General features: G+C 42.8%; 1 long non-coding RNA gene across 2 annotated transcripts; it reads left to right on the forward strand.

Moving 5' to 3' along the window:
* Nucleotides 1–35,494: 35,494 nt before the first annotated feature.
* Nucleotides 35,495–46,473, forward strand: LOC138822911 (uncharacterized). Of its 2 annotated transcripts, XR_011370680.1 has the most exons (4): nucleotides 35,495–35,705; nucleotides 37,676–37,787; nucleotides 39,258–39,413; nucleotides 45,004–46,473. It is a non-coding gene; the product is annotated as an uncharacterized lncRNA (long non-coding RNA). The 2 variants fall into 2 exon arrangements; XR_011370681.1 differs by lacking the exons at nucleotides 35,495–35,705; nucleotides 37,676–37,787 and adding an exon at nucleotides 37,826–38,767.
* Nucleotides 46,474–72,089: the final 25,616 nt, after the last annotated feature.

The following is a 72,089-nucleotide window of genomic DNA, read 5'->3' on the forward strand; positions in this document are numbered from 1 at the left end:
AATGAGTAATAAGGGGCTGGGAAGGTAGCTCAGTGGTAGATTGCTTGCCTTGCATGCATGAGGCCCTGGGTTGGATTCCTCAGCACCAAATAAGCAGAAAAAGCTGGAAGTGGCACTGTGGCTCCAGTGAGCTGAGGGACAGTGCTCAGGCCCAGAGTTCAGGCTCCATGACCACCTCCCTAAAAGAGTAATAATAAGGGCTGGGAAGGTGGCTCAGTGATAGAGAGCTTGCCTTGCATGCCTGAGGCCCTGGGTTCGATTCCCCAGCACCACATAAGCAAAAACAAAAAAAAAGCCGGAAGTGGCGCTGTGGCTCAAATGGTAGAGCGCTAGCCTTGAGCTGAAGAGCTGAGGAACACCACCCAGGCCCAGAGTTCAGACACCATGACCGTCTCCCCCCAAAAAAGAGTAATAATAATAATTAATAGATGTGTATATATACCACAATAATCAATTATAAATGATGAAAATAGAAAAATATTCACTTGGTATGTATATTATTCTCTCTTCATATGTGTGTCTATTTATATACGCATATATAAACTCACCTATATGTAAGTTTACATGCTTGTATATATGCAGTTATTTTTCATATATGTACATAACTATAGGCAATTGTTCTTATGTAAATATATGCATATGTGTAAACATAAACACATATGAAAATATATACATATGTGTTTATATACACACATCTTACTAGAAAATATAGCTAACTGATAAAATTCCCAGAATATTTATTTACTGAAAGCTTTTGAAAGAAAAGAGCTGACATATCACATTAAAAATAATTTGACTTGGGCTGGGAAGTTGGCTCAGTGGTAGGGTGCTTGCCTTTCATGTATGAGCCTCTGAGTTCGATTGCTCAGCACCACATAAGCAGAAAAAAGCCAAAAGTGGCACTGTGACTCAAGTGGCAGGGGACTGGCCTCGAGCTGAAGAACTGAGGGACACCACCCAGGCCCAGAGTTCAGCCCCCACAACTGACAATAAAATAAAATAATTTGACTTTGTAAATCTGACACCTCTTGCTGTGGAGTTGTGTAAGAGGGTAGGCATGCAGACTGCACACATGCTATGTTTGGTGGTGGCACCAGGACTTTTGCAGTTTGGGTTGCTCAGTTTGGGGCTGGAGGCAGAGAGCTTTGTTTTTCGGTTGTCACTTTTGTTGGCTTCATCAATTTAGAAGTGGTCAAGAACTTGAGTTCCTAATGTGTAATTTTTGAATACGTGTGTGTGTGTGTGTGTGTGTGTGTTTGTGTGTGTGTCTGTGTGTGTGTGTGTGTGTGTGTGTGTGTGTGTGTGTGTGTGTATTTGTCTATAGAATCCCAGCATGTTATTTTGGGTTCAGATCCAGGAATGTCATGTTGAAAATGAAAGTGAAAGTGTAAAATCTTTTGCTTCCTTGTGAAATGGCATTGTGTGTGACAGAGGTGCTGATTATTACTCTGTAATGACTAATGCTGATGGAAGGACTGCTTACCCTTTCCAACCTTGCCCACTCCAGCACCAGGCCAGCACATTTATTCTCTGTGAATGATGTGTTTTTCTGGTCTCTACAAGAGACTGCATTGTTATCCGAGAGTGTTTTGTGAGATCAGTGTAATGCCAACAGTTCTTTCAAGCTTTCCACAAGCAACAGATCATTGCATAGCCCTGAAATAGTCTCAGAGAGTGGTAGGGGCCTTATCTGCTTCTTTTGTTGGTGTTCTTGTTGTTTTGTCATTGGGGGAGTTGGTGTGGAGCTTGAACTCTGGGCCTGGGCGTTGTTCCTCAGCTCTTCAGCTCAAGGCAAGCCCTCTACCACTTGAGCCAAAGCCCCACTTCTGATTTTCTGGTGGTTAATTGTAGAGTCTCATGGACTTTATTGCACAGGCTGGCTTGGAACCGTGATCCTCAGATCTCAGCCTCCTGAGTTCCTAGTATTACAGGGGTGAGACACCAGTGCCCAGCTCATCTTTCTCTTTCTCACAGAGAACCTGAAGCCACCTCTGCTACCTTGGGTCAGTGGATGATGTGTGCACAGAGCTGACCACATAATGGTATTCTTAACAGTTTTTTTTCCTGTCCTTTACTTTCTTTTTCTTTCATGCTGATATTGGAGCTTGAACTCATGCTTAGGTGCTGTCCCTTAGCCTTCACTCCTTAAGGTTGCGGCTCTACCACTTGAGCTACAGCAGAGTTTTAGCTTTTTATGGTCAATTGGAGATAAGAGTTTCATGGGCTTTCTTGCCCAGTCTGTCTTCAAACTGTCAACCTCAAATCTTAGCTTCCTGAGGGACAAGGATTTAAGGCATGAGCAACTGGTGCCCAGCTGCATTTACTTCTCTTCCTCAACTTTCTCCTTGTACTCTGCCTTAGAGATGGATCCTCCTTAGAGGATCTGCTCTGCCTTTTTGGAGGGTGATTGAAGAAAATTATTTCATGGACTTTTTTTCCTGTCTCAGATACCTCCAAATCATGATCCTCAGATATCTCCTGAGTAGCTAGGATTTCAGACATGAGCCACTGGTACCTGGCTTTCTATTTTAATTTTATTTTATTGCTAGTGCTGGGGGCTTGAAAACTAGGACATGTGCTGTCCATTAGGTTTTTTACTCAAGGCTGATAGTATAGCATTTGAGAAACATGTTCACTTCCAGCATTTGGTTGGCTAATTGGAGATGATACTCTCCTCTCTGGAGCTTTTCTCCCTAGGTTGATTTTGAAATGGGGCCCTCAGATCTCTGCTTCCAGAGTAGCTAGGATTAGGTACATGAGACACTGGTGCCAGATATCAGTAGTGCTTCTTGAGAGAGGCACATCATAGATATGAAAAAGAGGGGCATGAGTCATGTGACTACTGGATTGGGGAGAGTGTCTATCAGGGAAGAAGGGTTTATGAAAATAGGACAAAGCCTGTGAATGTGAGGGGAAAGGGATGGAAGGGATGTGAGGGCTGAGTAGTGGCAGAGATGAGTATGCTATGATGGATCCTGGAGGCATAGGGTATCCTGAGGGCATTACTGCTAATAAACTAAAACACCATTGAGCCTTGAGCAGAGTGGTGACAAGACCGCTCTTATAAAGCATCATCCTGACATTCAGCCATTGATAATCAGTTGCAGAAGAACATAGGTGGAGGTAGTGAACCCACTTAAGTTACTCATTTGCCATGTGAAGAATCGATACTGACTTTTAGTATGAGACACACACACACACACACACACACACACACACACACACACACACACACACACACAGAAGTTGGGGCTGAGGAATGGGGCACTTCCAACTCTACAGCATGCTGCCTCTTCCACCTCAAGAGATGCTCACTTCCAGGTGTGGACACTTGCACATGTGCTTGTGAAGACACTGGTAGAGTTATGCAGAGAGCCTGAGAGAACAGATAGAACAGAACAGAAACAGAATAATTTAGGACACCCCAGAGCTCATAGCAGAGGCACCTATACCAGACTGAGAAAGGAGGGAAGATTAGCTAGAATGAGCTGCCAGGATCCAGACCTAAATGATGAAAAGACATTAGTAACTGGGAACAAGTAGCCTTAGGAGGAAGTAGTGCAAAAAGTCAGAGCAACAACATGTGGGAAGTTCTGAAGCGAAATAAAGGAGAGTTTAGAAACCAGTCCAGAGTGTGAGCAAGGAAATGGAATATCATCATAACCATGAGGGGAAGAACAAGTAGCCTAAGGAGAAAATAGTACAAGAAGTCAGGAACCAAACCATATGCCCCTCAATGGATGAATGGATCAAGAAAGTATGATATATATTATATACATTATATATTACATATATAATATATAATATGTATATAATGGAATTCTATGCCTCCATCAGAAAGAATGACATCACCCCATTTGTTAGGAAATGGAAAGCCTTGTTAAAAATTATATTAAGTGAAGTAAACTAGGCCAAAAGAAACATAGGTCTCATGGTTTCCCTTATTTACAATAACTAGTAAATGTCTGGGACAAGTAGAAAAGGTCAAAAGCTATGTACATATGACCAGATAAGATGAAGTTAAGTGAAATGAACCCCAAGATATGGACACAAGTGGTTTTTTTCTTTCTTGCTATTGTTTCTAACATAGTTTAAGGTACCATGTGATTTTTTTGTTGCTTTGTATGTTCCTCCCCCATGGTATAACCCCTGTTTTCACTGTATTCGATGTTGATATAATTTGGGGACGGGAAAGGAAAAAACGAAATGTTTAAATAATAATACAGGTGGACCCATTGCAACAATGAGATGTACAAGTCATTATTGCAAAAAACAAACTTTACAACTTTGGCACGGGGGTGGGGGGGTGTATGGGAAGTTATTGGAAGGGGAAACAAAGGAGGAGGCAACAATGCTTGATAAGAAATGCATTCATTACCTTGCTCTTGTAACTGTAACACCTCTGTACAGTATTTTCACACAAAAAAAAGCTTATTAAAAAACAAAACAAAACAAAGAAGTCAGGTCAACACCATGTGGGAAGTTCTGAAGTGAAATAAAGGAATTTGGAAACCATTCCACAGTGTGGGCAAGGAAATGGAATTTGGCTATAACCAGGAGGGAAGAAAACCTGAAATATATTCTTATTCGTAGGAGTGGCAGGTCCTGTGATCCTTTGTTTGGTCTCTGATTACTAGATATTTCTTTCCACCTGTAGAGTAAGTGGAGTAAGCCAAGCTGTTTCACCACAGCTTCTGCAGGGGCTTGGGGCCTATACTTGTCCCACAGTGGGATTCGGCTGTTTCAGCATTTACATGTAACCTAGAGTCACATGTGCAGGCACCACCTTATGTAAGTAGCCTGGAGAAGTGGGTGAGCATGCATGGCCTTGAGAGGCCATCTTTGCCTCTTTTGCAATGCACTCTCTAAGTACTTAGCTTCTTAGGGCATCAAGTACTATTTCTCATGACTCTGTGGGTTTACTTGTCTTAACTTTGTTCTGATTCCTGCGGTGTGGGTTGAGATCACTCTAATGGCCCAATTGCACAGCCCCATTCACTTTCTTTTAGAACACTGAAGCAAGCAGTTTAACCCCAGCAATGAGAAACTTAGTTACAATTGGCCACTAGCCAAGAACGTGCAGTTTAGCCCAGGCTGTGTCGAGGCCACTTTACTTTCAACACAAAGGCACATGCAGCAGAAGTGTGGCTGTATTTGGAGATTTGTTTCACATCATCAAAAGAAGGCTGGAATCCACAAACTGAATATAATTACAGGTCTGACAGCTAGGAGGCAATTAACCCTTCTCTCATTCCCCCTTCCTCTCCGCCAGCTGCAAAGTGTCATTTTTTTCTTTCCTTCCTTCTTGTCCTAATTAGACACATGCAGTAGGGTGAAAAGTGGCCCATGAGAAATTAGAACAATTACACCAAATCCCCTTTGATCTCAGGGAGATGGAGGGGAGTTTTTGCTCTTGGACAGGGAGGAGCTGGGTGTGGTGTTGGTGTCACAGCCAGACTGTGGCAGCCATCTGCCTAGCTCCATGATTGGGGTATGTTGCTTAGTGTGTCTGTGTCTCCACCTTTTCCAGTTCCCAGGGCTCTGTTGCTCTTATCTCAGAGGAAAATTCTATGTGGCACTACTTAGAATGGCAAAGAAAGCATCATTCTTTGTCTAAAAAATGGTTTCTTTCAAAGGTAGTGATGAACTGGCTTGGAGACCTAGGACCCAGAAATCAAGAGGATACAGACTTCTTTTAAAAAAATAGTAGGGGCTGGGAAGGTGGCTCAGTGGTAGAGCGCTTGCCTTGCATGCCTGAGGCCCTGGGTTCAATTCCTCAGCACCACATAAGCAAAAAGAAAAAAAGCCGGAAGTGGCGCTGTGGCTCAAGTGGTAGAGCGCTAGCCTTGAGCTGAAGAGCTGAGGGACAGCGCCCAGGCCCAGAGTTCAGGCCCCACTACCGGACCCAAAAAAAAAAAATAGTATGTTTACAGCCAGGTGCCAGTGACTCATGTCTGTTATCCCCACTACTCAGGAGGCTGAGAACTGAGGATTGCAATACGAAGCCAGCAGGACAGGAAAGTTTGTGAGAATCTCATATCTACTAAACTGTGAAAAAAGCCAGAAGTAAAACTGTGGTTGAAATGATAGCCTTGAGCAAAATAAGCTCATGTACTATGCCGAGGCCCTGAGTTCAAGTCCTGGCACTGGCACCAAAAAAAATTTAGCTAAGCAGACTGTCAACTCACACCTGTAACCCTACCTATCAGGAGTTTGAGACCTAGAGAATTGAGGTTCAGGGTCAACCTGGAAAGAAAAGTCCTCCATACTCAATTTCCCATTAACCAGCAAAACACTAGGCTGTAGGACTGGCTCAAGTGGTAGAATGTTAGCTATGAGCAAGAAAGGATCAGTTGAAAGGATCATGGTTCAGGGTTAAACCTGGCAGACAAAGCTAGGCATGAACCTCTGAGTTCATGTGTGGAGAGCTGCGGGAGCCGACCAAAGATGGCGGGGCCGCATGGCACGGCCATGACCTAAAATGGCGCTGGCTTCCGCCTTCCGCCTTCCCGATGGCGAGTGCTCTTTGTGAAAAACAACTCCTTATATGGCTATGGCTTGGCTACTGGCTGGCTTCTGTGTTTGTGACCCTATTGGTATTTGCCACGTGGCACTTCGGGATTGGCCATCCAGGAGGCTTATAACCAGAGTGCGGGTGCGGGGCGAGGGAGAAGCAGGAGAAGCTAGCAAACAAGGTTCCTGAATAAACTGCTTTGAGAAGAATCCCGGGTCGTGTCTTCCTTGCTGGTCGAGGTGGATGCGGCATTTATGCCCCAGTAGGCATAAAAGAAATAAATGTTCATGCCTGTTTTTACTGTTACTCAGCAGGCAGAGAGCACTATCACAAGTTTGATGCCTTTCTATATAGAAATAGCAAGGTTCTTGAAAACAGAAGGGTCTGTGGGACGTAGCTCAAAGTAGAAATGTAGGAGAGTCCTTGAATCCCATCTGTAGTACTGAAAAATGATCATGATGATAAGAAAAGTTTAAATGAGATGGTAAGTATGAATGCACAGCTTCTCATGGAAATTGTCCCTTTCTCTCCACATGAGCTCCTCAAGTGCAAATACAGGCTCAGCAAACAGGCTCCAGTCCCTGGTCTCCAGCCTCAGGCCTTCAGTCCCTGGACAATTTCTTGAAAGCTGTTACAAAGGACTCCAATACCCCAGGTGGAAGGCAGTGGCAGAATGTCACTTCCTTCCTGGCTTTCTTCAGTGTCACACTGAGTCTTTTCCTTGATTATTCTACATGTTAGATTTGCTAGCTATTTGTTTTAATCATTAGAAAAACAACCACCAACAAACAACCTGCAAGGAGAGATTAAGCAACCAGGGAAATTTAGAGACAAAGTAACTTTTCCAAGTCATGGGCTAGCTCTCAAGATGGGGCTAGAAGGCAAACTTCCTCAATCCCAGCAGGAGTTTTAGATTGGTAATTAAGCTCCTCCAGAATTCCTTTCTCCTACTTAAAGATAATTATGGTCCCAAATCTCATTACATTAACTGCATAACTATTCCATCTGTAAGTTCCTTGTAGAATCACTACTACGACTACTACTAATAATAATTATGCATTTTAAATGTATCTTTTGTTTTTTTCCACAGTGCTTTTTTTGTTGTTGTTGGTCCTAGAATTTGAACTCAGGACCTGGGCTGTGCTCAAAGCTATTCTCTGGGCTCTACCACTTGAGCCACAGCACCATTTCTAGCTTTTTGTGTTTATGTGATGCTAAGGAATTGAACCCAGGCCTTCATGAATGGGAGACAAGTACTCTACCACTAAGCCACATTCCCAGTCCCTCCACAGTGCCTTTTGATCCATCCATCAGGGTTGTATTTCTTTCTTAAACTAACACCTTCAGTTTGTATTGTTGCTGTGGTTTTATTTATGTTATTTGTTTCTGACATTGTCACTTGCTGTCTAGAAAACTATAGAGGTTAATCATATGTGAGATATTTTCTGCCACGCCACTGTGGTTGAGGCTATGCACAAATACCAGCTTTATAGCAAGCTGTATGAGAATTTAAAAAATGGTACATGAAAAATAAATACCTAGCACTTCTGTGATTTAATATGCATCTTGTTCTTCAGACTGCTTTATAAACTGTTTGACTGTGTCATTTTCCTTATGAAATTCGATGTTCCTTTTTATTTTATTTTAAAAGTGACTATTTATTTAAAAGAGACAATTGGATGATTAATTAGATGAGAGTGTCAAACAGGAAACCTGTGGCTGAACAGTCTTAGTTTACTTGCTTTGTGTCTACAAAGCGTGGCTGGAGAAATTGGAAGTGTAGTGTGAGTTGTAGAGTTTTGGCTTCTCTTGGGATATCTGCAGAGCTGGCCAGCATGGAAGCATTGCCCTAAGAAGTATTGCACTGTGATTGGTGGTGGTCCTAGCATGTGTGTAGTCCACTAAACAATAATGGGCTGTGATTGGTGGTTGTCCTCTCAGGGCTGGCCTCTATCACTTCCATGGTATACTTGTTCATTCATATGTCTTCTCTGCCTGGCTCATTAATTATATCCATGACCTTCACCTTTCTTTACTCTCTGCTCCTGGGATTTGATGCCTCTTCCTTCCATCTTCATAATATCTCCCACATTTAAGGAACAGAACAGGTGTGATGACACCAGCCACTTATAGCCAATCCTAGCTATTTCAGTAGGTTAAGATATGAGGATCATGGTTCAAAGCTAGTCCAGGCAGGCAAATCCCAAGTAACTCTTGAATTCACCAGCAAATAGCTAGATGTGGAAGGGAGGTATTGCTCAAGTGGAAGAGTGCCAGTCGTGAGGAGAAAAGTCAAGTGAGAGTTTGAGGCTCTGAGTTCAAGTCATAGTACTGGCATACCAAACAACAGTATTGTTGAGGGAGAGGGAAAAGGGAGCAGAGTGCCAGAACCCTCACTCAGTCACTCATAGTATCTTGGGAGCACTTTACTTGCATTACATGTCTTGATTCCAAATAGGACCAGTTTCAGAACAGTATCCCAAATATCTTGCATATGATTCATGGTAAACTAAGCTCATGAGTTTTAGGGTTTTGTTGCCTGAGGCTAAATGCACACAAAGTAGTAGTAGTTGTACTTGTAATTATGTTATTAATCAGTAGGCATGAATCAATAATCAGAAGTCACAGTGAAGGATGAACAGTAATGTTTGAATGAACAACTAATGTTTCTTGGATACGGTCATGCCTTATCACTCAGGTTGCAGGGGTCTTCACATGCCCTTCCCAGTGACTTAGCATGACAATTACATCTTAGCTTGTTCCTTGATGTGCTAAAGGAGAGGGAAATGTGACAATGTGGAATGTGCCATCTTCCAAAAGAACACAAAAGAACAACCCGAAAGCAAAAACACAGATCCATGTGTTCTGTAGCAGTGTGAAGATCACATTTTACCTTCTCTAGATAAAAATGAGAAGCAGAGGGACAAGGAGCAGTGGTTTATGGAGCAATACCCCATTGCCACCTCTAAATGAACTCCACCTTCTCTTGCCAACCTGAAACAAGCCTGCCAAGCCACCACAAATCGACAGAGTTCTTTTCTTTTCTTTTCTTTTCTTTTTCTTTTTCTTTTTTTGCTAGTACTGCGGTTTGAACTCATGTCTTCATAAATGCTTATCCAGTTTGTTCACTTGACTGGTGCTCTACCAGTTGAGACCTATCCCCTGTTTTGCTTTTTGCTGGTTGCTTTGGAGATGAAGTCTCTTGGACTTATCTTTCCAGGTTGGCTTTGAGCCATTGTTCCTTGTATCTCCGCCTCATGAGTAGCCATGATTCCAAGGATGAGCTTTCAGCACCTGGATCACAACTAGTTTTACAATGTTCATTAGGAGGAGGACCAAAGACACAGAAAGATTAAATCACTTGTAGAGATCATAGACATAAAGGGTCATCCTGACACAGGAGCCCCCTTCTGTCACCTCTACAAATGGAGGCCTTGATTCCATGGCCTTTGCAACACTTCCAACACAGATAGCATCTTATTTAGAGTGGCGTTACTTTCCACATCTATGGGGATAATTCAGTATGAACCTGGCACTCTTGCTTGCCTCGTAAACTGTGGCCCTAATTACTAACATAGATGTTCTCAGTCCTCCCAAAATAAATACCATGAAAGCAAAGATTATGTCTGTCTTTGCTATAGACAATACCCTATGACCAGAAAAAAAATCTGCACACTTAGTAGGCAATTTGAAAATATTTGTCAACTAAATATATGTTTTTAATATAACTAAGTGAATGTTTTAACACAGGAGAGATTGTACATGTCTTAAAGGCAGCATATGTGTTTTGAGACCTACCTCTTTGCCAAATCAACTCAGGACTCAAAGTCCCTGCAATTGCTGGGTGAGCAGGGAGAAAAGAGCTTCATGAAGCAGCACCATAGGTCACACCAAAAGCCCTGTGTCAGGCCCTGTCTCAGGTCCTCCGGGGAGTTTGTTGTTGCCTACATGTGACCACCAGGTGGCAGTGCATGGTCCTTCAAGCCCGGAGCTGATTTTATTCTGTACAATGCATTCTGGCAGCGTTTGCTTGTTCTTCTTCTTCGGAGATGTCTTTATGGTGCTTATGAGTATGGAATGAGATTGCTTTCTAAGTACTGCATAGAACACTAATTGCATTCTTGTTCTTGCTGAATATTTAAACAGTGAGGCTGAGAATTGGGTTCAGTTTAGTAGAGCTGACACTGACATCATGCACCATGGTAGGAAGACCTGTTTTACAGTTTCCTCTTTAAGAGTCCAGTTGGGTAAAACCCATCTATGCATGGAAGGCTCCTGACTGGCCTAGGAACAGCACCAGACTTCATGCATTAGGAATTTCTTCTTTTTCAGGCTTAAGGAATTACTTTTCAAATAGAAAATGGGAGACTAGAGTCTCAGGAGCACAGCTAAACCTTACTTCTGGGTTGAGGCCTCTCTTCCCTCTCTTCCCCAAATAGACTTGTGTGTCTATTTGGCTGTGTTCTTCCTTGCTGTGACACAACTGATTTCATGACCTTTGGAGTCAGGGTGGGTGAAGATTCTCCCCTTTGGCTCTTCAAATGTTGTTCATTTGCTTTGGAATTATACATAGTCAAATTGAAATTATTTCTCATATTTCCAAACCAAACAACAGAAGGGATAATTTCACTGTGTGACCAAGGTAGTTGAAGGGTTGAATTTGAGATGGTGCTAAGTATGAACCTTGGGAAGAGATCATGAGATGCAAAGGAACAAGGCCCTACCAGGTATTCCCACTTCCTGCCTTTCCTGCTGTCTGTCTGTAGATGACTTTGTGTGTTTATGAGTTTTTCCCTGACAAATATTTTTGCTTTTGTATCTTAGCCACTCTCTGACCTCTGAATATCCCAGTCATATGAGTGTAGCTCATGGGGGCAGCCATAACGTGTGAATTCAAAGACACTTTTCTTAATTGCTTTTCTTAATTGCTTGCTCTGCAAATGGCATCTTTTGTAGTACAGCTCCAACAAGAAGTAATGGAACTCAGAGGGAGTCTAAGATCCAGATTGTTACTGAGAGGTTATTTCTCTAGATTCAGAAAACGCATCTCTTGTCTGGGACTCAGACAATGTTCATTTTACAAGCTTTTCATATGATTTTGATTTAGGTGACCCATGAGCCACTGTTTTGGCAAACAGTGTCATTCCCCAAAGATTGCATGTAACAAGAGGAAATCAAAGGAATTAGGGGCTCTAGCATTTATTTAGTACCAGTTTTCTGTTTTCTTTCCTTTTCCTTTTTATTTTTGTCAGTAGTGGGCCTTGAAATCTGGGCCTGGGTGCTGTCCCCAAACTCTTCAGCTCAAAGGTAGGGCTCTAACACTTGAACCACAGCGCCACTTCCCATTTTCTGGTGTTTTTGTTGTGTTTTTTTTTTTTGAGATAAGAGTCTCATGGACTTTCCTGCCCAGGCTGACTTTGAACAGTTATCTCAGATCTGAGCCTCCTGAGTAGCTAGGATTAGAGGGGTGAGCCACTGGCACCCCACTTACTTAGTACCTGTTTTAACTCTGTCACTGAGTTGAGCATGAAATATTCTTGTTACTTTAGCTTGAGCAGATTCCATCCACTGTCCTTTGGCTTAATTTATTTTTTAGGAAAACATTTTAAAATGTTTTATCTTTATTGAAAAGAGATGACCTGGGGTTTATGATTATATAAGTAAGGTAATGGGTACATTTGTTTTTAAACACTGTTACCCCATCCCTATTTTCTCCCTCTTACCCATCCCTACTCCCCTTCCCCACAAGTTGTAAAATTCATTTCCAACTTAGTGTCAAATGAGTATGGATGTTGCATTACTTAATCCTTTGTCCTGCTATTTATATAATTCCCTTTCTTTTCCAAAGACTGAATAACTTATATACATACACAAGGTACAGAAAATTAAAAGAGGAAAAAAAGAATAACTACATACAAGATATAAAAAGAACCTCTTGTTTCTGATTCATGGGGTTCATGTTGTTATGCTTCATTATGTATAGTCCTATGCACTTAGCAGTTTCGGTATCGAGAGATTGTTAAAGAGTATCATAGACATATTGTGGTTCTTAAAATGAGGGAAACATGGATCATTTTAATATATATTTATTGTAAAGATACATGGGTCAATATTTAATAGAACCAGATCTCATTGACTATGAAATAATTCTCCTATAACCTATTAGTCTCAAAGGCTAAAACAGCTATAATAACTGTCAGTCAGGTACCCAAGTGGAGCTAGTATGTAGAGAATATTATCCATCTCTAGAGAATGTAGACACCTTTCTGGGCCTCAATGCAAGCTCCATTTGTTGCATGGTTTTCTGGGTTCTTTATTTCAAGTAAAGCTCAACACATTATTTATTTTTAATGTAGATGTGCACTGGTTTCCTTAAAATATTGGTGGCAAGAGTAGGCTTAGGTAAATATAGTGTAGCCAGAATCAGGTTGTGGTTGATGAATTGATAATCCCAATCTAATCCTTGGTGGGTAGGGTTCGTTTGAGAAGAAAGTGTGTCACCTATGTAGTCAGGAGAATTTATTTTAGTCTCAGTTCTATATGACACGAGTTCTGAGACCTCACTTCTCTAAGTATCAATACTCTATCTGTGGAGAAAAATGATGCTAATAGTGCTTTTTCACAGGACTGCCTCAAGGCTAAAATGAAATACATGTCAGTATCTCTTTTCTCTCTTTTCATTTCTTTCTTTCTTGACAGATAGTATAGCACCCTGTTGACCTCTGTTGGCCTGAAGCACATGATCCTCCTGTATCATCAGCTTTCCAAGTTCTGGGGTTACAGGCATGTACTAATATGCCTAGTTTACAGATCAGTATTTTCTTTTTTTTGAATTCTTCACAAGCAACTCTCATAATGTTTGACATATCCAGGTAACAACTTAAGTAAATATCACCTGTTATTTGCTTGTTTTATTCACTTTTAAAACTATCTGAACAGTCTGAACAATCTACCTTGCTGCTCTCATTCAAGGAAATACTTGTAGAAATCTAATTTCAAGGTAATAATGCATTTCCTTACTGTGTGATAAATAGAATAATATCTCAGTGAAGTTTGGCTATAGGTTTTTAACCATCCAGTCATAAAATTAATGGACTTGTATAAAGTAATCTAACCTACAGCTTTGAGCTGAAGAGCTGAGGGGCAGCTCTGTCCAGGGCCAGAGTTCAAGCCCCATGACTGACAAAAAGATCAACAACAACAACAACAACAACAACAAACAAACAAACAAGCCGGGTGCTGGTGGCTCATGCCTGTAATCCTATCTATTCAGGAGGCTGAGATCTGAGGATCGCGGCTCAAAGCCAGCCCAGGCAGGAAAGTTCGTGAGACTCTTATGTCCGATAAACCGCTAGAAAACCGGACATGCTGCTGTGGCTCAGACAGTAGAGCGCTCGCCTTGAGCTGAAGAGCACAAGGACAGCGCCCAAGCCCAGAGTTCAAGCCCCACGACGAAAAAATAAATCAGCATAGGTCTTATAAAACTCAATATCATAACATGTATTTAATGTCATAGCTTTGATTCACATTGATTTGTACATAAACATTTCAGTTCCTTAGCATGTCATTTTAGTGTTAATTCAATAAACAACCATATTTTAAAATAGAATTTTGCATTACATGGTTGGTAGGTCTTCAAAGTTCTGAGGATGAAGTTGGATGTTTGGAGAAATAAACTACACATTCGATTCATAAAGGTTGTTTGGTGGGTCTTTTTTATTTTATTTTTGTGGGGCTTAAACTGAGAGCCTCACATTCTCATTTGCTTTTTTGGTCAAGACAGCTCTCTTCTATTTGACCATTTTCTAATTTTGTTTTTCTTGTGGGCTACTTGGGGATAAAGAGTCTCACGGATTTGTCTGCCCAGACTGGTTTCTAAGCATGATCCTCAAAACTCAGCCTTCTGAGTAGCTAGGATTACAAGCATGAACCACCAGTGTTGAACACTCTGTGGGTCTTTATTCAACCATGACACATTGAGTACCAATGTAGAATCACTGTAGAAAACAAATTGAGTCCTTAAGAAGCATCAGTCTGCAGGAGGACAAAGGTCATTGAAAATAATATGTTTACTTCCAGGTGCTGGTGGCCCTTGCCTGGCTGCAGAGGAGGCTGAGATCTGAGGATCACAGGGTAAAGCCAGCACAGGTGGAAAAATCCTTGAGACTCTCATCTCTAATGAACCATCAAAAAGCCAGAAATGTTGGCGTGTGTGGTTCAAGGCTTAGAGCACTAGTCTTGAGTGAAAATGCTAAAGGACACTCCACCTAGGCCCTGAATTTAAGCCCTAGTATACATACACACACACACACAGAGTATTATTAGGTCATGAGAAATGTTATTAAAGAAAAACAACAAGGTTTTCATCTGGGAGCAACTCTCTCAACTATGTGGTTGTTTTATTGAAACCAGAGTTCGGAGAAAGAGACATGATTTTATCTAGGAGAAAATTCAGGGCCAGTGTATGCGGCCCTGAGATGGGTGCTGGGGGTGTGGGTGACTCAGTTAAGAAGACAGGAATAGCTAGAAGAGAATAATGAAGAGAACTGGCGGTAAGGAAGGGTATCATAACACAGAGACATTTCATTTTCCTTCTGAAATGAGTAGAAAGCCATTGTGGAGTTCCAGGCAAGAAATACTTCTTAGTGTGATAGTGTTTGAATGAGAGTAGGAATGGGACTATTTAGGGACTGTAGTTTGCAGGTGTGGGAATAAGGATGCACTGCATTCATGTGGATTGCATTAAGGTAGACACAGTGGTATATTCTGCATGCAGTTTAACAGCCTAACAGGTGGTATTTTGTGATGGCGTGGATAAAGCATAAAAGCAAATAAAGAATTCCAAAGTGTGTGAGAATGGAAAGAGTGCTGGGAAGATGACAGTACTGATTATGAGTTTTATCTTTGCTGGATTCATCAGGCTTTTTCTATCCATATGTTTGCTTCCAGAGCAACCTTCTCCCATAGGTGGCAAAGCTCAATTAAAATTCATGCCTCCAGTGTGGATATAGATGCTGTGGCCAGTGCCCAAGGGGCCATGTTTGTTCTAGTGGCAAAAAGCAGCAATTGAAGAGGTGAAAAGATATACAGGCTAATGCTTGCTTTTTTTTTTTTTTTTTTACATTTCTTGTCTTCCACTTGTTCCTCAGGAATACTGATACACAAGCTGTGCCCTCAGAAAAAACCATTTCCCAAAATGTTCCACCATATGGAGTGAAATTGTTCAACCCCAATTGAGTTATTTGTCTTTTGTCTGCTCCTTTTGTCCCTTAGTCCCATAAACCTAATCATTTTTGATTTCCTGGATGCTGGTTGACTCTCCCATTTCTTTTCTTCTAAACACCGTGCCCTTCATTATAAGAAGTAGGCTCCTGTGTTCCCAGTGCCCCCAAACTCATTGCTTGTCCTCCTTCCACAGCTGAACAATCCCAAGTGTCATTGAGCTGAGTTCATGGAGCTTTCTGAAGCTAGGATGCTGAGATTTGGAGCTGGAATGTCACAGAGGTACATGGAACCATTTCTCAATGCTGCACTCTACTGATGCACAGATCTGCTTTTGCAGGTTGCATTAACAAAGATCATTTTGCTACCTTTGCTAAGAATAAGACAAAATGAGCATCATGCAATTGTCTTTTACTCTGGAAATGCAGGAAGAGATTATGGGTTCTTTTTGTTGGTTTGTTTTGTTTTTTGGGTCCGGTCATGGGGCCTGAACTCTGGGCCTGGGCGCTGTCCCACAGCTCTTCAGCTCAAGGCTAGCACTCTACCACTGGAGCATCAGTCCCACTTCTGGCTTTTTCTGCTTATATGGTGCTGAGGAATCGAACCCATGGCCTCATGCATGCAAGGCAAGCACTCTACCACTGAGCCACCTTCTCAGACCTGAAGAAGAGATTCTTACTCTGGTCAATTCCTGTTTCAGTGTGTGTGTAAGGTGGGGAACTCCTTGTGAGCTGCCATCTAATGTCACCAAAATTGAGATTTAAGTTACATTAAAAAAATTAGTAAAGTCAATGCATGTTTCCCCTTCTATTGTGGATGGTAGATTTAGCTTGTAAACTCATCAGTAAATATGGTTGGTGGTATGTATGTATATACAAATGTGTTCACTGAAATATGATGGATTGAAGGGAGAACTCAAAAATGTAATTCCTTAGAAAGGCATAGCCAGATTTTAGCAAAATGAAACACTAGGAAGCAGGTACTGGAAAAAATGGGTGGAGTCAAGAGGAAAATTGTGAACAAATAGCAAAATGGGGGGAAATGCAGTCAAGAATCCAATGCATCTGCTGCAAAATTAAGAGTGAGGGAAGGGCTGGGTAGGGAAGGGATGGGTTGAAAGGGGTGACATGGATCAAGATATATTGTATTCATGAACTGCTTTGTTACATGAGAACTCCTTTGTACAACTGAAGAATAATAACATTCAAAATTGTGTTTTCAAGAAGATGCTGATCAAGGGTCTCTAGATGGAATTTTTCCCTGAAAGTTACATTAAGTGCTTCTAAGGAATATAATCTTGAACAATTCTTACTTTTGATCAATTTTATTTTGATCAATTTGAAAGGAATGAGGTCAAGTAATTTCTGCATTACCTTCATTAATCCAGCAACATTTTTGAAGTACTTAACTATGCTTGTAGATTATGCCAATGTCCTAAGAAGGGGGTGTGAATACAAATGTGAACTGTCCACTTCTTTTTCTCCTAAGAGAGAGAGCATGAACATTTCAGCATAGGGCTGGATATTAACTCAGAAGCCTTTGTAACCTATGTGGTTGGTCTCTGTCACATTCCCTCTGGCTTGCTGTCATGATGGAAAAGCTCACAGTAGGTACATTAATGAGCCGACAACCGTCTAGGGAACTTGGTTTACTAAATTAGGTGGAAGGATGCATTTCGTTTACTGGCTACAGTGCACCAGTTGCTTAAAAACTGGATTGGAGTAGAGGAAACAAAATAGAAACCATAATGACATGTCTGAGAACACCAAAGAGCGGCTACTTGGGGATGATTCTTTCACATGATCTGGTAGCAACAGTGCTTGGGAAGTCTTCCTGGAGAAGGTGATATCCTAGAAGATTCTCACAAATAGTGATATTGGGGGAAGAACTGTCAGACAAATGATTGGGGTATGAGTGGTAAGCATTTCAAAATCCCACCAGCAGAGTTGAGAGGTATGTGGAGAGAATTATACACTGTCTTGAATTTCTACAGGTTAAAGTAAATGACAAAGCCAGGAGATGGTGGCTTCCACCTGTAATGCTAGCTACTTAGCCATATTTAATTTAAAAGAAGACAGGCCATATGTTAAGAGAGCAAAATGAGGACTAAATAGTGAGCTTGAATAAAAGGGTAAGAGTTTGCAAATGTACCAGGAAGGAAGGGGATGACAAAAATGTATAAAGATCATATTAAGAAATTATGAGCTTCTTGGACTGGGAATGTGGCTTGGTGGTAAAGTGCTTATCAGCATGCATGAAACCCTGGGTTTGATTCCTCAGTACCACATAAATAGCAAAAGTTAGCAGTGGCACTGTGGCTTAAGTGGTCAAGCACTAGCCTTGAGGAGAAAAAAAAGCTCAGGAATCGTGCCCAAACCCTGAGTTCAAGTCTCAGGACTGTCAGGAAAAAAAGAAAACAACAAAAACAGAGAAATTACCAGCTTCCTCTCCTTGAATTGTAGAGACTCCAGTTTTCACAGTAAAATGAATTTTCACAGAGGTGCTTGGCTGCTTGGTTAGAAGAGCAGACAGAAGACTGTCGAGTTGAACCAAGTTCATGAGCTAACACCTGGGGAGAGAAAGCAAGAAAGGATTAGTCTTATGATTCTGGGATACATCCTCATTTTTATCTCCTACGATGGGACTTTTAAGCCCTCATTAACGACAGCTTGGAGAGAAGTTTCCCTTTTCCTTTTTGGTTCCAAGGCAAATCAAATCCCTACTATCACCCAATATTTTCTTTTCTTTCTATTTGGACTTGATTCACTTGATGATGGACTGCACCAGAAACTCACCATGACACTTGAACAAGTAGAAGTGAGTGGGAATGTGCATGGTATCTGCAGGATTAAAAAATACAAAAGCTGTGCAACATTCAGCAGTGTTTCTGGCCAAACAAATAGCATGATCATCCCTCTGCTGATGTCCAAAGTATGAGAAGGTTGAGCTAGGAATGTAGCAAACTGTCCGCCAGTGTTTGGAGTGTCTACATCTTTTAAAAACACTCTATTTTTGGATATACAAAACTGAAGAAATGACATCAGTGGGCCTAGTTTCTGGACAAGAAACCAGGAGTGTGTGTTCTTGCTCAGTTCTTTGGATCAGCCCTGGTGTTTTACAAACTGAGCCATAAATCTGGTACGGTATTTTGGTGATTAGTGATAGCGTGTCATAAACGTTGCTGCCCAGGATGTTTTGAATTGTGATCCTCCATGTTTCAGCATCCGGAATATCTAGGATTATGGGTATGAGACACACATTTCATATTCTTAACTCTAGAAGGCCAGTATGTGGGATGAATGAATAAATGGGTTATTTCTTTTCTGTTTACTGTTTCACTATATAGTAGATCTTGTTCCATGTTTCCTGGACTTTTCCAAAGTAGCTTATGCATTTCATTAGGAAGAACTTAAATGCATGCATAGCCAGAAACTATCCCCCAATCCCCACTCACCCACCCCCAATACTAGAGCCTGAAATCAGGGCTTAGGGACTGTGTTTGAGTTTTTTTGATGTTGTTGCTTGTTTTTATTTTGCTTAAAGCTAGCATTGTACCACTTGAATAACAGCTCCACTTCTGTCCTTTTGGTGATTAATCGGCAATAAGTGTCTTAATGATCTTTTCTGCCTGTGTTCACTTCAAACTGTGATCTTGAGTATTTAGGGTTATATGAGTGAATTACTGGTACCCAGAACAAACATTTTTTAAAGACCATTCTTATTAGCATGTAATTAGTTGTCTAAGGAAAGGTCTCGTGATAGTTCCATAGTTGCATACAATCCATTTCAGTTAAACATTCTCTTCCATCACTTTCTTTTATTCCCTCCTTGAAACAAATGTAGGCAGGCACTGGTGGTTCATACCTGTAATCCTAGATACTCAGAAGACTGAGACTGGAGGATCTTGATTCAAAGCCAGCTGGGACAGAAAATTATGTGAGATACTTATCTCCAATTAATTATCAAGAAGCCAGAAGTGGAGCTGTGGATCAAGGAATAGAACAATAGCTTTGAGCAGAATTGCTAAAGAACAGGGCCTGCTGGATCCTGAGTTCAAGCACCCCTCCCCGCCCCTCTCTCCAAACCAATATCAACAGGTTTCATTTTTCTATTTTAATACACTCATAATTATTTGTATCGTATTTGCCCTCATTCAGCTTCCCTCCTGGCCTTCCCTCATATTTTGTTTTCCTGTCATTCCTTTTGTTTTCATTTTTTAGTGTAACTTAACAGTGAGCTTTCTATATGCTTTTTCACCAGTACATATATTATAATTTAGTCAGATTCACCTCTTATATTATGCTTTGTTTCCATACCCCTCTACCAGCACATTCAGTAGGTTTCAGTGTGTCTCCTTACACCATCTTTTTACATAGTCACAATGTATTTAATCTTATTTGTACTCCATCATTCTCCCTCCCTTTCATCCCCATATAGTTCCACATTGAAATCATGTTCTCTAGTCATGTCTATAAAAATATGCTTGTAACTAGATATGCATATCTTTCTAAGTCTAGATGGGTGAAAAAATGTGACACTTGGTTTTGGATCTTGGCTAACAAATCAGACACATCCTCCCTCCCCACCTCCCATCCTCTTTTAGAACTGTAAATTTATTTTGGCTTTCAGGGAAAGCAATGAACATAAATCAGTAATTGCTTGCTTGCATTCTTTCATAGATTAGTGGACACGAGTGTGGTTGGATCTGGGTTCAAATTCTAGATTCCACTCTTAAATACCTGACTTGTAATTTTCAGCTGAAATCCTGTGTAGGTGTTTGAATAATAATAAAACACCATTCTTAGGATGATTATTAAGAGTAAAATGAAATGGTGTAGATAGCCTTAGGTCATCTTTACACAATAGGAAACCAAGATTTGGAGATTCCAAACATGCTGTGTAATTATTATCTGCAACAGCAGGTAACTTTTTTTGCATTCCAAAAGCATTACAGATGTGTTCTTACAGATTTTCGATATGGGAAAAGCAACATGTAAGAACTGATTCATAGGCACTTTTTTTTTGGTCATGGGGCTTGAGCTCTGGGCCTGATCTCTGTCCCTCAGTTCTTCAGCTCAAGGACAGCACTCTACCATGTGAGCCAAAGTGATGCTTCCAGTTTCCTGAGTGATTTGTTGGAGATAAGAGTCCCACAGACTTTCTTCCCAGGGCTGGCTTTGAACGGTGATCTTCACATCTCAGCCTCCAGAACAGCGAGGATTAAAGGCTTGAGCCATCAGTGCCCAGCACATAGGCAATTTTATAAACACTCAAGTACTTGAACTATTCAATCAAGTCAATTGACTGGAATGGAAAAGGTTGATATATTGCCTGCTCTGTGGGAGTTGTTATTTGTGTGTGTCATTTATCTCTTTGATTTAGAAAGCCTGTGCTTAGTCATCTCCAGAAACACTTATCAGAGACACACTTATCAGAGATGGGTAATCAAGCCAGGGCCATCCCCAGATGTTAGTCAGCGATACTGTGAAACTCATTTTCTCAGAGCTCACTTACATCCATCACTCTTCTTTGGGGACAGGTCTCTGCAGAGATACAGTACCTGTGACTCTGTGGCCTTGTCTGGTATCAAAGTGCTCTGTCATGAAAAGCCTAGCCAAGGACCTCCTTTTCTTTTTTTTTTTAAATTTTATTTTATTTTATTTGTGAACATACTGTACAGAGGGGTTACAATTGCATGGGCAGGATAATGCGTACATTTCTTACCAAGCATTGCAGCCTCCTCCTTTGTTTACCCTTCACATCACTTCCCAGCCTCCCCCCTCTCCCCCCAATCCCAATCCTTCTCCTTCCCCCCTTCCCCCCCCCCCCGCACCGACGTTGTAAAGCTCATTTTGGACATGACAACTTGTACTTCTCATTGTGGCAACAGGTCCACCTGTATCCTTAAGCAACTGGTTTTTCCCCATCTCCTCCACAAGTTATACTGACATCAAATATTGTGAAAGCAGGGGTTATACTGTGGGGGAGGGACATACAAAGCAACAAAGAGATAATCTTATAAATGCATTAGAAACACATGCATGAAAGAAAAAAATTAAAAAACATATCTAAGGGTTCATTTTCCTGACATCACATTATCTGACCTTTTCTGCTTGACTCATACATATACTAGATATTGCAAATAAGGCAAACCATGGGACCTATGTTTCTTTGGGCCTGGCTTACTTCACTTAATATAATTTTTTCCAAGTTTTTCCATTTCCTAACAAATGGGGCAATGTCATTCTTTCTGATGGAGGCATAGAATTCCACTGTGTATATATACCACATTTTCTTGATCCATTCATCTACTGAGGGGCATCTGGGTTGGTTCCATATCTTAGCTATGGTAAATAATGCTGCAACAAACTTAGTTGTGCTGGTAGCTTTAGTGTGGTCTTGTTTGTAAACATTTTGGTAAATGCCCAAAAGTGGGATTGCTGGGTCATAGGGGAGTTCTATGTGAAGTCTTTTGAGGAACCTCCATACTGCTTTGCAAAGTGGTTGAACAAGTTTACATTCCCACCAACAATGAAGTAAGGTTCCTTTCTGTCCACATCCCCTCCAGCATCTGTTGTTGTTAGAGTTCTTGATTTTTGCCGTTCTAACTGGAGTGAGGTGATATCTGAATGTTGTTTTGATTTGCATTTCTTTTATGGCTAGGGATGTTGAACATTTCTTCATGTGTCTATTGGCCATCCTTCTTTCTTCTTCAGAGAAGTTTCTCTTTAAGTCTTTCGCCCACTTATTTATTGGGCAGTTGTTTCTTTGCGGATTTGTTGTTGGGGGGTTTAATTTTTTGAGTTCCAAGTATATTTTAGATATGAGACCCTTGTCCGTTGTATGGCTAGTAAAGATCTTCTCCCAATCCGTAGACTTTCTATTGATCTTGCTAGCTATGTCATTTGCCCTGCAGAAGCTCTGCAACTTTATGCAATCCCATTTGTCCAACCTTTCTTTGATTTGTTGTGTTTCCGAGGACCTCCTTTTCTTTGCCCCATCTTTCAAGATGGAAGTTAAGATTTCTATTTCACAAAGCAAAAGGCCATGCTATTTGGAACCAGTGTCTGCTCCTCTGTGCAGTAAAGTTCAGAATGTAACATCACCTCCAGTTGACCTTGTTACAGTTGGATACATTTTACCAAGGTGATCGCATCCTATTTATGGCCATTGTTTCAAATACTGCAGGGCACTGGTCTGCAGTGGAAAGATAAGGCAGCCTTCTTCTGTTGCATGATAAGAATGAGGGACTTTGCTGGAGGAGACTGTCTGTTAAGCCATCAGAGGCTTGAAACAATCGACTTTTTGCCATTTGGGATTGGTTTCTGCTTAATCTGTAAGAATGTCCATCTGCCCCCTTTGGATATTATTTTCTCATTTAAGAAGTTGTGCCCAGCTCATTAGTTGTCTATTTTTATTCAGAAACAAAAAGAGAGAGATTCAAAACCTGGACATAAATCATTTCCAGGCTTGACTACTTCCCGCTCCTTGTCATGGAGCCTTCTCCATAGACTCCTCACACATGGAGTTGTTTTGACCACAGCAAAGGATGAAAGAGAACGAGAGAGAGCCAGAGAGAGTGAGAGAGTAAGAGAAATATCGCACTGTGAGAGTAACAGCTATTTATATTGCAAGCTGAGAAGTAATATCTCTCATTTCTTCCACGTTCTATTCACTAGAACCAATAAGCTAGATGTGGCTACATCTAAAAAATGAGAGATTGCAGGCAATTGTCAGTCCTGGTGTGGTTTTTGACCTGGGATTAAAGGGACCTGCACAGTTAATCCTCATATGTCCTGAAATGAAGGGATAATCTATACCTCATCTATGCTCTTGTCATATCCAGTGCCTGAATGAGTCTGTGCCCAAACTTCATGGTCTTAGAGAGGGTTGGGTGTGCCTGGCACTGGTTGAAGCCACCTCAAGACTAAGGGCCACTTAATGGGACAGGAAAAAAAGGAAATTCAGAATAGAGCTTAAAAGTTAAAGAGGACATGAAACAGCCTAATGTATGTGAAGAGTCTAGAATCAAGGGAGAACTTTATGGAAAAGTTAATGGTCCAGTATTCTCTGCATTGGGAATTTGTCATGCCAGTGTACTCCTGTAGTACTGCCAATCAGAATGCTGAGGCAGGAAGAACATAAATTATAGAATAGCTTGGGCTATATCACCCAATTCTATCTCAGAAAGGAAGGAAGAGACAGACAAAAGGGAGGAAAAGTGCAAGAAAAGAGAAAAGGAGGAAGTAGTAAAGAAAAGGTAGGGGTAAACAGAGGAAAGAAGGAAGGGAAGAGAACAAAAACCAAGAATAGGGAAAAAGTATATGTTGGGATGTCTAAATAACCCTCATGTATGACTCAACAATGATAAATGTCAGCAACTACTTATGGAGACTTTTTCAAAAAGAAAGAATAAAGTAGTATGGAGGAACAGCTCTCTGAGATTCTTCTGTGAGTGAACTTACTGGGTGCTTTTGGGGTCATAGGGGAATGGATTTGGAACTAAGTCTTGCTATGTAGCCCAGGTTGGACTGGAACTCACTATATAGGCCAAGCTATCCTCAATCAATAAACTTCCTGCCTCTGTCTTCTGCATTCTGTGTTTGTGAGTATGGCTTTATTACACCCAGCTCATTTTTAATGCTGCTGTTCTTGCCAGTCCTGGGACTGGAACACAGAGAATGGACCCTGTCCCTGAGCTTTTTTGCTTAAGGTTAGCTCTGTCCCACTTTGAGGCACAGGGCCATTTGCAGTTTCTGCTGGTTAATTGTTGAGAAGAGTCTCATGAACTTTGCTGCCTAGGCTGGATTTAAACAGAGATCCTCAAATCTCAGCCTCCTGAGTAACTAGAATTACAGGTGGGAGCCACCAATGCCTAATGCATTATTAATTCTTTTCCTTTAAGAAGACCTGTGAGATAGCTGGGCAGTGGTAGCGCATGCCTGCAATCCTAGCTACTCAAGAGGCTAAGATTTGAGGATAGCAATTGAAAGAATGTCCAGGTAGGGGACTGAGAAGGTGGCTCAGTGGTAGAGCATTTGCCTTACATGCCTGAGGCCCTGGGTTCAATTCCTCAGCACCACATAAGCAAAAAGAAAAAAGTCAGAAGTGGTGCTGTGGCTCAAGTGGAAGAGTGCTAGCTGAGCTGAAGTGCTGAGGGACAGTGCCCAGGCCCAGAGTTAAGGCCCCACGACTGGACACCCCCCCCCAAATAAAAGAATGTCCAGGCAGGAAAGTCCATTAGATTCTTATCTCCCATAAACCACCAGAAAGCCAGAAGTGGCACTGTGGCTCAAGTGGTAGAGAGCTAACCCTTAGCTGAAGAAGGGGTGGAGTGAAGTGGACCACTTACCTCGAACCAGCCCTACTCTGGGTGGGCATTACATGCATGCATGGTCACACACCCACAGGGACTAGGAGGACGGAGATCCATGCAGCCAGGGCAAAGAGATCCTTGGGTTTCTTGTGCCAGCAGCAGGTGCCCCACCAGCTGCAGGAGGATGGTAGCAAACATGGCCTGGGTCCTGAGACTGTCGGTGGACACAGTGGATGCAGTGGAACCAAGTAGCCTCTGGGCAGAACCGGAAGAGGATGCAGGGCAGACTCCGAGCCTCCTGCTTCCTTCTTGGGTGGCCGCTATGGTTGTGTGCTTCCAGACTCATCTGGGACTGTGCGCATGTGTGTGCGCATGCGTATCCCTCACTAGCATTTGTGCTCATGCCCATTGCACGTTTGTACTGTCACAGTTTGTGTGCATGCGTGCCCTTCCTTCACACTTCCTGGTTGGGCTTCTATATCTCCTGAGAGGCTGGAGGACCCATGACTGCTGGAATCCAGAACTGAGGTGAGACTTTCCCAGATTGTATTGGAAAACATCCAGTGAAGGATGCAGCAGGGCAACCTGCTTGGTTGGAGCACTATCTATAAAGTAGATTTTGTACTCTGTTTTCTAGTGAGCTTTGTTCTTTTTTTTTTTTTGCCAGTCTTGGGGTTGAACTCAGGGCCCAGGCACTGTCATTGAGCCTTGCTGTGCTCAAGGCCAACGCTCTACCACTTGAGCCACTTCCAGCTTTCTGCTGTTTATGTGGTACTTAGGAATCGAACCCAGAGTTTCATGCATATGCTAGACAAGCACTGTACCACTAAGTGACATTCGCATCCCTTTTGTTAAACCTCCAGCTTATCAGGAGGTTTAGAAGCCCAGCCCAGAAGTGTGAGGGAAGGGCATGTGCACAGGGTCAAGTGAATGCACATGCAATGCGCATAATCATGCACGCTGGTGTGGGACATGCATGCACAGCCACGCATACATGTACACCCACCTGGATGAGCCTGCATGGGTATGACCACAGTAGCCACCCAAAAAAGAAGCGGGAAGCTGAGAATCTGCCCTGCATTGTCTCCTGGGTCCAGCCCGAGGCTGCTTGAATCCACTGCATCCACCAGCAGTCTCACGACCTAGGCCGTGTTCGTTGTTGTCCTCCCCCAACTGGTGCTGCACCTGTTGCTGGGATGAGAAACCTAGGGTGTCTTCAGACTGAGTGCATGCATCACCATCCTCATAGTCCATGTGGGCATGTGACTGCAATATGTGTGTGATGGCCTCCCGGTCTCGGGCTAGTTCAAGGTAAGTAGGACACTTCACACACATGCACGTATGCATGTGAGTGTGTGTGTGTGTGTGTGTGTGTGTGTGTGCACGTGCATGCACACACACACACACAAACACACAAACACAGACACACACACTCATAGGACTGGAAGCGCAGGTCAAGGGACTGTAAGTGTGTGTGAAAGGACCTTAAACTGGGTGAAGGGACTTGGGAACGCACTTGCAGAGCTACATAGACATTGACTAAGGCGCCCTAGAGCCCCACAGAGAATAAAGGGGGGTTGGGCTGTCTCAGAGGCCTCCTTGCTACCGCTCCCCAGTATCGCTCCGGGGTTGGTCAGTTCTGCCGTTACCACTGGTGGTCATGGAACTGGAGCCACATTCATTGCCACCTTTCCCAAACTGGCACTGCACCTGCTACAGTGATGTCTCTTTGCCTGTGGACCTCTGTCTTCCTGGTCTGCATGTGCTTTGTTGAGGTGCCATCATGGGAACGCCCTCATTGCCAGGAAGTACCCCTCCTCTTGATCCTCCTCCCCACCAGGGACTGGAAGCCATGGTAAGAGGAGGTCCATTACTCCTGCTGATACAAGAAAAAATGGAGACTTGGAGAAAGGAGTTGACAGTGGGGATGAAGTCCTGCCTTGTACACAATAGATATCCACTAAGAGATTCACAGGGCACAATGGCATACTGATAATTCAGAGAAGTCTAGGATTAGAAAAAGGATGTCATTTTGGCTCACATGAGTCTTTTGCACTTCCTGTGAAACTTACATCAACAACCTTATTTTCTCTATCTTTTCACAGACCATTCCCCAGGAGCTCAGGACATCTGGATTTGAGCAGAGTTGTCACCAGAATGCCAAGGGACCATTATCATTGCATGGCCACCACCACCTGGGACTAGTCCACTTTCCTACAATGCCCATACGAGGCTTAATGTGCTTTCCTGCCTGGTTTCACTTCAAACTGTGATCTTCAGATCTCAGCCTCTTGAGTACCTAGGGTTATAGGAGTGAGTTATAGGCACCCAGAACAAACTCTTTTTAAAGACGATTCTTATTACCATGTAATTAGTTTTCTAAAGAAAGGTCTCACCGAGTGCCAGTGGCTCACTCCTGTAATCCTAGCTACTCAGGAAGCTGAGATCTGAGGATCGTGGTTCAAAGCCAGCCTGGGCAGGAAAGTCCTTGAGACTCTTATATCCAACCAACCACGAGTAAAAAAAAAAAAAAACAGAAGTGGCACTGTGGCTCAAGCGGTATGGTGCTCAGCTTGATCTGAAGAGTGTAAGGACAGCACCCAAGCCCAGAGTTCAAGCCCCACGACCGATCAAAAGAAAAAGAAAGAAAGAAAGGTCTCGTGCTATTTCCATGCATGCATACACTGCATCTCAGTTAAACTCACTCCTCCATCACTTTCTTTCATTCCATCCTTGAAACAAATGTAGGCAGGCACTGGTGGTTCATGCCTGCAATCCTAGATACTCAGAAGGCTGAAATCCAAGGATCTTGATTGAAAGCCAACTGGGACAGAAAAGTTTGTGAGACACTTATTTCCAACTAATTATCAAGAAGCCAGAATTGGAGCTGTGGATCAAGGGATAGAACAATATCTTTGAGCAGAAAAGCTATGTAACAGTGCCTGCTGGATCCTGTATTCAAGCTCTCTCTCTCTCTCTCTCTCTCTCTTTCTCCCTCCCTCTCTTTCTCCTCTCTCTCTCTCTCTCTCTCTCTCTCTCTCTCTCTCTCTCTCCTCTCTCTCTCTCTCTCTCTCCTCTCTCTCTCCTCTCTCTCTCTCTCTCTCTCTCTCTCTCTCTCTCTCTCTCTCTCTCTCTCTCTCTCTCTCCAAATCTCAACAGGTTTCTTTGTTCTCTTTTAATACACTCATACCATATTCACCCTCATTCAGCTTCCCTCTTGGCCTTCCCTCATATTTTGCTTTCCTATCATTCAGTTTGTTTTCATATTTTTAGTGTAACTTAAGGCAACAGTGGGGTTTCTATATGCTTTTTCACCAGTACATGTATTATAATTTAGTCAGATTCACCTCTTTGATTATGGTTTGTTTCCATACTCCTCTAACACCACATTCAGTAGCTTTCAGTGTGTCTCCTTACACCATTTTCTTACCTAGTCACAATGTATTTTAATCTTATTTATACCTTATCATTCTCCCTCCATTTCACCCGTATATTTCCACATTTAAGTCATGTTCTGTAGTCATGTCTATAAAAATGTTTATATCTAGATATGCATATCTTTCTAAGTCTAAATGGGTGAAAAAAGTGATACTTGGCTCTTGGAGCTTGGCTACCAAATCAGATATATCCTCCCTCCCACTCCTGCCCCATCCTCTTTTAGAGCTATAAATTCATTTTGGCTTTCAGGGAAAGCCAAGCACCTAAAACAGAGCTGCTCACGAGGCTGAGATCTGAAGATCACAGTTGGAAGTGAACAAGTTAGGAAAGACCATTAAGACTATTATTGCCAATTGATCACCAAAAGGCCAGAAGTGGAGCTGTTATTCAAGTGGTACAGCAAAATTAAAACAAAAACACCAACATCAAGTATTTGCTTGCTTGCATTCCTCTTCATAGAGTAGTACACATGAGTGTGGTTGGAGCTGGGTTCCAATTCTAGATTCCACACTTAAATACCTGACTTGTAATTTTAAGCTGCATTCCTGTGTGTGTGTTTGAATAATAATAAATAAAACACAATTCTTGGGATGATTCTTAAGAATAAAATGAACCAGGGGCTGGGAAGGTGGCTCAGTGGTAGAACACTTGCCTTGCATGCTTGAGGCCCTGGGTTCGATTCCTCAGCACCACATAAGAAAAAAGAGAAAAAAGCCGGAAGTGGCGCTGTGCTCAAGTGGTAAGAGAGCTAGCCTTGAGCTAAAGAGCTGAGGAACAGCGCCCAGGCCCAGAGTTCAGGCCCACAACTGGACCCGAAAAAGAAAAAGAATAAAATGAACCAGTGTAGATAGATTTTGGTGATCCTTACACAATAGAAAACCAAGATTAGGAGATTTCAAACATGTGAAATTATTCTCTGCAACAACAGGTATCATTTTTTGCATTCAAAAAGCATTATTGATATTTTCTTACAGATTTTCTTTTTTTTTTTTTTTTTTTGGTGGTTGTGGGGCTTGAACTCTGGGCCTGAGCACTGTCCCTCAGCTCTTCAGCTCAAGGCGAGCACTCTACCATTTGAGCAACCATGACAGTTCCAGGATTCTGAGTGATTTATTAGAGAGAACAGTTCCTGGACAGTTCCTGTCCAGGCTGACTTTGAACCCTCATCCTCAGGTCTCAGCATCCTGAGTAGTTAGGATTACAGACATGAGCCACCAGCACCTGGCTCATAGGCACTTTTATAAACACTGAAATAGTTGAAGTGTTGATTCAGGTCAATCGACTTGGAATGGACATGTTTGACATATCATCTGCTCTGTGGGAGTGTTTGTTTGTGTGTATCATTTATATCTATGGTTTAGAAAGCCTGTGCTTATACATCTTCAGACAAACTTAGCAGAGATGGTTAATCAAGCCAGAAGCCAGGGGCCATCCCCAGATACTAGTCAGCACCACTTTGAAACTCACTCACTCTCTCCAAAGTGACTTCCATCCATCACTCTTCTTTGGGGACCGGTTTCTGCAGAGATATAGTACCTGTGAGTCTCGGTCTCATCTGTTATCAAACTGCCCTGTAATGAGAAATCTAGCCAAGGACCTCTTTTTCTTTGCCCATCTTTCTGGATAGAAGTCAAGATTTCTGTCTCACAAATCCAAAGGGCATGCTATTTGGAACCACAGTCTTTGGTCCTGCATGCAGTAAAGGGAGTTGAGAATGTACCATCCCCTGTTACTGACCTTGTTACAGCTGGATACATTTTACCAAGGTGGTCCCATCCTCTTTCTGACCATGGTTTAAATCACTGCAGGGCACTCATCTGCAGTGGAAAGATGCAGCAGACTGGTTTTGTTGCATGATAAGAATGAGAGACTTAACTGGAGGGCACTTTCTGCTGAGGCATCACAGACTAGGGAAAAAGTCTACTTTTTGCCATTCAGGACATGGTTTCTGCATAGTCTATAGGAATGGCCACCTGCCGCCTTTGGGTATTATTTTCTCATTGGGGAAGTTGTGCCCAGCTGATTATTATTCAGAAACCAAAAGAGATAGATTCAAAACCTGGACTTAAGTCAGAGTCATTTCCAGGCTTGACTATTTCCCACTCATGTCTTCCAACTGTCATCTGGAAGCTGCAGCTCCTTGTTCTGGGGCCTTCTCATACACTGCTCACACATGCATTTGTTTCACCCAGAGCAAAGGGTATAGGAGAATGAGAGAGAGAAGGAGAGAGCAAGAGAGAGCAAGAGAGAGAAATCCTACTGTGAGAGCAACAGCTATTTATATTGCAATCTGAGAAATGATATCTCTCATTTCTACCATGTTCTATTCACTAGAAATAATAACTAGATATGGCCTTATCTGAAAAATGAGAGATTGCAGGGGATTGTTGAGATTAGTATGGTTTTGACCTGGAACTTCCTTTCAGAGTGTGTTCCCTTAAGGGGATCTGCTCAGCTAATGGCTTATGGGTCCTGAAAGGAAGGGACAATCTACATTTCATCTATGCTCTGTCATATTCGGTGCCTGAATGAGCCTGTGCCCAAGCTACTTTGTCTCAGAGAGGGTTGGGTATGCCTGACACTGGTTGGAACCACTCCAAGGCTAAGGGCCACTGAATGGGACAGGAAACCAAAAGGAAATTCAGAAAAGAGCCTAAGAGACAAATAAGACATGAAACAGCCTCATGTGTGTGAAGAGTCTAGGGAATCTAGGGAGAACTTTATGGAAAAAAGATAATGATCCAGTATTCTCTCCCTTTGGGAACTTTCCAGTCATGCCAGTGTACTCCTGTAGTACTGCCATTCAGAATGCTGAGGCAGGAAGAACATAAATTCCAGAACAGCTTGCACTATATCACCCAATTCTATCTCAGAAAGGAAGGAAGGGACAGACTAAAGGGAGGAATAAGGGCAACAAGCAAATGAAGAGAAAAGGAGGAACTAGTAAAGAAAAGGAAGGGTAAACAGAGGAAAGAAAGGAGGGAGAGAATTCAAAGAACAAAGAATAGGGACAAAGTATTTTGGGATGTATAAATAACCCTCATGTATGACCCAACAATGATAAATGTCAGCAACTACTTATGGAGACTTTTATAAAAAGAAAGAATAAAGTAGTAGGTGTCAATATGTGACAAAATGAAATAGGTTTATGGAAGAACAGCTCTCTGAGATTCATCTATAAGTGAACTTCCTGGGAGTTTTAGGGTAAGAGGGATTTTTTTGGAACTAGGTCTTGCTAGGTAGCCCAGGTTGGACTGTAACTCCTGGGTGTTTTAGGGTAAGAGGGATTTTTTTGGAACTAGGTCTTGCTATGTAGCCCAGATTGGACTGTAACTCACTATAAAGGCCAAGATGGCCTCAATCTCTGAACCTCCTGCCTCTGCCTTCTGCATTCTGTGTTTGTGAATATGGCTTTATTACACCCATCTCCTTTTTAATGCTGTTGTTGTTGCCAGTCCTTGACCTGGAACATAGGGCTTGGGTGCTGTCCCTGAGCTTTTTTGCTTAAGGCTATCCCTCAACCATTTTGAGGCATATGGACACGAGGTTATCTTGTCATTGTCAAGAAGAGTCTCATGGACTTTTCTGCCCAGTCAGAATTCAAACCGAAATCCTGAGATCTCAGCCTCCTGTGTAGGTAGAATTACAGATGAGAGCCACCAGTGCCTGACACATCAATAATTCTTTTCCCTTAAAAAGACCTGTCAAGTTGCTGAGTAGTGGTTCCTCATGCCTACAATCCTAGCTACTCAAGAGGCTGAGATGAGAGGATAGCAGTTCAATGCTTGCCAAGGTAGGAAAGTCCATGTGACTGTTATCTCCAATAAACTACCAGAAAACCAGAAGTGGCACTGTGGCTCAAGTGGTAGAGTGCTAGGCTTTAGCTGAAGAACTGAGGGACAGCACCCAGGTCCAGAGTTCAAGCTCCATGGCCAAAAATAAATGAATAACTAAATGAAATAAAGAATAAAAGACCTCTCAAGTAGAATAAACTTCAGGTCCATAAAATAGAAGTCTGCTTCTGAGATAGACATACTTTGTGTATGGTTTTTATTAGAACAATTATAGATATATTAAAATTCAAGACAACGGTACTAAAAGATATAAAAGCAAGATACTTTATTTCTAACCTGTGAGGGATAAATAAAGATTTAAAAAAGGGAGTAAGTGAATCAAAAACAATAAAAAGAGGTACAAAGCAGCACAGGGACCCATACAAACTGGAATCAGAAATGAGAATGGCAGATGTGGACAAAACTATGACTTCATCTTGGATGTCTTGTCTCTCTTCTCAAGTGGAAAGAAATTTTTGAGTTGAATCTTTACAAAGTCTCCTTATCTCAGGCTCTTGCAATTAGATGTAGACCGTGCTATGTGAAAAGGACAGTGTTATAATTTCTGTACAAGGATAGCGTCTGTAATAACCCGTGGGACCCAGGGAATCAGTGGGGCACAATAGTGTGGCCCCATGGTCCAGCCTGCTGGAGGGGGAGCAGCATCAAGAGTCAAGCCTCACAACTCCACAGACCCAGCCACTGGACAGAGCAGGGCATTGTGAGGCTGATGTCACCACCCCAAGGGGCACTGGAGGAGCATGCCATGGCTGGGGCATGCCACTGAAAGGGGCAGAGCAGGCCACCAAAAGGGGAAGGGGCATGCTCCTGGAGACATGCACATAGGGAGCTGACTATTGGGATTGGACTTGGGCTGCTTGGGGGAAGATCATGAATATCAGTTTGATACCATTAGTGGGGCAGGGGTGCAGCCTTTCTAGGTGTATATAGGCTGCATGCTCCAAGGCTAGGGGGGAAGTTAGGGGAAAACACATTGGGAGGGAGGAGGGAGGAGTCCTGAGGACACCTGGTCTCTTGTGGAGAGGGGAGTAAGGAGGAGACCAGTGGTTCTGAAGAGATGAGAGTAAAGGAAAGACCGGGAGTCCTGAGGCAGGAATTGAGTGTGGAGGAAGGAGAGGATTGGGAGTGGAGGGGGAGAGATGGCAAGAGGGGAAAGCCTGCCACAGTAGGGCAGGGCAGGCCTGTGGAGGATAGGGCAAGCTCTGAGAGGCCATTTGGGGCTTCTTGAGGGGCCATTTGGGACCTCCTTGAGAGGTCCTTTGGGGCTTCTTGAGGAGCTATTCAGGGACTTTTTTTGGGGGGGCGGGGGTTCCGGTCGTGGGGCCTAAACTCAGGGCCTGGGCACTGTCCCTCAGCTCTTCAGCTCAAAGCTAGCGCTCTACCACTTGAGCAACAGCACCACTTATGGATTTTTTTCTTTTTGCTTTTTTCTGTTTGGTCTGGTCGTGGGGACTGAACTCTGGGCCTGGGCGCCGTCCCTCAGCTCTTCAGCTCAAGGCTAGCACTTGAGCCACAGGGCCACTTCTGGCTTTTTTCTTATGTGGTGCTGAGGAATTGAACCCAGGGCCTTATGCATGCAAGGCAAGAGCTCTACCACTGAGCCACCATACCAGTCCTTCAGGGACTTCTTGAGGGGCCATTTGGAACATCCTCCTGAGGTCACTCTGGGCCTCCTTGAAGGGCCTGTTGGGGCCTCCTTTAGAGGTCATTCAGGGCCTCCTCTGGAGGCCATTTGGGACCTCCCTCTAGAGAGGCCTGTGGACAGTGGAGAGGCCTACATGTGGGGGAGGAAGGGAAGAAAGGGAAAAGCCTTCCCCTTTGAAGGTTTGGAGGTTTGGGGCTTTGGGGATCTGAGGTTTGGAGGTTTGCAGACCAACTAATTGGTGGTTTGAAGACCAACCAATAAAAGTTGGAGTGTCAGGACTGCCTATTGGAGGTTTGGAGGTTTGGTGATTGAGGCTGCTCTTGGTTCTGGGTATCTAAAAGGACAAGGTAGTCTCAAGACACCTTTCTGGTGTAAATAAACTTCTTTTGTTCACTTCTCACTGTGCCTCCATGGATTGTCTCTCTCTCTGAGGTTCATCAATACCCCACTGGGTGATGTTCTCACAGGGGCCATCCTAGGATGGCCATCCTAGGATGCCCAACCCCGAGGAAACATGAGGGCCACTGGCCAATGTCCTCATGGTTTCCACATGGCTGCCATGGTAGCAGTAAGAGCATCCTGCCATGTGCCCAGTGTCATTGGCAACAGACTTCCTGGACCAAGTACCTAACTGCCAGCAGGTGTGCACTGGGCTCTGATTGGTCCACTTCCTCACTGATGTCAATGGCCTGACTTGTGATTGGTCCATTTCCCCCTGACATCACAGAGCATTGTGAAGGTATGCCCAACAGGGTACATATGAGGCAGCTGCTCTCCAGCTTTTTCAGTTACAGTGCTGGGAGCTTTTACTCCGGTGACCTGATGGACTAACTCAGAACTACTTGATTGCTTTCTTTGGGTGTGGGGAGTGGTAGTTGTGTTGTTTGGGTTTGGGGATTTCATTTATTCAGCTGGGGGTTGTGTTTACTTGTTTGTTGGTAGTTTACCTTCTGTTTCTTAAGATTTGTTAGTTGTCCACTTCATTTAGATCATCTTAGGTAATTCTTAAGCTTGATCACTTGCCATCCCAGGGACAAGGTGTTAATGTACAACTTTAGTTCCTCCCCCAGGGAGGGGGAGATCACTGTCATTGCACAGTACAACTTGACAAAGATTATCGGTTACTGCAGCTGTGTCTATGAGAAGCTGGCCCATCACTGCCTCACTGACACCACAGTGGCAGTCAAAGTTCTCCCAAGGAAAGATCTGAAAAGTCATGAGATAGAAAACGAGGTAGCAGGTGGGAAGTTGGCTCAGTGGTAGAGCGTTTGCCTTGCATGCCTGGGGCTCTGGGTTCGATTCCTCAGCACCACATAAGAAAAAAGCCAGAAGTGGCCCTGTGGCTCAAGTGGTAGAGTGCTAGCCTTGAGCTGAAGAGCTGAGGGACGGTGCCCAGGCCCAGAGTTCAGTCCCCACGATCAGACCAAACAGAAAAAAGAAAATGAAGTAACCATTGTGAAAAGTGTACGTCACCCACACATCATCCAATTATTCCAGGTGATGGAGGATGAAGACTCCTTGTCACTGAGCTGGCCACTCAGGGCCATCTCTTGGGGTGGAGTCAATAAATCCCCTTGCATACGCCTATTCCAGTATGAAGCCAAGAGGTTGTTCAAACAGATCACGAGTGCCATTCACTACCTTCAAGAGAACTGAATTGTACTCCTAGACCTGACGGCCAACAACGTCCTGTTCAACACCAATGGCAATGTTAAGGTCAGTGATTTTGGCGTTTCAGGGTGACCCCAGGACAGTTGCTAAAGGGGGTTTGTGGAGCCTTACTATTCCACCCCTCTGAAATGATCCTACAAAACATGTTCAGTGGGTACAAGGTGGACATTTGGGGACTTAGCTGTGCTTTTGTATATGATGACAACGGGAAAGTTGCCATTTGAGGAGAATAAGATGACAGATATGGAAACAAATCCTAGAGGCCAGGTACACCGGTCCCCTTTACCAACTACAATGGGACGTGATCTCCTTCCTAAACTGCTGACTGTGGGCTTCAATCTGAGGCCTGCTATTGAGGAGATAATGGAGCACCCATGGCTGGCCCTAAGTGTGGGATTTGGCCTGCTTCCTGATGAGCAACTGCCCAGCAAGCTGGACCCCGTTATTGTCACAGTCATTTGCAACATGGTGTACACGGTAGCTGGTATTAAAAAGAAAGAACAGAGCATTCAATGAAGCCATGGCACCTACCTGCTCATCCATGAAAACATAAAGGAGAATACCAGAAGTGTGGAATCAAAAATGATGCTTTTGGCTAGTCCACCATGCACACCTCCTGAGGACAATCCCACCAGCCCTCTTCCTCCACAAAAAAAGAGCCACCTATTCTGCAGGATGTAACACCTTCAGCTTGTCCTCAAATTTTCAGTTACCTCTGAAGAGAACCCAAAGTGCCAGTCTGCCTGTCCTTCTGCTCTACACCCTGCAGAGCTCCAGTTCCAGCTTCATTTGTGGCCCAGATTCTTTTAGCTGGTCGGGTACACTAGACAGTTTCCACTCAGTGGAAAATGGTCTTCCCTCTGGTCATCCTCAGGGGGAGGCCATAGACCTCAGGTGGAACATTAGACAGGGCTGGAGGAGGGTGGCTAACAGGATAGTCACCATTTTTCGCAGACTTTGCTGCTGTGTGAAGGCCCCAAAGTAATGTTCACAGATTGAGAGCAAAGCTGTCCCAGAGAAAGCAGTGCAGAACTCTGAAACAGCACAGTTGAAAGCCACCAGACTCAGATCTTCGGGGTGAGTCTAACTAAAGCAGAGAGATGTGGAATTGAAGAGCTGCAGGTGGGAAAGGAGTCATGCAGGAAGTTCACACTGTGGAGGTCTCAGTCCAGCATGGCCAGGTTGTGTGACGGCTGCTAGGGGATTCTCCGGCAGGGATTCCTTTCGGAGAAAGGACAGCTGACATCACCAAGGCTTTCCAATGCTGAAAGATAAGTTGAAAGGTGGCCTCAATCTGCTGTACTTTCTGAGCTGGGCATTTACACATCGATCCCTTACTTAATAGTATTGTCACTTTATTGAACAACCTTTTCCCTTGGTCCTCTGAACACTAAGGTGTTTTTGTCCCAAACGCTTCAGGTCATCTCACCTTTCACGTAGGTTGCTTGTGTCCCCAATTGCTAGTTTATTTATTTAGGTTTAAAGTGAGGCCCTTGAGCTTCGTGGTATAGGAATCCATGGATCTCAGGGGCAGGAAGCATCCTGGACTCTGTTTCTCCTTCCGCAGTCTCTAGGTGACTGGGTACAACTACTGAGCACACTACTTACACTGGCTGGGTTGGAGTACAAAGGCAAATCTTCACTGCGAATGGAGAGGTACCTGTCTCCATTCACCCAATGCACTATCAATGGTTTCTGCCCTTACTTTCCTCCATTTAAATGCACTTTCCTGCTTGTGTAATTTCTCTCTAAATCTCATCATTATCCCAACATAAAACCTTCATCCAAGCATCTCTTCTTTCAGAGTTGTTTATTTGCTCACAATCAAAGAGACCCTATTACTAAGACAGGTTGTTTTGAATGGCAACTCCTCCCATGAGTCCCCATTTTCTCTAAGGGGAACCAGAAGGCTGGGTTGGCTGAGTTTCAAATAAGAGAACAGTCTGACCAACCAGAGCCACTGTTTAGACTGGCTAAAAATATGAAGTAGAATAATATTCCTTCCTTGATCGTAGAGGTAGAGAAACCTGTGAAGGAGCAGCATTCCTGAGAAAGTATGGAGATACAGTGGTGCCACTGGATGGACCCTGCCTGGGATGACTGCATCTGGACAGTAGCAAAAATTTGGTAAGGTTGATATGACCTCTACCACTGGGCTATTTGTGTTGGTTTAGTCAGGGCCATGAGATTTCCACAGAGAGGATTTGATTCAGGCTGATGCTGTCTGCCCTTGGGTGACAAGTGTGTTATAGGGAGGATTTGAGCACACCTGACTTTTGCTATATGTGCACTGATGTCAGGAGGCTAAGCCTGCAGAGCAGACTGATGAGATTTTCTGCAGTAGGTAGGATCAGTGGTCCAGCTCAGAGCTATTTGGGAGCAGATCTCCCCTGAAAGAACAAAAAGGGATTCTGGTGAGAGTCCCAATAAGGGCTACAAGAGGGAAAAGATGGGTACAAAGTAAATGACAGGGTGGACACTAAATGTAAAGGAGAAATGACAGGAGGCAAATTAAGAAGGGAGCTGAGGAATCCTGAATTCCACATGGGCCATTTTTCAGTGAAGAAAGTGGGTGGGAAGGAATTAACTGTTGATTTGTAAGACTTCTTGATCACTATTCTTTTTTTTTTCCTTTTGTCTGTTGTGTGTATGTGTTTGTGAGTGTGTGCTGCTACACCTCAGTGCTTTTTTTCTTATGCTGTTTCCTTTGCCTTCTCTGTTCTCTCTCCACTTTTCTCACCTTCTCCCTGCTGCCGCCCACCATTTCTCTTCCTTTGTTTTCATTCCTCCCATAGCTACTCCTATTCTACTTCTCCTGTTCCTCTTCTTGCTGTTCCACTACTACCCTCTACCATTCCCTTTCCCTCTCTTCCTGCTCTTGAATCTGTCTCTCTCTCCCTCCACCTCCCTCACTCTTCCTCTCTCTCTACACTTCTCCCTTTTTCCTTCTTTCCCTTTCTCCCTCTCTGTCTTTCTCTTTTTTCTCTCTCTCAGTTGTCATGGATATGTCTGGTTCTCTCCTGCTTGAGTTATACTTCCAGGCTTGCATTTCTCTATTTACTTGAAGATGGAGTCTTCCCAGACTTGCTGTAAATGCAATCTTCAAGGTATCATCTTGGGAGATAGGTAGGAATACAGACAAGAGCTTACAGCATCAGGGAATGCAATTGACTTTGTTAATCTGGTGTGGCAAAGGTTGCTTTCTCTATTTTGAAAGGGCATTTGTGTATTTATGTGAGGGATAGCTGTGTAGAGTCACCTTACAATTGGTTGTGGAAGGAAGGGGGTGATGGGTTTGTGTAAATGGACAGGGAAGGACGACATATGTGCTGTACAATTGCGCTGAGAGGTGTCAGATTCTTAGTAGAGACTCTATGAGTCCCCAGAGAGGCCCCCTTTCCCAAAGCACCCAGCTTGGGCATGGTGCTTCCGTTTCCCGGTAAAGACTTTAGGCCTCATGGAAGAATAGCAGAGCCCAATTTTTCTCCTTGGGGAATCAACAATGCTATCAGAGCCAAGTTTTAAATATTTGAACATCAAGAGGCCATTTTTGGAATCACAAAGTGTATGAATTAAAAGATATTCCCTTCCGTTCAGCTAGAGGTGGTCAAGGAACAGGAGACCTGAGGAATCATTGAGATAAACTGGGATCTGTGGAAGGACATAGCCTGGATGGACTTTGGTTGTATATGGACCACACCCGTGGATGGACCCTGCCTGGGATGACTGCCTTCCCACAAGAACAAAAATTCGGTAAGATTAGATATGAGCCTTCACACTAGAATATTTGTATTGGTTCACCCAGGGCATTAGAATTGCACATAGAGGCAGTGTTGAGGATTCATGCTGCCTTTGGGTGACAAGTGTATGATGGGGAGGAGTTGGGCAAATCTGGCCGTTTCTCTGTGTACACTGGGTCAGGCGGCTGAACCTGCAGAGTAGACTGATGAGAATAGCAGCAAGAGGAGGGCTGGGGCTCCTGGTGGGTCAGTGGTACTGCTCAGGGGTATTTGAGGAGCAATGCTATTCTCAAACAATGAGATGGATTTGTGGCAAGAGAAGCAATAAGGGTCCAAATAGGCAAAGGATGCATAACTGGTTTAAGACAGGGTTGATACTGATGCTGAAAGAGAGCTGAGGAGGAATGTAAGGAATGCTGAACTCCTCATGGAACAATGTACAGTGGAGAGGGTGGGTGGGGAGGGAAGTACTATTAATTTCCATGATTTCTCAATGCTTTTTAATTGTCTTTTTGTTGGTTGTGTGCATGCATTTGGGAATGTGCTGGCTTGAACTCTGTTCTTTTCTCTTTCTCAGTCTCCTTTTCCCTCTGTGGCCTTTCCTTGGGCCCTCCTCCCCTCTACTGTCTCTAATCTCTCCTTTCTTACACCCTCATTCTTCTCCTCTTCTCCTCCCTCTAATCATTCTCTTCTCCCTATCTCATTCCTTCTCATTCAATCCTTTCTCTTGAATTTGTCTCTTTGTCTCTCTGTGTTTAGGTATGTATGCATGTCCCTCTGTTTTTCTCTCTGTCTGTTTTCCTTCTCCCCCTCAGGCCCCCTCTTTCCCTTTTTCTCTCTTGAGTGTGGGCGTGTTTCTGGCTGATGTTTTACCAGTGGAGTCACTCTTCTAGGCCTGATTTTCTACTGAGTTGGACATGGAGTCTGCTCAGGCTGGCTTTATCTACAGTCTTCTCAGTGTCAGTGTGTACAGTAGTTAGGATTATACAGGTGAGCCTCCAGCACCTAGACTTTGTGAATCTGGTACAGCACAGATTGGTTTCTCTGTTATTACAAAAGGAATTTGTGTACTTGTATGAGGGACAACTCATAAAATTTTGGGAAAGGAAAGGGTGTTGGGTTGGGCTGCATGTGGAGAATGGAGAGGTAGAGAATTACGTTTCCACAGTACAAGGGTTTCAGCACTGAGAGATGTCAGATTCTTAGGAGAGACCCTTTGAGTCGCCAAAGATGCTTCCAGTTGACACCCCCTTCCCCAGAGCACCAGGCTTTGGGCATGGTGCTTCCTTTTCCCTGGAAGTTCCCAGGGGAAGCCTCTAGGTCTCATGGAAGAAGAGTAGGGCCTGATTATTTTCCTAGGGCACATGGTGTGTAGGAAGCTTAATTTCAAATATTGCCACACTATAAACCTCCAGAGCCCATTTTTTGAACCAAAAAATGTAGGAATTACAATAATTTCCTTTCTATCAACTAGAGGTGGAGAAACTTTTAATGAGTAAGAGACTTAAGAAAACATGAAAATATAGGAACATGTGGATGGAGATGAGTACAAGCGGACATGAGCAGAAATTTAGTAAGATTGGATATGAACCTCCACCACTGTGATATTCATTCAGCAGGGCATTAGATTAGTGTACTTCACTGAGGAAGTACACTCAGCATGGAGAATGAGAATACTCAAACTTACAAAAGTAGTACATAGTATATATGAAAAGGAAGATTAAGGCAGAAAGAATCAGGATGAGTGTTGGAAATAATCTGTGTTTTTGTGTGTTTGCAGATGTGTGTTGTGTGTACATGTGCACAAAGTTGTATTTTTGAGTATCAGAGTAGACCTCTTTGGCAAGGGGGTTTTGGGGAAGTATAGGGGACTGAGCAGCTGGGTGTGGGGAAAAGCATTCTAGGCAGTTGGAATAGCAGTGGCCCCCAGCTGGCACAGTGCAAATGCCAGTGTGGTTGCAGCAAGGAAGCCTGGGCTCAGTGGGGAGAGACAGGATCAGAGAAGGCACAGGAGCCTCTTGGCAGCACAGGCTCTGCACTACACCAAAGGAAGCTGTGAGCAGAGTGGTGACCCACCATGCTTCAACATTGTCCTGTGGTTCTCCTGTCTACTCTAAAGCCACATTTCTTAGTCTTCAAATATGAAAGGGTGTGTGTGATATTGGTGTTTCTCATGAAATTGAGTGTCCTCCAGTTCCATCCATAGTGTCTGAGTGTTGGTTTCTTTTTTTTTTTTTTTTGGTTCCTTTCTGGTGCTTGAATTAGGACCAGTAAAAGGTCCCTGAGCATTTAGCTCAAGGCTGGAGCTTTACCAGTTTGAGGCACAGCTCCATTTCTGGTTTTCTGAGGGATATTTGAAGTAAGAGTCTCATGGACTTTCCTGCCTGGGCTGACTTTGAATGATGATTCTTAGATTTCAGCTTTCTGAGTAGCTAGGATTACAGGCGTAAGCCACCGATGCCTGGCTCATGATATAGTTTTGATAGTGAAAAGATCCTATCCAGAAGTCAAGATTGCCTGCTCTGGTTCTGGCTCTGCAGTCTTCTTCAATCTTGAAAATTTTTCAAGATTTTTATTGAATGTTTTCAAGATTATATGCCACTTCCACTTAGTCTTGTCTGAAGTTTTATCATGATTTGACTTGGGTCTTGCAGGACTATCGTGAAGTGACACTGTGTGCCTCCCACTGCATCCCACCAGGTGGCTGGAGACATCAGTTTGTCTTGGGAGTGTAGTAGGTAATTTTGATCACTTGAAGATGGCCAAATTTGCCAGTTTTTCTACTGAAAAAATTCTCCTCTCCCTTTGTAACTCAGTGATGTGTGGGAAAACACATAAGGCTGTGGAAATATCCCATTCCTCACATCATTGACAGTTTGCTTATGTATTTACATATTTATTCATGTTTGAACTTGCTAAGGGATTCCTATTGAATGCATTGGGTTGTAATTCCACTCCTGTCATGGTTTTGATGGTTCCAGACTTGGCCAGTGCGAGCCCCTTCTAACAGACTTTATTAGTGCTTTTATTTTATTTTAATTTTATTTTTTTGCCAATCCTGGGGCTTGAACTCAGGGCCTGGGCACTGTCCCTGAGCTTATTTGCTTAAGGCTAGCACTTTACCTCTTGAGCCACAGTGCCACTTCCAGCTTTTTCTCTTTATGTGGCACTGCAGAACCCAGGGCTTCATGGATGCTAGGCAAGCACTCTACCCCTAAGCCCTCATTAGTGCTTTTGTTCTTCACTCATACACAAGATCAATGTTTATTTAGTACCTTCCATGCTCTAGTCTTTGAATCAACTATTATCCAGGAGCTGTGGCTGGATGGCATTTAGAAACCAACATCTGAGTATTAGGTATGTTCTTTGCTTTTGAGATGTTATTGTTCCTAGGCCCTTTTGGAGAAGAGAACTGGAAAATACATAAAACGAATATACAAAATACATGTATTCATGTATATGGGTGTGCATTGATATATACAAGCCCATACATGTATATTTACACATATACACATTTAAATTTATATTAATTTCTTTTAGTAGTAAAGAAATGTAAACTCAGAACCTCTTGCTTGCTTTGCTTGGGTCCTAGTAATTGAGCCCCCCTTTAAGCCCTGCTTTTTGCTGGTTAGTTTGGAGGTGAAATCTAATAAACTTTCCTGCCTGGACTAGTCTCAAACTTCAGTGTTCAAGCTCTTAGCCTCCTGAGTGTCTCAACTTCTGATTTGTACACCAATCTATGTATATATATCCATCTATATATACTCAAAATCATGAGTTCACACTGACACCTCCAACTGCAATCTCACCCCAAATATTCTTCCAGTTTTTTTTCCTTTTCCATATTTGTAACTACCAAGAAACCTATTACCCTTGATAGGATGACTTACTGAGTAATTCATTCTGTTTGTAAACAATCTCCTGTGATTGCCAGTGATGTAAATGTATTTGGCCTTTTTCTATGGTTCTTGACATAGAAATCCAAAAACACTCATGCTTTCCTGAGTAACAGGGGTGGTAGTAGGATCTTTTGCTCTACTATTTGGTCATTGACCCTGGTTCCTCAATCAGAGCTCCTAAGACCTTAGTCATTTCCTGAGTTATAGTAGCATCTGACCCAGAGCTATGAAATCCTTTGGAATTTCCTGTCACAAGAGCATGTTCTAAGAGGTGCAACCCTTGATGTACACCTGGATAGCCTCAGGATGGAAGATGATCTTTTTATGATGGACTGGTAGTGCAAACCTGTAATCCCAGTATTTAGAAGGCAAATGCAGAAGGCTCTTGAGTTCAAGGCAAGCCTGGGCTACAGTCAAACCATCTTTTAAAAAACAAGCTTTTATAGGTACATTATTTGGGGATTAGCTCTTAATTTTGTTTTTTGGTTTCATGAAATTTTGTCATGTCTGTAAAATTTATACTTGCCAAGAGATTCAAACTGCCTGATCAACCCATTCTCTCTATTGCTCTGTATCTGTCTGTCTCTGTCTCTGTCTCTCTGTCTCTGTGTCTGTCTGTCGGTCTGTCTCTCCCCTTCTCTCCCTGTCTCTGGTCGATGTCCTCATGGTTACCACATGGTTGCCAAGGTAGCAGTAGCAGCATCCTCCCATGTGCCCAGTGGCCTTGGCAATGGTCCGCTAGGCTACATGGAAGAGTAGTAGTCCTCCAAGCTCTCACACAGACTTGATTCTTGTGACTATTTACCAGTCCTTTACACACTAGTTCACTCATTTCAGGAGGCATGACTAGTGCTATGAGCCCAGCATGCCTGGCATAGTCCCCGTGTAGCACACTCAGGCCAAGTGCCTGGTGCTACAGGATTCTGCAGCCGAGCTTCTGGTCAAAGTACATCTGACACTGAGCTGGCCTTCCCAGGCTGAAAGGAAAATGGAAAAGTAGCCTGAAGGTGTCTTTACCTTCAGAGGTGGTAGGGGTTGCAGCTTGATCACATGGTGACTTCACCTGACAACCATTCACCTTTGTCCTTGAGGTGGTTTTGTTCCAAATGCTACAGCAGGTAATCACCTTACCTTTCATGTAGGTTTCCTGTATGTTTATATACTTATTTGTTGTATTTACATTTGAGCTGAAGCCCATTGATCTGAGGGTCAGGAGGCATCCTGGACTCTGCTCCTCCTACTGTGGCCTCTAGATGACTGGGTCCAACTCCTGAGCACACCAGTTACACTGGCTGGGTTGGAGCATAAGGGCAAGTCTTCATTGGGAAAGAAATGAGACCTGTCTCCATGTACCATGACAGTGGTTTCTGCCCCACTTTCCTCCATTTCAATGCAGTTTCTTCTGTGTGTGTTTTCTCTATAATCCTTTACTCATCACTATCCCAACATAAAGCCATCATCCAGGAGAACCCGATTTCTCATTTATTTGCTCACATTGGTAAAAGATAAAACACATATTTGAAAGACCCTAATGAATACACCCTGAAGTCGTAATTGCAACTTCCTCTGTTAGCCCAATTTTTCTCCTCAGGTAAACAGAGTGTTGTGAGTGCTGAGTTTCACATATGAGACCACTGTGAACATGTAGAGCCTATTTTTGGAACCACAAAGTATATTAATTAAAATATGTTCTCTTCCTTTCAGTGAGAGCTGGAGAAACCTCTGAAGGAGCAGGAGACCTGAGAGAACACGGAGGTATAGTGGTGCCTGTGGATGGACCAGGCCTCTGTGAACTTGGTCTGAGGATGGACCCTGCCTGGGATGACTACTTCTGGACATGAGTGGAGATTCAGTAAGATTGGATGTGACTCTCCACCACTGTCTTATTTGCGTTGGTTCATCCAGGGCTATTAGATTTCCACACAGAGGAAGTGCTGAAGGCTGATGCTGTCTTGGGTGACAAGTGTGTGATGGGGAGGAGTTGGGCACAGCTGGACTTTGCTCTGTATACATTGGGGTTAGGAGGCTGAGCCTGCAGAGCTAACTGATGAGATTTGTAGCAAGAGGAGGACTGGGTCTCCTGGTGGACAAGTGCAGTTCAGGGTTATTTGGGGAGCAGATCTCCCCTCAAAGAATGAGGTGGGATTCTGGTGATAGAAGCAGTGAGGGCTAAAGAGGGTAAAGGATAGGCACCTGGTGAATGACAGGGTTGACACTAATGCTGAAGGAGAACTGAGAGGTGGAAGGTCATGAAGGGAGCTGAGGAATCCTGAATTCCTCGTGGTCCAGTGTTCAGTGAAGAGGGTATGTGGGGAGGGAAGTACTGTTAAATTCCATGATGTTTCCATGCCTTTTATTTTTTTCCTTTTGTTTCTTTGTTGTGTGTATATGTTTGTGAGTGTTTGCTCGTACCAAGTCTTTATCTCTGTGCTTTTTTTCTTAATTCTCTCTCTGCTTCCTTTTCCATCACTTTCCTCTTTCACCTTTCCCCGTCTTTCCCCCTCTCTACTATCTCTTCCCTCCTCTTCTTCTACCTCATACCGTCTCTTAGTCTACTTTTCCTTCCCCTCATCTTCTTCCTCTCATCTCCCTCTTCTCTTACCTCTCTCTCTCTCTTCCTGTTCTTGAATCTGTCTCTAACTCTTTCCATTTCTCTGTCTTTCATCTCTCTGTCTCAGTCTTTCTTTTTCTTTCTCTCCTTCTTTCAATTTGCATGTTCATGCCTGGTGCTCTACCACTTGAGTCACACCTCCAGGTCTGCATTTTTCTAGTTAATTGATGATGGAGTCTTCCTAGACTGGCTGTCACTGCAATCCAGGTAGCTTCTAGGATAGTTACGATTACATAGCCTCCAGCATCAGGCAGTGCACTTGACTTTGCTAATCTCTTGTGGCACAGGTTTGTTTCTCTGTTGTTATGAAAGGTATTTGTGTACTTATCTGAAGGACAGCTGTGTCAGTGACACATTAAAATGGGTGTGGAAGGAAGGTGGTGTTAGTCTGCTGTGCAGAATGGACAGGGAGAGAAGGACATGTATAGTGCAAGTGTATCAAGACCCTTAGAATATCAGAACATGTGCACACTCAAGGACATGTGCACTCCCATTTCCTAGTGAAAGAGCAAGCAGCTCCCTTTGCATGATTGATTAACAGCTTCCGTCTCTCTTTACCAAGATGTCTCAGAAGCACACAAGCAGATGGCTGGTCAGGAATTCCTCTGGGAATCAGCCTCCTTAAAACCCAACCTGATGTGCACGTCGAGAGGGAATTAGGAAGGAAAATGTGCTCTTTTCTTCCTTCAAGTTCAGCTCTCAATGCAGAGCTAGATGTGTCAAATGATCTCCTCAGAGTGAGGCAGAGACTTCCAGGAGACAAGGCCTTGCTGCCCCAAAAGCTGCAGTTGAGGCTCAGAGTGAGGGAGTGGGCTTCAATTCACATCTGTGGGTTTGGCTTAAGAGGCTAGTGTCTTGTAGTCCTAGTGCAGTAGAGAGTGTGCCTCTTCGCTGCTGTGATTTCAGTGTTGAGTTGTATTGTGGAGATGGGGGAGAGGGGCAGTATGCCAAGCAGGAGGCAAGTCATTTTATGATTCCATGCCAGTCTTGTCTTAAGGGGCAAGGTGAGCTCACTGTCCAAAACTCAGGTCTACCTTTGACTTTTCAATGGATAGTCTGATGCACACGCATGCTAGAACACTCCTAAACCTTTGTGGAACAGTTGGAGTACATTTGGCTCAGTAGGTGAAGGAGATAGGACCAAAAGTTGCCCCAGAGAATGAGGCTCCCACAGCTTAGCTAGAATATCACACAGATCATTACATAGGCTTCTAACCAGCAGGATGGGACCAGGGCTGGAGGAAAGACTTGGAAGAACTGAAGAGGGAGGAGCCAGTGTGGGATGGAAAAGCTTCCCAGAGGAGGAGCCATTGAGCTGGTGTGTGCACACCATCTCCATGTGTGAGATTGAGGTGCACAAGGCTTCAGGCAAAGGGCATGGAAACACAGGTGAGGAGACCACAAGGCAAGGGTGAGAAGGGCTGTGGAAGGGAGTCATAAGAAAGCAGTGGGAAAGAGCTTTGACCATGTGCAACAGGACACTTGTCAAATAAGTGTGTAAGGGAATGGGTAGGCCTTCATTCAATGGACATTTGCTGAGTGACCACAGGGTGAGAGACATCATGCTGAAGACTGACACAATGCTGAGAACAGCACAAAAATATCTCTCCTTGTGAGTTTACACTCAAGCATGGAGAAAGACTTTACCCAGATTTACATAAGTAATAAAGAGAATACATCAGAAGGATGATGTAAGGCAGAAAGGATGAGTGGTGGGAATATTCTGTATGTGTCTGCACCCATGTGTGTGTGTGCATGCATGTGCACAAGGTTGTATTTTTGAGCAGGGTATCATAGAGTAGATCTCTTTGGTGGGTGGGAGTGGGGGAGGATGGGGGATGAGCAGCTGGGTGTCTGGGGAAGAGCATTCCAGGCAGTAGAATAACAGTGGCCCCCAGCCTGGCACAGGTTATCCTGGGCTGCTGCAGAACAGTACAAATGCCAGTATGGCTGCAGCGAGGAAGCCTGCGCTTAGTGGTAAGAGACAGGATCAGAAAAGGCACGGGAGCCTCAGGCTCTGCCCTTCACTGAAGGAGGACTATGAGCAATGCTTCAGCAGTGTCCTATGGTTTTTCTGTCTGCTCTAAAGCTACATTTCTTAATCTTCAAATATAAAAGGGTGTGTCTGATATTGGTGTTTCTGTACCTGCATTATTTCTTTTTTTTTTCTTCTTTTATTGTCAGTTGTGGGGCTTGAACTCTGAGCCTGGTCACTGTCCTTGCACTCTTCAGCTCATGGCAAGCACTCTACTGCTTGAACTACAATGCCACTTCTTGTTTTATAGTAGTTTATTGGAGATAAGAGTCTCAAGGGCTTTCCTGCCTGGCTGGCTTTGAACCGTGATCCTCAGATCTCAGCCTCCTAAGTAGCTAGGGTTATAGGTGTGAGCTACCAGCACCCGGCTTTGCATTATTTCTTGAAGCTTAGTGTTCTACTGTGCAATTTATATTGTTGAAATTGTTTTCTTTTTATTTGTTTGAACATGGGTCTAGGGCACTGTCTCACTATCACTCTACCATTTTGAACCATAGATCTGCTTCTGGTTTTCTGGAGGTTAATTGGAGAAAAGAATCTCATGGACATTTCTTCCCAGGCTGACTTTGAACTTTGATCTTCAGATCTCAGCTTCCTGAATTGATAGGATTACAGGCGTGAACCTGATTTTATTTTATTTATTTATTTATTTTTTACTTAAGGCTGAATAACATTCCACTGAATGTATATGCTCTCTTTTTATTGGTCCAATGATGTACACTTGATTGATTCCCTATCTTTATTGTGAGTGGTGCTACCGTAAATGGAAGTACATGCAGACAAAAAGAAACAAATAACAACAACAACAACAAAAAAACAAGTATTCCTTCACTGGAGTCTGATGGCTCATGGAATCTTGCCTTGGTAGGAACTTGCATGAGAGTCTTTTCTCTAGTTAATGACCAAATACCTGGGAGTTGAGCTGTGGCTTAAAGTAGTTGAGCATTAACCTTGAGCTAAAGAGCTCAGGGACAGCATCATGGCCTCAAGTTCAAGCCCCACACCACCACCACCAAAATCACTAAAAATATATTTGTGAAACCGTCTGGGAAGGTGGCTCAGTGGTAGAGTGCTTGCTTGCATGCATGAGGCCCTGGGTTCAATTCCTCAGCACCACATAAGCAGGGGGAAAAAAAGAAAAAAAAAGAAAAAGAAAGCCAGAAGTGGCACTGTGGCTCAAGTTGTAGAGCACTAGCCTTGAGCTGAAGAGCTGAGGGACAGTGCTGAGGCCCAGAGTTCAGGCCCACGACTGGAACCAACCCCCCCTCCAAAAAAAATATTTGTGAAAATCAAACCTCACACAACTTACCCATTTTGTTGTTTGGTTTGGAAATAATATAAATGATTTCAGATTGACTACATTTAAATTCCAAAGCAAGTGACCAACCCTTCAACAGAAAGGCAGGGGTGGGGGCTGAGGGGTGGTCTTCACCCACCCTGACTCCAAAGACCCTAAAATGAGCCAAGACACGACTAGAAAGATCTACAGCCAAAGAAACGTACATGTGAGGGCTGGGAAGGTGGCTCAGTGGTAGAGCGCATGCCTGAGGCCCTGGGTTTGATTCCTCAGCACCACATAAGCAAAAAAAAAAAAAAAGAAAGAAAAAAGAAAAAAAAATGTACATGTGTTGTTGGGAGAGAGGCCTAAGGACCTAGAAGAAAGTTCTAGCTGGGCACCTGAGACTCTAGTCTCCATTTTCTATTTGAAGCCTCTGGTACCTTCTATGTACAGATGATTTTGCCAATCTGAAAGTCATTTGTAAACTGACTTCCCAATACAGGGTGTTATGTCAGTGTCAGCCCTATTGAACTGAGCCCAATTCTCAGCATCACTGTTTAACGAAAGAACAAGAACACAACTTGTTTTCCATACAATACTTAGAAAGCAATCTTGTTCCCCAGTTATAAGCACATCTCCAAGGAATAAGAGCACACAAAGTCTGTCAGATGACATTGTACAGACTGAACTCAGCCCTGGCTTGAGCGAGCATGCACTGCCCTCTGCTGGTCAGAGATAGGCAACAACTGACTCTTGGGAGACCTGAGACAGGGACTTTTGGTGAGCCCAGGGCTTTTGGTGTGAGTGATAGTGCTGCTTTATAAAGCTCTTTTCTCCCTGTTCACCCAGCAATTGCAGGGACTAGGTTTGCTCTGTTTGAGAAAGCAAAAATTTCAAAACTTACTTTCTTCCCTTTGAGACATTGGCAATCTCTCCTGTTCCCATCTCTTTTATTTACTTATCCTAAGCACATACGTTTATTCAGCAAATATTTTCTGATTGCTACTAGTAATGTGCAAACTCTTTCTGGTTACTAGGAATGTCTGTAGGAAAGATAAACATAATCTTTGTTTTGGTGTTTATTTTAGGGGCCCAGCGAACATGAGTGTTAGTAATTATGGGCAAAGTTTCCAGTGGCAAGCAAGGGTGCCAGGTTCACATTTACTCCTCCTTGTAGAGCTGAAACATGAAAGAAGTGATATTTTTCCCACAAGGCCATTCCTACATTTTGGGGGCTTTTTTGTTTGTTTTGTCGATCGTGGGGTTTGAATTCAGGGCCTGGGCATAGTCCCTGAGCCATTTTTTTTCAGGGTATCCCTCTACTACTTTGAGCTACATCCCTGCTTCCACTTTCCTTGTTCTTCTTTACAAATAAAGAGTCTCAGGACTTCCTGCCCAGGCAAGCTTTGAACCATGATCCTCAGAGATTAGCCCCCTGAGTAGCTAGGATTATAGAGATGAACTGCAACTCCAGGCTTCCCTTGTTATTTAAAATAGAATCTCCTAAATTGCAGAAGACTTTCAACTGAAGTTGATTCAAAGTCCACTAGATGGCAGGATTGCCTACTTTAATACCAAAGGCAAGCAGAGTCACAGATTCTCCTTTACAACTCAATACAGAGCCTCAGCTCTTCTGACAACTCTGGGATGTCCATTTGACTTTTTTTAAAAAAAAATCAATGATCAATCATTAAGAGTCAAGATACAGTGCTATCAAATTACATCTAAACTTACAAAGAAAAATTGCTGTGGAGGCAAAAAGTAGTAAGTAGGGAAATACAAGGTTAGTATTTCTATTTCTTTTTTTTTTATTGTGAAAATACCGTACAGAGGGGTTACAATTACATGAGCAAGGTAAAGGTTAGTATTTATAACCTTGTCTCTAATCCTCTATTTTCCATTCTTCATGGTTTTCTGGTGAACTCTGACGTGAATCACAAGTTTCTTCTCCTCACAATCCTTTATTTAGCTGGAGGACAGATTGCTAAGAGTGACAAGATGCAGGTGTAGAGGATTCCTTTGAGTTGGAAACAAAACTTAGTCTAAAGCTCTGGCTTGAAAAAGAACTGGGAGCCAATGGCTCATTCTGTAATCCTAGCTACTCACAAGGCTGAGATCTGAGAATCACTATTTGAAGCCAGCTCAGGCAGCAAAAATCCATGAGACTCTATTTCCAGCAAACCACCAGAGAAGTGGACCTATGGCTCAAAGTGGTAGAGAGCTGGCCTTGAGCAAAAGAGCTCTGGGACAGACTCCAGGTTCTGAGTTCAAGTTCATGACTAATAACAAACAAAAAGAAGGGGAGTGTGTTTTATCGCCATGGTTGTATTGGTCAGCTTTGCTTTACTACAGTAACATACTTGAAGCAATTAGCTTATAACTGAAAAGTTCCCTTAGCTACCCACAGTTTGTGGGTTCTAGTCCAAGGTCAAGTAGTCTCTTGCTTTGAGCCTCTGGCAAAGATTGCATATCCTGATAGGAACATGTGTCAGAGAAGATGCTCAGATGACAGGCAGAATAGGGGAGCAGGAAGCTCTTGACCTGAAGACCTGCCCATAAAGACTCAACTCTTAAAGGGCCCCTAATATCTCCAGTACTGGTGTTTTAGAGATGAAATCCTTAGCACATTCAATACCCAAACTATAGCAGTGACTTTGTCAGGGTGAGACCTTGAGAATTTTAACATCTTTGAGACACAACATCTCCAAGGCAAAGTTATAAAACTAGGAGACTGTAATATCCAGTGATTATGAGAACTAAATAATATCATAATATCATAAGGAAATCCTGCTAAAATATAATTTGAGGCAGGCACTGGTGGATCACACCTGTAATTTTATACTTACTCAGGAGGCTGAAATCTAAGGATCCAGGTTCAAAGCCAGGCTGGGCACGAAAGTCGGAGAAACTCTTATCTCCATTGCACCACTAGAAAACCAGAAGTGGTGCTGTAGCTCAAGTGGTAGAGCACTAGCCTTGAGCTGAAGAGCTGAGGGACAGTGCTCAGGCCCAGAGTTCAAGCCCCATGACCAACAACAACAACAACAAAAGAATGGATCCGGGAGCCTTATCGCATCTCCATCCTGCCTGTACCTGTCCCTTATGTATAGGGTCTTAGCTTCTCCCTCTGAGGCATGGCCTGGTCCAGTTGGTGGGTATAGGGTTAGATAGGGTATAGGGAGTGCTGTAGGGAGTCTCCTTGGTTTCTCTGTCTCTACTGAGTCATTACTGCATTGTGAGATTTGCATGCATCATCTTGCTGGGTCCTTCTCCTCAGGCATCTTGTTGAATCATCTCTCTCCCCTATTGGAGCTGGTCCTTGCTGTTATCCTTTACCTAGCCAGGGAGGCCTAACTCCTTCATGAAGGAATATGGAGGGAAGCTCAGACACAAAGCTACCTAAGAGAAAAATCTCCTCTTAAGTAGCTACCATATTAGGAAACAAAGGGACAGAGAGAGAGGCAGATTTGCCACAACTCCCCAATGTCTCTTCAAACTAACAGCAGTAAACATTGGTGGAAAAATGAGTCTTCATCCCATCTTTCTACCTCTAAAATATGCATATTTCTTCATCAGTCTTTCTCTTACTCTCTCTTATTCTTATCTTCACTCCAACCTCCATTCTTCAATGGCCTTTTAGCCCCAATTGCCTCTACCATGCCTCTAATTTTCTTCTTTTCCCCAATTGCCTCTACCATGCCTCTAATTTTCTTCTTTTCTTCCATCCATCCCTCAAGCTTGCTCGTGATTCCCAAAGGTAGGGCTTGGAGATATTCAAGACCTTGAGAAATAGAGAGGTTGATAACTCCTATGTTGAATGAGAAAGAGGGGGAGTAAATAAACCTAAATGCAGCCTTCAGCATTCAGAAACATGGGTTGTGTTTTCATTGGCCCCAGAATTGTTTTGGAAAGCAGGAGAATGTTCTCTCAACACTTTCAATTTATTTATTGTTGCAAAGGAGAAGTGTAGCCTTGGAGATTTGAAGCAAGTGAACTTCCAAGGCATAGTCCTATGTATCAATATCACTTCCATCCCATTTGCACAGTTGCCTAGTAACGTGTGAGTGAGCCCCATCCATCTCTGACCCACTTGCATGGTCTTGCAGCCTCTCTCCTGTGGGAGTAAGACTTGTGTTAGTACAGTGCCAATCCCATTATTAACTGTCTTCTTTGCAAGTGAAAACAATGTTTTAAAAAATGCTCACAGGTTTTAAAAAAATGCTCACAGGGCATAAGAGAGCAAGGCATGATTGGCTCTGAGAGATAAAGTGGGATGAAGCTGTATTAGAAAACTGTTATTTAAACAGAGTTGGCAACTTCATCCATAGTAACTCTCTCTTCTGGATGGACAGAAACACAAACTCCCAAAAACCAGTCTGGCAAAGAAAGCTACATGGACGTCCAATGATTCTGACCTTTTATTCTGTTTACAAGAGAGCTGAAGTCCTGGCAGGAAAGGGGACAGGTCCTATAGGGACAAAATCCAAGTGGTGGTGTCAATGCAGTGATAATGGTCCCTTGTCATTCTGGTGTCATCTCTCAGTCTGTCCAAATCCAGGTGTTGTGAACTCCCTGGGGAGTAGTCTATGAAGAGATAAAAGGGGAAATTCAGTTCTTTGATCAGTTTCTCAGGAAGTGCTGAGAATCATGTCAGGCAAAGTGACATTCTTTTTCTATTGCTGGAGTTTTCTTTTTTGGGGGGGTGGGTCCGGTTTGGGGGCCTGAAGTCTGGGCCTGGGTGCTGTCCCTCAGCTCTTCAGCTCAAGGCTAGCCCTCTACCACTTGAGCCACAGCGCCACTTCCGGCTTTTTTCTTTTTGCTTATGTGATGCTGAGGAATCGAACCCAGGGCCTCGAGCATGCAAGGCAAGCGCTCTACCACTGAGCCACCTTCCCAGCCCCTCTATTGCTGGAGTTTTCTGAATTGTCAATATGCACCATGCCTAGTACATCTCCAAGTGTGTATCTATAGGGAAGAGCATCATTTTCTGTTTTACTTTGCAACACAACACTTCCTCTTGCATTCTTAAATAGCATCTTTTTGTACAGATCATCCATGAAATCTCTACTTTGGGACTTAGCTATATAATAGATATGTCTTACATTTATGGAGCTGACCAAGTCCATCTGCAGTTCCCCTTTGTCTTATTAGAAAGAATTTGCATGGATCCAGTGAAACCTTGTATGATGTGTTCCTCAGGCAGTGGTAGGAAAGGACCTACAATTATGTGGCATCTCCATCCCTTCCATAAACTCCTTTCTCCAATCTTCCATCTTGTCTTGATTCCAGTAGGAATGGTAGGCATCTCTGAGGGAGGTATAATGGGCCAACATACAAGTCAGTAGCACTATATTTTCACAGAATACATTTCCCTGATGTGGTACAAACTCTGTGTGTATCTGTGAGGGAAGGAGTTGTTGAAGGGGAGGCTTGACCTGGGAGAACACCAATGAGGTTTTACTGGGATAATTCAGGAAGGATGTGATGCACTGCTGACACAGTAGCTACAGAAGAGAAGATGGACAGTGCTCCCTTTGTGTGTGTTCAAGGAAGAGATAGCAAGACAATGGTGAGGGACCTGAGATGTGCTAACAAGGGTTAAAAATTTGATCTTTACTGAGTCCTCATCTATTCCGAATTAGCTAGTGTGAGGATGCTAATATTTGATCAAAATTTTTTAATGAAATGTCCCTCTACAGTCTAAAGAGTCATTTTACTTAAGTCAAATGATTGGGAAGCTATAAAGAAGCATGTAAGGCCAGGTGCCAGTAACTCATGCCTGTCATCCTAGCTACTGAGGAGGCTGAGATCTGAGGATAGCCATTTGAAGCTAGCCTGGGCAGAAAAGTCCCCATGAGATACTTATCTCCAATCAACCACTAAGAAACTGGAAGTGGCACTGTGGCCAAGTGGTAGAGGGCTCACCTTCAGTAAAAGAAGCTCAGAGATAGCACCCAGGCCCAAAGTTCAAGCCCCAAGACTGGCTAATTGTGTATATATACTACATATATATGTGTATATATGTATACACACATATATACATGTACATACATATATACATGTATATAGATATGTATATGTATAGAGAGAGAAACATAGACATATATACAAAAGCATATAGGAAGCTATGGGCTCATTAATAGGAATTATGTGGAGGAAGAGCTTTTTTGGACTATGGTTCCAATGTATACTAAACCAAGACTGTTGCTGGTGGCTCATGTCTGTAATCCTAGCTATTCAGGAGGCAGAGATTTGAGGGTAGAAGTTCAAAGTCAGACTGAGGAGAAAAAGCTATGAGAAATCTCAAATTAACCAGCAGAAGTCCTGAACGTGGAGCTGTGGTTCAACTGATAGAGTGCTAGACTTAAGGAAAAAAGCTCCGGGACAGTGCCCAGGCCTTGAGTTCAAGCCCTAGTACTGGCATGAAAACCAAACCAAACCACACAGAATAATCATAGGGCTTCTATCACAGGCAGCTCACCTCTATACTCCATGAGCAGCCAGAAGAAATCTCCAAATTATCAAAGCCACCATATTGGATAATCTTTTTTCCTAAACAATTAACTTTATGTAATCCAAGACTTCAGTCAAACAAGAATCTCACTTTAAGGCTCATTTAAAGTGAGATATATTCCCAACGTAATCAGAAGGTAAGCTAGCTAGAAAGGATTTCTCAGTAGTGGGAAGTTAAGAAAGAAGAAAAAGTGACACTCGGAGTTCTCTTACTAGTCTTCACAGATCATGATGTGTGAAAAGAATCACTTGAATTTATGTGTAACAAGGAAAGACAGTGTGGTTAATTTCCAGAAGGCCAATTAATGAGATTTCTGAACCAGGAGCTCAACCTGAAATCCTAGGTATTAAGGAGACTGAGATTAGAGGATTGTGATTCAAAGCCAGCCTAAGTAGGAAAATCTATAAAGCCAGTAGTGGATCTGTGGCTTAAGTAGTAGAGAGACAGCCTTGAGTAAAAAAACTAAGGGAGAGTATAAGGCCCTGAGTTGAAGCCATACTACTGACAAAAGAAGGGAAGAAGGGAATGAGGGAGAGGAAGTTAGGGAAGCAAAGGAAAGAAGGAAGGAGAGTAAAATTGAATCACTGATGATAATTACTCTTAGTGATTCAGGAGTTCTGGGTTGTAATGACTTTTCTGTCATTAGAGGGCAGTGTTGAGTTTCCTAATGCAGTAATTACCAGGGCAAAATTGTGAGATCCTATAGAGAGCTCATCAGAACTAGATCCTAATTTTGGCTCCACTAATTGCTCATTGCTGCTTTGCATCATTTTGAACTAAGTCTTTCTATGTAAAATGTGGTTCATATTTATACATAGTTACAGGCAACAACAACAACAAAAGACCTATGAAAGTCTCTTCAAATAGGAACCTAGATGGCCTTATTGAGTGCGGGATAATAAAGCAAGGTTTTGTTATTATCTATGGAAATAGAGGACAAGCATGATTAAGATTGAGATTGTGTAATATGAATTCGGCTTCCATCAATGTCTAAGTGTGATCTTTCATGATAAAGGCTGGCTTATGCTCCTCTTCCATATCACATGTTCCATGGTCATCATTCTCTCATCCTGACTGGGCAGGGATGTTTTCTTTGTTCCAAACCAAGTGAGAGTCAGTTCATTAACATGAACTCCTTACAATGACACAGATCTTGAATTTTTCTACCTTTCTATCATCAATATCTAATTCTAAAATAGAATGAGTATGTGGTGTTTTGCTTGTTTTTGTTTTTTAGTTTAGGCTGGACATCAGTGGCTCACACCTGTAATCCTAGCTACTCAGGAGGCTGAGATCTGAGGATCATAATTCAAAGCTAGCCAGGGCAGGAAAGTCCATGAGACTCTTATCTCAAAGTAGCCATCAGAAAAGCCAGAAATGACTTTGCTTTTACTGTGGTTCAAGTGGTAGATCATTAACCTTGAGTAAGATAACTTAAGGACAGCACCCAGGCCCTGAGTTCTAGCCATAGGATTGGCACACACACAAAACAGTGTTCAATGTTTTCAGAAGTGGTGAAGTGTGACTCAAAGTAGTAGATAGCTAGCTAGTAGAAGCTCAGGGATAGCACCCAGTTCAACAACAAATATCACACATATACATTGAAGCCAGCTCAAGATTTTTGTCTTCAGCTTTATTAGTATATATGTCTCTTCTAGTGCATAGACAGTAAGATCTCTGCTTAGTGTCTTCAGCTTCACAGATGTTTTAGTCTGTGAACCCTGGGGCTTCCCACTGTGTGACATTCACATGCAGAGGGAAGGACTCCCTTTCCTGCAGCTTCCTGTATGTTATGTTCCAGCAGCTTCTGTCACCTTCTTGCAGCTCAGGCAGGCTCTCCCCCCAATGCCCCCAACCCCTTGGTCCCCACCCCCTACTCCAGCCTTATCCTTTCAGGTCTCCTGCCTGGGACTCTCTGAATTATTTCCAGTCAGAGTCCTGCAGATTAAGTGATGCCTTGGGTAGGATTAAATCCAGAAAAGTTCCTTCTCCCATAGTCCAACTACTTCTCTCTTTAAAAAAATATCATTTTGGCCATTTCTAAGGTCTTCATAAGTCCTTTGTGGCTGAATGCTGGTGGCTCACACCTATAATCCCAGCTACTCAGAAGGCTGAGGTCTAAGGATCTTAATTCAAAGCCAACCCAGGCAGGAAAGTCTATGAGACTTTTCTCTCCAGTTGACCACCAAAAAGCTGGAAATGGAGCTGTGGTAGAGGACCAACCTTGAGTGAAAAAAGTGAAAAAATTAAGAGACAGTGCCCAGGTTCAAGCCCAGGTATGGGAACAAAAATTAAAATCTTTTTTTTTCTTTTTGGTCCTGTCGTGGGGCCTGAACTCTGGGCCTGGGCGCTGTCCCTCAGCTCTTCAGCTCAAGGCTAGCGCTCTGCCACTTGAGCCACAGTGCCACTTCCGGCTTTTTTCTTTTTTTGCTTATAAGGTGCTGAGGAATCGAACCCAGAGCCTCAGGCCTGCAAGGCAAGCGCTCTACCTCTGAGCCATCTTCCCAGCCCCAAATTAAAATCTTTTATCCTCTATTTGGCTCAGTGTTTAAATACTGTCTGTGGGAAGGGTAAATTTGTTAGAATCTTTATTATAAAGTTTAGAACATCACTCAGTTGGTATTCCTAGGTTGTAAAATGAGCTGAACTAAACAGAAATAGTGGCTTAGAGATACCATGTCTCATTAGATTTTATCTAAACCTTCTAGCACCTTTTTGTAAATTTGAAAAGATACATAGAAAAATAATTTCAGTAGACTATTTTCTTCAACTCAACTGATTGCAAGTGTTACTATTTCTATAAATTACCAGTACAACATTAAGATGCTTTTCATTATTTTTATATTAAACCTGCAGTACGGATAATGGATTTTCAGCAGCCTAATTTAGGTGCTAAATCTTCAACAGTTTAAAAGAAATAATGTACTATGAAAACCAGAGCTAAGTTCAATAAAAATCTTTAGATTGGTTCTATTTTAGTTGGACTTCAACGCAGGGCCTAGGTACTGTCTCTTAGCTCTTTCACTCAAGGCTAATGTTCTACCACTTTTGACACACAGCTGTACTTCTGGTTTTCTGGTTGATTGGGGATAAGAGTTGTATGGACTTTCCTGTTCAGACTGGTTGTGAACCACAATCCTCAGATATAATCCTCCTGGGTAGCTAGGACTACTAATAGGCATGAGAAACTAGCTCCTGGCTTGTTTAAAACTTTTTTGGGAGGGGTACAGTCGTGGGGCCTGAACTATGGGCCTAGGTGCTGTCCCTCAGCTCTTCAGCTCAAGGTTAGCGCTCTACCACTTGAGCCACAGTGCCACTTCCGGCTTTTTTTTCTTTTTGCTTATGTGGTGCTGAGGAATCGAACCCAGGGCCTCAAGCATGCAAGGCAAGCGCTCTACCACTGAGCCACCTTCCCAGCCCTTGTTTAAAACTTTTAAGGTAAATCAACAGAAAATAAAATAAAATTAAGTCACATGTTAAATGTCCCCAGGTGCTTGTGACTATTGGCTACCATATTGGACAAACTAGGCTTGGATGACAAGAAAGGATTTTTTTTATTTTTATTTTTGCTAAGCAAAGGAGCTTTTCTAGAAGACTTGAAGTATAATGTTACAGAAATTAACATCTAATATGCCTGTAATCACTTTTAGGAAATGCAAGAAATAAAATACGTCTTTAAATATTTTAATATCTATGGGGCAGAAAAAGTTCCCTATGTGGGAGGCTGAGTATGGGAGGATTGTGATTTGAGGACAACTTAGGCAGAAGCTGGATGTGGTGGCACACAGCTGATGATAGCTAAAAGTAGGCATATCTGTCTATGGATCATGCCAGGGTGGAAAGTGAGACCCAATGCTTCACAGCAACCAGTCGGAAATCTGGGCAGGCAGGTTGGATAGTATCATGCCAGTCTAGGAAATACAAAGCCCTGAGTTCAAACTCTATTATGGAAAAAACAAATATTCCCCCATTTTACAAAAATCTTTTTCTAACACCAAAGCCAAATTAGTTTGCATAATGTACATCATTTGTGTGCAGAATATGTCAACAAATTACTGTTGTTTTAATACAACATATGTTCCTCCTTCTATGAATTTTCCTTTTGGGATTCACATTTAATAATATCCTGGCTATCAAAGCCCACTGTGAAAGTGTTACTTTTGTTATTGTTGACTGAATAATTAGAATGATGATGTTGACTGTTTAAAAAATGACCTTTTGGTATGGTGGTTATAATTGCCTTCACTCCTGAGACAGAAGAGTGCTTGAATTGGCTGAGGTGAAATTCCAGCTTAGTGAAATAACTCTAATAAATGGTATTTGACTGTGGGAACTAACATGTAGTTACAATTCAAATTTAAATAGATAAAATGTTTTCTTTTTCCAATTTGAAAAAGGACCATAGGGGAACTATCTGTTCCTGAATCAGAGTAGGAAACCCAAGGAGGACTTTCTGCTTTCTACCACCCAGGGAGTGTGGGAGGAATTCTTAGTAACTATAGCAGAGGAGGGGATCATGACTGGGAAGATTTTTTTTAGAGGAGAATCTGTGCATGTGTAAGATTGTTATCCCATAATGTAAGAATATGAATGAGATGCGACCTGTGTGCATGAGGCCCTAGTAGGACTTTATTGCCCAAAGGTCAAGCTAAAGGCACAAGGGGTTCCACTACACACATACCTCAATTTCCATTAGAACTGGCCTAGAATTGTAAGCACTCCCTGACCACAAAGGAAGTGGCATGGGAGGTACTGGGGAGGAGGAAGAGCTCAAGGTGTCTAGGCACCCATGACTAGGAGAGGGGTGTTGATCTGTGCATTCTTTCTCTGGGATGTGGAAGTATTAACATTTAGATTAATTTCTCAAGGCAGTTGTGCTATCGGATTTCTCTCTCTGGCCAGCTCACTTTAAATGGCTGTAAAACGCCTAAGGTCTCCTGTGAACTTCAGAAGTAGAAATGTTTGTGGAGAAGGGATTGAATCCATTCCGTCTTCCCTCAGCACCTATGCACAGACCTTCTCTGTGTTCAGAACGGCAATGCATTTGTAAAGGTGTAAGCCTTTACATTCCCAGGACCTTAAAAGGGCAGTTTCTTCAGGTCTCTGAATGGTGCAATTGCTTGGCCAGGTCAGAGATAGAACCTCCTCCCTCCTCCTCCTCTACCTCCTCCTCCTCTACCTATTCCTCCAATCCCTCCTCCTTCTTCTCTCCTTCTTCATCCTCCTCCTTCCTCTTCCTCCTTCCTCCTCCTCCTCTTCCTCCTCCTCCTCTTCCTCCTTCTCCTCTTCCTCCTCCTCCTCTTCCTCCTCCTCCTCCTCCTCCTCCTCCTCCTCCTCCTCCTCCTCCTCCTCCTCCTTCTCCTCTTCCTCCTCCTCCTCCTCTTCTTCTTCTTCTTCTTCTTCTTCTTCTTCTTCTTCTTCTTCTTCTTCTTCTTCTTCTTCTTCTTCTTCTTCTTCTTCTTCTTCTTCCTCTTTTTCTTCTTCTATTCTTCTTCTCTCCTTTCCTCCTTCCCTTCCCTGAAAGTATTCCAGCCACCCCATATTTGGGAAGTAAGTCTAAATTTATTGATAATGCTAAGTTTGGTGTCTGTATATGCTTTGTAAAATAAAACAAAAAAGTCTTATGCATTGCTTGTCAAAAAAGATGTGTTTTTTCTCTTTGAAAGACGTAACTCTGAGCTGTCTCAGGACAGCACAATTTCAGACGTCTATACTCCTGTGCATCTGTTGGTCTGCCGAGGTGACAATAAAGACTCCTATAATTTGGCTTATTAATTGTAGCATCTTTTGTTTTGTTACTGATTGGGTTACAACACTCAGAGCTCAGCCTCCTAAGTCGCTACGATTACAGGTGGGAGCCACTGCCTTTCTGTTCACATCAAATAAGCATGCAACTGTTTCAAGTCAAGTACACTGAAGGGAGAGATTGGGAGAAGAAATCTGGGGTTTGCAGGGTTGCTATCAGATGAATGATTCTAAATTACAGAGCAGAGACTGATTTATATGTAATCAATTTGGATTTGGTTTCCCATCTTTAAGTGTAAGAACCAGCCAGGCAGTTCATGTCTCTGCAACCAACTGAATTCAGTTCTGAGTCTCAATTTTCAAGTTGCCAAGTGTTGGGGTCTCCCTTTCCTTGTCTCAAGAGGTAACGCTGATCAAAACGTATTGTATTTACTTATTAAATGGAAGCTCCTTTGCATAACTACCTAAAGATTATTCTTTAAAAAGAAAATTTTTTAAAAAGAGGAAAAAACTTTAACAATGTGGCTTAAGTAGTTAATGTAACAAAAAAGGAAAAATTTAAAAGCCATAAAAGCTGGCCAAAGCAGAAACTTGTAACAGGATGTAAATAATACAAGGAGATAGGACTTAATTAAAATAGCTTTTTATTTCAAAGGTTATGCAAAGTTGTATGAGAGAAAGAAACCAAATTTTGACCAAAGATGGTAACTCTTTTTTTTTGTCCTAGGACTTGAACTCAGGGCCTGGGCATTGTCCCTTCCTCAAGATTAGCATTCTAGTACTTTGAACCACAGGTCAATTCCTCATTTGGGGGTGGGTAATTGTACATAAAAGTCTCACAGACTTTCCTGCCAGGGCTGGTCTCAACCCTTGATCTTCAGATCTCAGCCTCCTGAATAGCCAGGATTACAGATATGAGGTACCAGAATATAGCTTGAAGACTGTACTTCATATACCCCCTTCCCCCAGTTATGTATTAAAAGCTACTGATCCTGTCTATATTTCTGAAGAAGGGCTGAAGTGCTGTCTTCCCCCCTGTCTACAAGGTAATAAATTTCCTTTCTCTCATCTTCACTGTGTGTCTTTATTTGGTTTATAAGGACAAGAGGCTGCAGCTGGTTTGTGGAATAGCTGGAAATTGGACCTAGGGTCTCCTATGCAGTAGTACACCAATTCCTTCTACCAATTCCTTCTACCATCAGGCTGTAACTTGAATGATATACCTGAGGGACAACCACATATGTCAAATGTCAGGTTTCTGAATGGAAGATTATTTTGAATTTTCTTTTGCAGGTTTTGTTTGTGGAGATGGCTGTAGTGGCATGCATGACCAGTTAAATTTCCTAGAGGACAAATGGGTAAGAGTGAATGGGGGAGGGGAGACAAGGAAGAGATGGAGGTCACTGGATTCAATTATATGGGAATAGTTTGCAAGATACAGAGAAGCCACATCTTGAGAGGTCAAATTGGGAATCTTTTTTTTTTCTTTTGGTCAGTTGTGGGGCTTGAACTCTGGACCTGAGCACTGTCCCTCAGCTCTTCAACTTAAGATGAGTGCTCTACCACTTGAGCCACAGTGACAGGGTCACGGAATTTCCTGCCTGGGCTAGCTTTGAACTGTGATCTTCAGATCTCAGCCTCCTTAGTAGCTAAGATTATAGGTGTGAGCCATCAGCGCTTGGCTGGGAGTCTTTAGTAAAATATCGGTGACTACAGGTAGACTCCTGTCCCAAAGACCTGCAGCCCAGAACAGAGCTTGCACAAAGCTTTTAAAGGCAAAAACCATGTTGTGGGTGGGGACAAAGCTCACCACAAGCTAACCATATAGGATAACAATCAGGGGTGAGCATTCTCTATAGCAAAACTTTCCTGGGGCTAAACAGGATGACATGTATGTAACCCAAAAAGTGGCCTGTCTCACTTCAAGGCTTTTCAAGAAGGTTCCCCTAACGAGTTCTCTTTTGGTTGTTGTTGTTGTTGTTGTTGTCAGTCATGGGTGCTGTCCCTTGAGCTTTTTTGCTCAAGGGTAGCACTCTACCTCTTTTGGGTTTTTTTGGTCGGGTCATGCGGCCTGAACTCTGGGCCTGGGCGCTGTCCCTCAGCTCTTCAGCTCAAGGATAGCACTCTACCACTTGAGCCACAATACCACTTCTGGCTTTTTTTTCTTTTAGCTTATATGGTGCTGAGGAATCGAACCCAGGGCCTCATGCATGCAAGGCAAGTGCTCTACCACTGAGCCACCTTCCCAGCCCCCACTCTACCTTTTTGATTCAGTTTTTCTGATTGTTAATTCGAGATGATATAAATCTCACAGACTTTCCTGTCCAGTCTGGTTTTGAACCACAGTTCCCAGATCTCAGCCTCTTGAGTAGCTACATTTGCAGGTGTGAGTCACCAGTGCCCAGCTTGTATCTAACTCTTGAGTGTTTTTTGTCATCTGCTTGTCACTGTATGCTCAAATCAGCCATCAAAATTGAGAACAATAGCATTAGGTGTGCTCAGAAAAAGAGCCTGTTCTCCTGTGAGTGATTTCATGACTTTCCCCAGGGGTGGCCAGACCTGTACTCAGTCCACAGAGACACCATGGCCTTCTTCTGATGGACTCTAAAGCTTGAAGAGGGAGCCCCATCACCGGCTGCACTTTGTGGACATTATTGCCCATGTGTCCAGAGTCACATAGGATACCCTGCTCCCTGGGAAAGAAAGGGAGGGAAACTCCAACACTTGGCAACTAGAAAATTGAGACTCAGAACTGCACTTAGTTGGATATAGAGCAATGAACGGCTTGGCTATTTCTTACACTTAAAGATGGGGAACCAAATCCATATTGATTACACACAAACTAGTCTCTACTCTGTAGTTCAGAATCATTCATCGGATAGCCACACTGCAAGCTCCAAGATTTCTTCTCCCAATTCTCTCTTCAGAGGCCTTGATTGGAAACAGTTCCATGCATATTTGATGTGAACAGAAAGGCAGTGGCTCCCACCTGTAATCCTAGCTACTCAGGAGGCTGAGGTCTAAGTATACTGGTTTGAAGCCAGCCCAGATAGAAAAATCTATGGGATTCTTATCTCCAACTAATGAGCAAAAAGCTAAAAGTAGAGTTTACTCAAGTGGTAAAATGCTAGCCTTGGGGAAAAAAAAACTAAAGGACAGCCAGACCATGGAGTTCAGTCTCTGTACTGGAATAAAAAGAAAAGGAAGGAAGGACAGGGAGGAAGGAAGGAAGTAAAGAAGAGGGAGGAAGTAAAGATGAGGGAGGAAGGAAGAAGGAAAAAGAAAAAGGGTAGGAGGAAAGAAGAGGGGGTTAGAGGGAGAGAAGAAGGGAAGGAAACCTAGTCTCATATGTATCACTATGGTTCTATCTCTAGCCAAGTAATTGCTTCGTTCAGAGACCTGGAGGAAGTTAATACTCTTTAAAGGTCCTGGGAATGTAAATGCTTACACCTTTACAAATGCAATTCCATTCTGCTGAAGAGAAAGGGTCTGTGCAGGAGCTCTGAGTGTAGATGGAATGGATGCAGTCCTTCTCTGCAAACATCATTTCTACTTTGAGGTTCACTGGAGACCTCAGTAGTTACAGCCATTTAAAGTGAGTTGGCAAAGAGAGAAATCCAATAATACAACTGGCATGAGAAAGTAATCTACATGTTAATACTTTCACATCCCAGACTCCTCTGGGCCCAGGGTTTGAAAGAACTGTAGCCGACTGCAATGTTAGCAGAGGGAATTGCTAGTCAAGGGCACCCTGAGAAGAGATGAAGATCTCGTTCCTGATAGGATAGAATTCAATTAGAAACTGGTCACACCCCACCCAAGTTTTTCAAAGCAAACCAGCCTATGGACTTTCCTTGATGCCTATGCCCAACGTCCAACAGAGACAGACATGTGGCATTTTCTGTTTCTTTTTGGAGTCCCAGGTTGGGAAAAGCATGTACTCAGATAGGACAATGGGAGAACTGAGCATCTACATCAGGATACCACTAAAAAAAATGTATACCAAAAACTAATGGACAACAAATCAAAAGAGCTGTTTTACTAGTACTCTGCTGCTGCTGCTGCTGTTCTGTTCTGTTCTGTTGCTCTAGCTACTGAGCCAGTATGGTGGAGTGGGGATTTTGCTGATTGGCTGTCTCCCTTTTCATGGACCATGTTGATGGGTTGTCTCTCTTACAGACCATGGTTGGAAAGTTGCATACATGGGGAATATCTTGGGAGCATCTTCCACTTAGTCCATTTCTTGCTCTTGGTGCACCTGGTCATTTTCTCCTGGCTATTGTGATTTCTCTGTCCACCACGTTTCCTTAAATGGGGTCTGCACACTGGCTTCCATCTGACAGCTATAGAAACGCATGTTTCTCAATTGGGAATGTTTTCCTAAGTCTACCTGTCCATCAATGGGAACCAGTGAACCTGGTTAGCTCTGAAAGTGAGTCGAAGGAATCTGTACTCAAATACTCATGGCAATGAGAGGAGTTGTTACCATTTGGGAGTGAATTTCATACATGCAATTGCAAAACCCTGTTTTCCCTAACTTCAAGAAACATGTTTAAGCATGATTGCAAATGAGAAACAGTTGTAGTGAAAATCAAATTCAAGAACATATGTTGCTTTTTTTTAATCAAATGTTATTTTATTTAAAGATATAAGTAAAGCAGGTGTTAGTACAATGTCAAGGACACTGAAGACACAGTAGTTTAAAAAGATCCCTTATGAACCCCACACTATGGTGAAAAGATGGATATTAATCAAATTGTACTAATGAAAGTGCACTGAGGGTTCTTCAAAAAATAACCATCTCATTCCTGTCATCCTAGCTAAACAGGAGGCTGAGATCTAAGGATCATGGTTCAAAGCCAGCTACAGCAGGGAAATCTATAATGTTCTTATCTCCAATCAACCAAGAAAGAGCTGGAAGTGGTTCAAGTGACAGAGTACTAGCCTTGAGTAAAAAATGCTAAGAGATAGCACCCGGCCCTGAGTTCAAATCTTAGTACCAGCAAAAAAGAAAAGAAAAGAGATGGAGAGAGGGATTGGAGAAAGGAGAAGGAGTGTGGGGAAGGAGGGACGGAGAAAAAAGAGAGAGCGGAGCTTTATTGTGTTTGAGTGATATGTGACCTAAAATGACACATGATAGGAAAGTAGCCCTGAAAAAGAAAGGGAGGGAAAGGGGAGGGGTGTAATAAAGAGTTTTGCCGGACTGGGAAAGTGGCTCAGTGTTAGAGTGCTTGCCTTGCATGCATGAAACCCTGGGTTCAATTCCCCAGCACCACTTAAGCAAAAAGAAAAAGCCGGAAGTGGCACTGTGGCTCAAGTGGTAGAGTGCTAGCCTTGAGCTGAAGAGCTGAGGGACAGCACCCAGGCCCAGAGTTCAGGCCCCATGACCAGATCAAAAAAAAAGAGTTTTGCTGTATTTGAGCCATGTAAATGACTTAGTAATGACCTGGTCAAGGGCCCTTGAAATGGGACAGGAAAAGCAAATGCTTTGTTCTCTGCAGCAGTTTCAGAGCTGATAAGCAGCTAGCTGGACCTAAAGCTATTCTATGAGGTCATAAAAGTACTATAGGCCAGGTGTATGGTGGCTCATGCCTGTAATCCTACCTACTCTGAAGGCTGAGATCTCAGGATCAAAGCCAGCTTGCACAGGAAAATCCTTTAAGACTCTTATCTCCAATAAACTGCTCAGAAAAACCAGGATTTGTGCTGTGGCTCAAGTGGCAGAGCACTAGCCTTGAGCATAATAAGCTTAGGGTCAGGGCCCAGGTCCTGAGTTCAAGCCCCGGGACTGGAAAAAAAAAACTATACACAGTGAAAACTGTTCTCAAAGGGAGGCAATAACAGCCTAAACAACCTTGCCTGGAAACAGGGGATAGAACTGGGTGGGCCCAAGTGTATGTTTCTAGAAAATTCTGACACATGATAAACTCAAAGTAAGAGCAATTGCTATTTCAAGAGGGAAATATGCAAGGTACCATAAACATCAAGAAGTTCTCATAGAAGTGTTTTAACCTTAGACTTAAAGCTACAAGGCCAGTTCTAGCCACGTGAATATTGACAGCCTAGAACATTGACTTTTCTTACCTGCTGTTTCCTTCATAGCCAGAGAGGCCCAATTATGTCACCGCCTTCAGTCCAGCAACAAACCATGCCTGCTAATGCTTTCACCCCACCAGTGGCCACCACTAGAGCTGCAGCAAATCCTTATCTTGCTGTGTCACTGCCTGGAGAACTCAAGGAATGAAATCCACAGCAAGGAGTAAGTGTTAAAAGTTTTTAATTTATGCATGTGAGAAGAGGAGAGAGAAAACATTCTTGCTGGGTGAGAGGGGCCATGATAGCGGTTTGCCAACTAACTGGTTTAATCTGTGGTGGGTTCTTTTCTTTTAATCTATATAGGTGTCATTTAACTTTTATGCTAAAGATTTGCTGGAAGGTGACTTGCTCATTGGTCACGACCCATGATATTTTTAATTGGTCATTCCCTTTTAGCTATTGGGGCATGGAATTACCTAACGACATTTAAGACTATCCTACTTTCATTTTATCCAACCTATCTGGGTCAAAGGGAAGTTAGAATGCTTGGGAAATTTTCTCAGATCATCCTATCTCTCTCTCTCTCTCTCTCTCTCTCTCTCTCTCTCTCTCTCTCTCTCTCTCTCTCTCTCTCTCTCTCTCTCTCTCTCTCTCTCTCTCTCTCTCTTCCTTATTTATTTTTTGATGGTTGTGGGGCCTAACTCTGGGCCTGGGTGCTATCCCTCAGCTCTTCAGCTCAAGAGTAGCACTCTACCACTTGAGCCACAGCACCACTTCTGGCCTTTTCTGCTTATGGGTGTTGAGGAATCAAACCCAGAATCTCATGCATGCAAGGCAAGCACTCTACCACTAAGCCACCTTCCCAGCCCTATTTTTCTTTTTTTTTTAAAGAGAAATCTTGCAGGCTTATTCCTGATTTCTTCTGCCTGACTAATCTACCTATTCCAAGATATCTCTTTCTTTCTTTCTTTCTTTCTTTTTTCTTTTTTGTCAGTCCTGGGGCTTGAACTCAGGGCCTCAGGATTGTCCTTGAGCTCTTTTGCTCAATATGAGTGCTCTACCACTTGCAGCGACAGTGCCACTTCCAGTTTTCTGGTGGTTAAATGGAGATAAGCGTCTCACAGAACTGAGCTGGCTTTGAGCATTGATCCTTAGATCTCAATTTCCTGAGTAGCTACGATTACAGGCGTACCAGCTCCCAATACAACAGTTCTTTACATCCACAGCACTTGTGTGAGTGTAACATACTACATACAGTATAGTCTATGTGCTTTCTATTCCTGGGCATAAGGCCTGCTAATGGATTTACTACCTTGGAAATGGCCTACGGTAGACTTTTGTGATTGAATGTTAGGCCCATTTCTCACAAATCCATTTTCTTCCCTTCTTTTTTCAAATATGTAAGCAACACCAAGTTTTTATTTTCTCACATGTTGCTCATCCAGTACGGGCTTTGTAGGTGCCTCCTCTAGTCACCTTCTCCTTTACCCAGTACATCTGAACATCACCCCTGAAAGCTATAAGGTCTGGAAGGAGCAGCTGGCTGCTCCTTTATATTTGAGCTTAAGTGAATTAGAATGATTCCATCTCTGATCAGTCAATTCCAGGTGAGGCCTAATGTGGAAGAAAGAGCCTTCCTCCAGGATTTATTTATTTATCTATCTTTAAGTAGTTGTACAAAGAGGTTTCAATTCAACACATCAGTTTAGAAGCACAGGGCATCTTTTGAAAATAAAATTTGGTTTTTGGTTTGAACTCAGAGCCTAGTCGCTGTCCCTAGCTCCTTTACCCAAGGCTAGCCCTCTGCCACTTTGAGCTACAGCTCCCGTGCTGGTTTTTTTGTAGTTATTTGGAGATAATCTCATGGAATTTCCTGCTCAGGCCAGTTTGGAACCTTTATCCTCAAATCTCAGCCTCCTGAGTAGCTAGGATTATGGGCAAGAGCCACCAGCTATCAGCTGTATAATGCATCTTGATCCACGCCATTCCTTCCATCATTCTTCCCATCTCTCAACCCCACCCAAGTTACCTAGTTCCATTTTCACAGATGTACATTGAATATGATGATTGCATTCTCCCACCCTTTCTCTCTCCATCCCGCCACATCATACCACCTCATCCACCTACCCCCACCTCAAGTTCTAGCTTCCTGTTATCCATTTTGTTATAGTTTTTCAAAGAATTCTCCCCTGCATATACCACGTTATTTCCGTTAATGATATACCATATACTTTAGTTAATTCTTTTGTAGTATGTATCTCTCTCTAGTTAATTCTTTTGTAGTATGTATCTCTCTGTGTGTGTGTGTGTGTGTGTGTGTGTGTGTGTGTGTGTATGCACATGACCTAGTGTGTGCTTATATATATTTATAAATGAGGTCTGTCTTCCATCTATGAGAAAGAACATGTGATCTTTTGTCTTTCTGGACCAGAGTTACTTCCTTTAACATAATTTTTTAGCCTGACACCAGTGGCTTACACCTGTAATCCTAGCTACTTAGGAGGCTGAGATCTGAGGATCATGGCCCAAAGCCAGCCTAGGCAGGAGGGTCCATGTGACTCTTATCCTCAATGAACCACCAGAAAACTGGAAGTGTCACTATGGCTCAAAGGCTAGCCTTGAGCAGAAAAAGCTCAGGGACAGCACTCAGACCCCAAGTTCAAGCCCTCAATCCAACAGAAACAAAAACAACAATAATTTTCCCCAGGCCCATTCATTTCTAGAGAGCTTCCTTTTCTCCCTGTATAGGCATTTGCAATTGCTGGCTACAGAAAAAGCTATTTTAACTCAAAAAAGTCTGGTACCACACAGGGCTAAGGGGAGGGGTGAAATGATATAGACAGATCTTTCATGATATTATTAAAATGCAGAATCCTGCTAGCCTTGAAATTCATTTAAATGCTATACTTGCCAGGTCTATGAGCCTATAAATCCCCTTTATTGTTTAAATCAATTTGAACTGTACTTTTTTCTATTTGTAACTCTAATGCGCCCCAAATGCTATTGACCATTCCATTAAGGATAGCAATTTGACATGTTCAAAAGTCTTAAAAGTGTGTATTACCCTCCAAGTCAGTACTTCCTTATCTCAGAATTTATCCTAGGTAAACAGTTGAGTGGCTATGAAGATATTTACATGCTTAAGCCCATACATAATGTTTCTCAGAACAGCTAAATACTGAAAGTTATGTAAATTGAAATATAAAGACACTGCCAAACACTGTCCAGCTCATGGATTATGATAAATGAAATAACTACACATAGTTGACAGTGAAAGCTAGACCTCACTGATTAACTGGTTTTGATAATCTACTCTTATTTAAAAATATAGAACAACGATGATGTATTAAAAAAAAAACCTTTTAAGTATGAAGGTCATTACTTCAGAGCTTCTCATCCCTGTCTATATCTAGGAAAAACACTTAAAATTAGGCTCTCTGGGGAGATGCATTTGAGTGGTTCAAGTGTACAGTGAAAGGTAAAAAATATTATTTTTTTAACCAGTAACTGGGCTTGAATTTGCTGCTTATGGCTAGGTGCACTACTGTATGAACCATTTCTCCAGCCTTGCTTTTTGTTGGTTATTTTGGTGATGGATTTTTGCAGACATTTTTGCCCAGTCAAGTCTCAAACTACAATCCTCTCAGTCTTAGTCTCTTGAATAGCTAGGATTTCAGACACAAGCCATTAGTGCCCACCTTACTACTTCTTTAATCCTCAGTTTTGCAGTTTTGACAATTCTTCTAAATATTACTAGTGTCACCTGCCTTGTGAGGATGATCAGATCTCAGATAACTTGTTAGTGGCTTGTTAGGGTCTAGACTGTATGCAGAGAAATTTGATTTTAAAAGCCATCATGTTGACAGTAACATTGAATTGTCTTTTAGTGCATGAGGATCAACATGAGAGGAATTCTGGAGCAAAGAAAAACGAATGAAGCTAGGTACCAGTGGTTCATGCCTGTAATCTTAGCTACTCAGGAGGCTGAGATTTGAAGATTGCAGTTCAAAACAGAAAAGTCAGAAAAGTTCAGAGCAGAAAAGTCCATGAGACTCTGATCTCCAATAAACTACTAAGAAATTGCCAGAAATGGTTCTGTAGCTCAAGAGGTAGAGCACTACCTTTCATCAGAAAAAGCTTTATTTATTCAAGGATGTGGGCTGAATATTGAGCTAGCCAGCAAGAATTAGATTGGCTACAGAAGGAAAGTAAGGTAGTTCAGAACCATTAACGGTAGGAGGATCAACTAGCTTCTAGGTACGGTTACATTTAGAACTCGTGTTTCTTACTGGTCATTATATGGAAAACTCTAGAAAGTGTCAGACAGAAGGTGGTGTTCTGTCTTTGTGTGAAACCCTGAAGAGCCTCAGAAGGAGATGGAATACTTGTGTGTGCGTGTGTGTGTGTGTGCGCATGTGCGCATACATGAACAGACCTAGGGTTTGAACTCTCGGCCTAGATGCAGTGTCTGAGCTTTTTTTTTTTTGCTCAAGGCTGGCACTCTACCACTTGAGCCACAGCTCCATTTCTGCCTTTTTTTCTTGGTAGTTATTTGGAGATGAGAATCTCA

The sequence above is a fragment of the Dipodomys merriami genome, unplaced genomic scaffold, assembly GCF_024711535.1.
Source record: "Dipodomys merriami isolate MVZ:Mamm:240054 unplaced genomic scaffold, mDipMer1.0.p SCAF_1172, whole genome shotgun sequence".
NCBI classification, from domain to species: domain Eukaryota; kingdom Metazoa; phylum Chordata; class Mammalia; order Rodentia; family Heteromyidae; genus Dipodomys; species Dipodomys merriami.